The sequence below is a fragment of the Leptonychotes weddellii genome, chromosome 4 (assembly GCF_054177405.1).
Source record: "Leptonychotes weddellii isolate Sample4059 chromosome 4, ASM5417740v2, whole genome shotgun sequence".
NCBI classification, from domain to species: Eukaryota; Metazoa; Chordata; class Mammalia; order Carnivora; family Phocidae; genus Leptonychotes; species Leptonychotes weddellii.
Genome location: NC_138372.1, coordinates 64,130,794 through 64,202,882, shown reverse-complemented (window position 1 = coordinate 64,202,882; position 72,089 = coordinate 64,130,794). Strand labels below are relative to the sequence as shown.

The following is a 72,089-nucleotide window of genomic DNA, read 5'->3' as shown; positions in this document are numbered from 1 at the left end:
CCCAGAAAAATAAATGTTACAGGTAACTGCATCCATGTTATTGTGACGTGTTAGAGCTCTCCAGGGAGCCCATAGTAGATAGCTTTGCTGTTTTCCAGCAGGCATCTTTATTTTTCCCCCTGTATACTAAGTTGCTTGCTTAGGGTTTACTAGAATGCTAAATTATCTCTAGCAAATTATAAGCAACATGGATGAATGGTCATGTAGTATTTCATTTTTGCCTCATTATGCTTTAGATTTGGGATCTCCAGTTTTGTAAATGATAGCTACGATATATCACTCCATCTTTACACGCGCTCATGCTTGAACGCGTCCTGCTTCTCCTCCCATATGGAACAGTGTCAGTCATGATGTACAACTGTTGTTAAGATACAACTTGAGTCTACAGAATATAACCCAAAAGTATTTGTTACGGAATAATGTATAAGATTGCAGGAAAACACAAGAGAATTAACCTTGGCTTTAAAAAAAGCAAGCAAACAAACGAAATTCCAAAAACCTTTGGTGTATTTTTAGGTAGAAGGCTATAAAGTAAGTATTCTCTTTTCTCTGGGCTCCAAGTTCCCCTCATAGCTCCTCCTACTCCCTGAGGAACTGAGGTGTTTGCCATCATCTTCCTGTACCTCAGTTTCTTCATTTGTAAGTAAGACTTAGAGTTGACAGCATTTTGTAAGGAACAACAAATAAAAATGCCTTGAAAGAGCTTTGCGAGTCTACAATACTCTGTAAATGCTTAATGATAATAATATACAGTAGGGCATCTTCCCTTGAAAACAGCAGGAGTGTTTCCTTACATAATGACCTGACAGATGGGTTATGGTATCTAATCCCCTTAAACCCCCAAAGCTCTTTGATAGTGGATGTTGTAAAAGGCCAGATTAGAGCACATGCTGCTCTTTTATTGAGCCCTTTCTTTCGGTATCTATGCCATATTCAATTGCTTCCTTCTCTAAGTACCGTTATGTGTTAACCTACTACCTGCAGGAACAATTAGGAGCAAAAATAGAGACTAAAGGACGGTGCACTCCAGTAGGAAAAATTAGTTAATGCTTGTTGTCCCCAATATTAAAAATCCACTTTGGCCTTTACATGTGGCTTTTATCGAAGGTTCCTGCCCTCCTAATTCCTGACTATTAATCTCAAACTGTGGGTATTTGTCGATGTTGAGCGCAGGCTTTGTGTGTGTGTGTGTGTGTGTGTGTGAGAGAGAGAGAGAGAGAGAGAGAGTCCTGTATGTGGTGAGAATGGAGTGTTGATATTAATTCTAAACCAGTGAGGCTTGCAGAAATCACAGGCTGTTAAGGATATGTGCGGCATTTATGGAAGAGCCGGAGCTTGTAATCTGTTCAGAATGAGAAAAGCATGATTAGCATTTGTTCTCCTGTAACCTTAATTCAGCTCTTGAACCTGAATTGGACCAAAAAGTTTTTTATATTTCCCCTTTTTGCTGTGCTTATCTTTTGAGAATAGCTATTGAAGTTATCAGTTTCCAAAACCTTTGTCACCATCCATTAACCCAAATTCATCCTCCTTCATTAGTTAACAAAATTTGCTTTCTTTGCATGCTGGAAGAAAGATCACATTGTTGTGAAATCTCACCCATGGTGTGTGATTCTGTGTCATCACAGAAGAGAAAAAGGAACAGCAACAGGAGTTTGTTTGTTTGTTTGACAACTGAATATAACAGCAATAAACATTTTAAGTGCACCATCTCTTTTAATTTGGGATGTTTAAAGAAACCAGGATGGTTGTTCAAAGCCCTTTCTGAAAAGCCCCTCTACTCATACGCTGGATCCTCCCCCATTTCGCCTTCTCAGAAACATCACTTCTACATTTGTGTCCTCTTCCCCTGCATCTTCATATGCTCCCTCTTTTCCAAATCATGGTGCAGAAATTCTGGAATATCACCCAACTTTATAAAAACAACCTTATCTTTTTTTTTTTTTTTAACAATTTTATATATTTACTTGAGAAAGAGAAAAAAGTGTGCACAAGTGGGGGGAGGGGCAGGAGAGAGACTAGCAGACTCCCCGCTGAGTGGGGAGCCCAACACCAGGTTCAATCCCAAGACCCCAAGATCATGACCTGAGCTGAAGTCAGACACTTAACCGACTGAACCACCCAGGCATCCCCCCAAAAACCTTATCTTGAGTCCACATTTCCTTCATGTGCCATTTTTCTAAATCTCTTTAGAGCAGAACTTCCCCAAAGGGTTCTCCCTACGTGTCATGGGCACTGTCTCTTTTCCTATTCTCTCTCTCTCATTCCCTATCCCTGCTTCTCTCTCCTTTTCTAGCCTCGTCTCTCATTGAGATGAATCTGAATGTTCCCCATCCCCATAGGCAGTGTTCTGATTTTCATGCCTAGATTTGTTCTGCCTGGTTCTAAATTTTGTATAAATGGAATAATAAAGTATGTGTTTAGTTTTTTTGCCCAACATAATGTTTTTTGGGATTCATCCAGTTGTTGCTTGTATCAATAACCTATTCTTCTCGTTATTGCTTAACAGTATGGCTATGCCATGGTTGTATTGTTTTTTTTGGTTTGTACTCTATCCTTCTGTTGATGGATATTTGTGTTGTTTCCACTTTTGGCTATTATGAATAAGGCAACTATGAGTATTTCTCATAAAAATATTTTTGTTGGCATATGTTTTTATTTCCCTTGGATAAATATCTAGGAGAGGAGCTGTTAGATAATTGGGTAGTATATTTGTTTAACTGTAGAAGAAACTGCTAATTTTGACAGTGGTTGTAGTATTTTTATACTCCTGCCAGAAGTGTATGAGAGTCCCACTTGCTGCACATTCTCACGAACATATGTTGTTGTCAGTATTTTAATGTTGGCCAGTCTAGTGTGTGTGAAGTGGTAGGACATTTTGGTTTAAATTTGCACTTCCCTGATGAACACCTTTCATGTGCTTATTGGCCATTTGCACATCTCTTTTTATAAACTGTTCAAATCTTTCGCCCACTTTTAAAAATGGGGCTGTTTTTCTTTTTATTATGGATTATAGTAGCTTTTTTTATATTCTGTTTACAAATCTTTTCTTAGATGTATGTATTGTAGTAGTTTCTTGCAGTGCATTGCCTGCCTTTGTATTTGCTTACATGGTATATATTTTTAAGAACAAGTCTTTAATATTCATGCTGCCTACTTTATCAACATTTTCTTTATGGCCAGTGTTCCTTTTTGTGTCTAATTTAAGAAACCTTTACATACTGCAAGGTGATGATGTTCTTTTATATTTTCTTCTCCAAGTTTTATGGATTTAGCTTTTATAGTTAGGTCTACAATCTATCAGAAATTTGTGTACTGAGTGAAATAGAGGCTGAAGTTTATTTATTTTTCCCTAGGTGTATCCTATTGTTTCAGTACCATTTGTTGAAAAGATTTTGTTTTTCCCCATTGAATCATCTTTGTACTTCAGTCAAAAATCTCTTGATCATATATATATATCTTCACAAATCTTTTTCATAGATTTTTTTGGTCTATCTTTACACTAATACCACATACATATCACCTAATTACTGTAACTTTATAATGAAATCTTAAAATCCAGCTTTATTTTGCCTTCTTTTTTGATGTTGTTTGCTGTTTTAATTCCCTTTATATTAAAACAGAAATTTGAGGATATGTATGTCAATTGTAATAAAATTCTTCGGGGGTTTTGAGTAGGATTACATTGAATCTATACATCAATTTAAGTAAAGTTAACATCTTAACATTAGTGAGTCTTCTACTCTATAAACATGGTTTTTTCATCCATTTGTTGAGGATTTCTTTAATATTTAATATTTCTCAGAATAATTTGAATTTCTAATATACATGTTTCACTTGGTTTTTGTTAAATGTACTGCTAAGCATTATAAATTTCAGTGCTTTTTAAATGGAAAACTCGTACTTTCCAATCTTTTGCTAAAAAATCTTACTTTCCAGGGCGTCTGGGTGGCTCAGATGGTTAAACGTCTGCCTTCAGCTTGGGTCATGATCCTGGGGTCCTGGGATCGAGTCCTGCATCAAGCTCCCTGCTTCTTGGGGAGCCTGCTTCTCCCTCTGCCTTTCTCTCTCTCTCTGTCTCTCATGAATAAATAAATGAAATCTTAAAAAAAAAAACAAAACCTCTTACTTTCCCATTTTTTACTACCAGGATACAGACATACATGGCGTTTACTATCTTGTATCCTAATTTTATAGGGTATACTCTTCATCCTTCACATTTCTGCCTGGGATGAGAGCCCTTGAGAGTATTTCCTTTCTTACATAATATGGCTCCTCAATTTCTTGCATTTAATTCATTTGTGGTTCTTTCTATCCTCAGTATTTTAATTGGTTTTATAATACTGTGATGTTATAGTTCATCTGATCTACCTTGTTTTGGTTGGTAGAGTGAGAATGATGGTCTCTTGCAACTTTCTATGTCTAACCTAGGAGTAGAATGGCCCTAATATAGTTTTCAGTTCTGTAGGATCTGGAGTCATAGCTCCTCTTACTGATTTGTTCTTCTGTCTTGATTTCTTGTTCAGTCCACTAGAACTTTATCAATTATTTTAGTTTTTCAAACAACCATCTTTTAATTTTGTTAACTTTCTCTGTTGTTTGTCTTCTATTTTACTGATTTCTGCTCTGATATTTATTATTTCCTTCCCTCTACTTGCTTTGGTTTTCACTTGCACTTTCTTTTCTAGCTTCATAAGGTAGAAGTTTAGATCACTATTTTTACACATTTTTTTTCTTTCTAATATATGTATTTGAACCTATAAATCTCCCTATAGGCACTGCTTTAGTTGCATTATACAAATTTTGATATGTTGTATTTTTGTTGCCATTCAATGACATATTTAATTAAAATCTATTTTAATTGAACTAAAACTTATTTATTTTTGGCTCATGAGTTGTTTAGGAATATTTTGGCATTTTGTAGATCTCTTTCTGTTTTTGATTTCTGATTTACTTCTATTGTGCTCAGATAACACAGTCTATAAAATTTTAGTCTGCAGTTATTAACTTTTGTTTTTAAATGTCAATTAGGTCAGCTTTGTTATTCAAATCTTCATTATCCTGACAGGTATTTTTGTTTAGTTATTCCATCAATTCCCAAGAGAGGGATGTTAAAAGAACCAACTGTGATCATGGATTTGTCTATTTATCCTTTTAGTTTGGTTAATTTTTTTTTCATGTATTTTGAACTTCATTAAGATTGTTATATGTGCGTTGAAGGACAAGATCAGTAGAGTGAAAAAGCAACCAATAGAATGGGAGAAAATATTTGCAATTCATATGTCTGATAAGGGACTAACATCCAGAATATATAAGGAACACCTACAGCTCATAAGAAAAAACAAACAACCCAACTGAAAAATGGACAAAGGAATTGAATAAAAACATCTCTCCAAAGAAGACACAGATGGTCAATAAGCACATGAAAAGATGCTCAACACCCCTAACCTTTAGAGAAATGTAAATCAAAACCACAGTGAGATATTACTTCATACCCATTAAGGACAGTTGTTACAAAAGAGAGGAAGGAAGGGAGGAAGGAAGGAAGGGAAAATAAGTGTTGATGAGGAGAAATTGGAACCCCTGTGCAGAGCTGGTAGAAATGTAAAGTGCTATAGCCACTGTGGAAAAGAGTATGGCTATTTCTCAAAGAATTAAATATAGAATTACTACATGATCCAGCATTTCCAATTCTGGGTACATACCTAAAAGAATTGACATTAGGTAATTGAACAGATATCTGTACACCTACGTTCATAGCAGTGTTATTTATAATGGCCAAAAAGTGGAAGCAACCCAAGTGTCTATTGACAGATTAATAGATAAACAAAATGTGGTGTATACATACAATGGAATGGTATTCAGCTTTAAAAAGAAATGAGATTTTGATGCATGCTACAAAATGAATGAAATCCGAAGATATTTTCCTAAGTGAAATAAGCGAGACACCAAAGGAAAAATATTGAATGATTCCACTTATACGAGGTATCTAGAGCAGTCAACATCATAGGGATGGAAAGTAAAATGGTGGTTGCTGGAGGAGCGGGGTGGTGGCAGGGGGGAAATTAGAAGTTATTGTTTAATGTGTACAAATTTTTAGTTTGGGGAGATGAAAAAGTTCTGGAGATGAATGATGGTCCTGGTTGTATAACAATGTGAATGTACTTAATGCCACTGAACTGTATACCTTAAAGTTGTTATATAGTAAATTTTATGTTATATACATTTTATCATAATAAAAAATGATTGTTATGTCTTTCTGATGAATATACCCTTTTAATATTATAAAATGTCCTTCTTTATATACTGATGATGCTTCTTGTCTTAAAGTCTCTTTCTGACATTATTATACCTATACTAGGTTTCTTATGGTTAGTGATTATATATATTTTTTCATCCTGTTACTTTCAATCTTACTGAATCATTATATTTAAAGATTCTTATACACAGCTGTTTCTTACAGATAGCATATAGTTGAATCTTGCTTTTAAACCAGACTGACAATTCTGATTTTTAATTGGTTTAGACCATATGTATTTAATGTAATTATTGATATGGTTGGATTACATCTTCCATCTTGCTATTTGTTTTCTATTTGTTCCATCTGTTTACTTTTATTTTAATTTTTTCCCTGTATTCCTTTTCTATTTTTCAGTATTCCATTTTATTTTACTCACCTCCCCACTTTCTCACTCTACTTTATCCACTGCAGTGAGCAAACCAAACAGTCCCACCTCAAGGCTTTATTTTATTTTATCTGCCTATTAAGTTCTACGCCCAGAAATCCATACAACTCATTCCCTCACTTCCACGCTGCTCAAATGTGACCCTGAGAGGCCTTCCTTCATCACCCTTATTTGTTCTCTTTCTTACATGGCCTTATTTTTCATTATAGCACTTTCACCACCTGATGTTATATTTATACTTGTTTGCTGATTTTTTTCTCCTCAGACTAGAATGTAGGCTCCAAAGAATAGACCTTTGTCCTTGTTTTGTTCATAAATGTATCATCAGCTTAGAAAAGGATCTGGCAAAGAGAAGGCCCCCAGAAATATTTTTTGGAATAAGTAAATTAAAAGGACATGGATAAATTATTGAAATAAGGATATTTAATCACAATTAAAAGAAAATGGACTCAACCTATACTAATAATATCAACCAGATTAAACACAAAATTTATTTAATTGTTAAGGACTGATGGCATAATATTGAAAGAAAAGAAGAAAAATACTCCACAACCCCTTAATTGTTTTTGCTTGTTGTTTGTGAAGGAAACTAATCTTGAAACTAAATATGACAGAACTGAAATTATACAGGGAAAACAGAGCCAAGGGGACAAAGAAATTTTAAGAAAACCAAGATATTCTACATGATGTTGAGTCTCCTAGCACAGAAGGTTGTACTCTAAATGTCATTACTCCCATGACAACGGAACATGTTAGGAACCCAGAGATTTGGTGACTGGGAGTTAAGGAAACTAAGGAGAATACACAAAAACTGCGGTGCCTCGGTGGCCCAGTTGGTTAAGCATCTGCCTTCTGCTCAGGTCAGGATCTCAGCGTGCTGGGATCGAGCCCAGCATCAGGTTCCTGCCCAGAGGGGAGTCTGCTTCTTCTTCTCCCTCTGCCACTCTTCCTGCTCATTCACTCTCTCACTCTCTCTCTCAAATAAATAAAATCTTTTAAAAAACTATGTAAGAACTTACAAAAGAGCTACTCCTTTTTTTATTATTAAGTTTTTTGTGTTAATTCCAGTATAGTTAACATATAGTGTTATATTAGTTTGAGGTGTATAATATAGTGATTCAGCAATTCTATATATTACTCAATGCTCATCATCATAAATGTACACTTTAATCCCCATCACCTATCACCTATTTCATCCATCCCACCTCCCCTCTGGTAACTATCAGTTTGTTCTCATAGTTAAGAGTCTGTTTCTTGGTTTGTCTCTCTCTCTCTTTGCTTTGCTCATTTGTTTCTTAAATTCCACATAGGAGTGAAATCATATGGTATTGGTCTTTCTTTGACTGACATATTTCATTTGGCTTTATAGTCTCTAGCTCCATCCAAGTTGTTGCAAATGGCAAGATTTCATTATTTTTTGTGGCTGAATTGTACACATTGTACTCATATACCATATCTCCTTTCCATTCATCTATGGATGGACACTTGGGCTGCTTCCATAATTTGGCATTGTAAATAATTCTGCAATAAACTTAAGGGTGCATATTTCTCTTTGAATTAGTGTTTTTGTATTTTTTTTTTTTTTTGGTAAATACCCAGTAGTACAGTTACTGTATCATAGGGTAGTTCTATTTTTAACTTTTTGAAGAACCAAGTCACTTTGGAGGACAAAATGACTAGTATGAATGAAGATATTGACAAGCTGAAGGAATAAGCAGAATCTAAGAAGACAAGTTTTTAAAGGATTTAACTGTAAGGTCATGCATGTGGGTCTAAAAAAAAAGTCAACAAACTACAATGATACAGAATTAGGGAAAGAGGGAGGGAACTAGCTTGGCAACAACTTCTGTTAAAAAAATGATTTGGAGATCTTAGTCAATGGACCATGTGTGATATGACCACCTATAAACTAATGTGATCTCTGTTTGCAAAAATGGGTACACTGTCTGAATGGATCAAAGATCTAAAACTAATAAAATAACTCGAGGAGCATCAGAGAAAGACAACCTGGAAGATAAAGGGACTTAAATCTTGGCATGATGGGAAAGGTTAGAAAAGCTGGAGATCACAGGCCTCGAGATAGTTTGAAAGTGGAGAAGGACATATAGGACAAAGTAGTTGCCTTCACGTATCTGAAAGCTGCTGGGGAGAAGAGGGAAGAATCATTATTCATTTTGCTTCAAGAACTAAAATTTGTACCAATGAATATAAATCTACAGTTCAGTACATTTTGAGGCAATAGAAGGAAGAACTTTCTAATAGTCAGAATAGTCTGAAGGTGGGCTGGATTGTATCAGAGGGACCTAGAGAGGGTGCATAAATATATAGATTGCCAAGCCCACCTGAGAATTCTTTCCAGGACTGGGAGTCTAGGAGTTGTATTGTTTTTAAACTTCTTTGATAATTTTGATATAAAACCAAGATTGGAAACCACCAGGTCAAACAATCTTTTTCAGATATGATATGTAATAGGATACCAATAATTGATAGGGAGGTCAAGATGGAGTTAGACTGGATTATCTATAAAGCCTCTTCATTCCCAAACTCATAAAGTGGCATTTGTCTTTTGAATTCACTTTGGCTTGGGCCCTGGCCCTTACCCTTGCAGTCTTAAGAACTTAAATTGGTCTTTGTCTTACATGTCCTGAGTCATGTTAGAAAAACTCAGGACAAAATTAAAAGTTGGTCAAAAAAATGAGTAGAAAACCCACAGACTTGGAGAAAATATTTGCAGAAGACCCATTTGATAAAGGACTGTTATCCAAAATATATAAAGATCTCTTGAAACTCAACGATTAGAAAGCAAGCAACTGGATTAAAAAATGAGCCAAAGACTGTAACAGAAACCTCACCAAAGAAGATACTCAAATTGTTAATAAGTATATGAAAAGATGTTTCACATCTTATGTCATCAAAGAAATGCAAATTAAAATGAGATACCACTACACACCTATTAAAATGGCATAAATCTGGAGCACTGACAACACTAAATGCTAGAGAGGATGTAGAGCAACAAGGATTCTCATTCATTGCTGATGAGAATACAAAATGCAACAGCCATTTTAGAACAGTTTGGGGTTAATTACAAAAGTAAACATACTATATGATCCAGCAATTGCTTTCCTGGTATTCACCCAAAGGACCTGAAAACTTATGTCCACACAAAAACCTGTCCACACAGATGTTTAAATAAACTGTGGTATATCCAGATAATGGAATACTATTCGGGGATAAAAAGAAATGAGATATCAAGCCATGGAAAGACATGGAGGAAACTTAAATGCATATTACCAAGTGAGCCCTGGGTGTTGTATATAAGGGATGAATCACTAAATTCTACACTCGAAACAAATATTACACTGTATGTTAACTAACTGGAATGTAAATGAAAACAAACAAAAAAAAGAAGTCAATCTGAAAGACTATATACTGTATTATTCCAACTATGTGACTTTCTGGAAAAGACAAAACCATGGAGACAGAAAAATATCAGTGGTTTGAAACCAGGCTTGAGGTGGGGGAAAGGGATGAATTATGTGGAGCACAGAGGATTTTTAGGGCAGTGAAACTACTCTGTGTGATACTGTAATGGTGGATACATGTCATTATACATTTGTCCAAACTTACAGGATGTAGAACACCAAGAGTGAACCCTAATGTAAACTATGAAGTTTGGGTGATTATGATGTGTCAGTGTAGTAGGTTCATCAGTTGTAACAAATGCATCACTCTAATGAGTGATGCTGATAATGCAGGAGGCTATGTATATGTGGGGGTAGGAGGTATATGGGAAATCTCTGTACATTCCTCTCAATTTTTTTGTGAACCTAAAACCTCTCTAAAAAAACCCCAGTGCCAGGGTGTCTGGGTGGCTCAGTCAGTTAAGCATCTGACTCTTGATTTCAGCTCAGGTCATGATCTCAGGGTTGTGGGATAGAGCCCTGAGCCGGGATCCATGCTGAGCGGCAGGTCTGCTTGAGATTCTCTCCCTCTGCCCTTCCCCCTGCTCATGCTCTCTCTCTCTCCTCCTCCCTCTCTAAAAAATAAATAGGTAAATAAAATCTTTAAAAAAACCCCGTCTCTAAAAATCTGAAAAAAAATTAAAAGTTGGCTACCCTATACAAAGTTACCAAATCTATGTGTCATTATTTAGCGATATTTCTAGACACAATGTTAAAATTCACCAGTACTGTTGATATGCTGTATTGGACATGATAAAATGATTAAATATAATTGCAGTTTCTTTAGGGTCAAGCTGAGTCCGATTAATTTTTTTTCTCTTGCAGAAGTATTTGCCTGGGAAGCCAGATATGCTAGATCTAGTCTCACTAATGATTTTTCCCCTATTTGTCCTGTAATTGGCCTGTTGTTTATTAGAGGATGTACATTATGAGATAGTCTTGAGTTGAGAATATTTACATAAGAACTATCATACGTATCGAATCCGGGCTCTCCTCACATGACTAGAGAATAAATTCTCAACTGTACCAAAACAATTAGAGTTAGAATATGAAGAATCAATTTACAAATGATTACTCCCTTGCATATAGAGGATCTAGCTGTAAGTTTAGGCTAATGTCCAAATAACATCTACTTGAGATGCTATGTTTTTAGTAACAAGTATTCAGGCACATAAACCCATGGATACTGATTTAATCAGATAAGAGATTCACGATTAAGAGGACAAAGTATGAGATACTAGTGACAGTATGACAAAAAAGAAGTCAAATGGTAAAGTTCAGTTCAAGACAGAACTAAGAGTCTTGTCTTCACCCCTTATTTATTAGTTGTGTGATCTTGGGCAAGCTGCTTAATCTTTGAGTTCTACTTTCATTGTCCATAGAACAGAGATAAAAAATAATAATTGCTGTCATATTTTGTATCAACAGAATGACAGTGGCATTACCTTAAGAAAGATTTGAGACTGCTCCTTTGAGTAGCAGCATTTCTGCTGCCTCATTTGAAGTCTCTCTACTAAGGTGTCTACTTGATGTAACAGGATGTCAAACTGAACTGTTTCTGTGCCTCAAATATGCAGCTAAATCCCCTAAAAGGAGAACAGTAGGCTTCCCATTCTAAATGCAGCCTCCCCAAATCTTGCAGAATCTACTTAAAAAATGGTCAAACTAGCTCTTTTATCATCCTCTCCATTTTATAAAGGAGTCAAGAAGAATAATCAGAGAATTTGTCCGCTTAGTGGGTATTACATTCTTGGAACATCTACCTCCTCCACCCACCGAATAAAGTGAGGGGGAGATCTAAGAGAACCTCTTAAATTTGTAAGGGGGACTTTAATAAGAAAAAAAAAGGAGGCTGGCTTCTTTTCTACAGGCGGACACCTGCATATAAAATGGATTTGCTGATTTGAATAAAGGGTAAAGGAGCTGGTGAGAGATGGGAATGAAATATTATCAGGAAGAGAGGGAATGGAAATATTGCCCACAGTCATACTACTGTTTATCTTAGTAGAGGTCTATGAGTTCCTTTTGGACCTTTAGGACTCTGTAGGAGCTAGTTGGGCTTGTACCATCTGGCCAGGATGCCGACCAAGTGCCAGATGAAGGGGCACCAGCAACAAGGAAGTGCAGATAAAGAGAGGCGATTGGAAGAAATCATGTCAGGGCGTATCTCTCCTATAAGAAGTATGCAACAGGACTGAGCCTTTTAGGGTTCAGATTGCTCAGTATACCATTTATACTTGCTTTCTATGGGATTCTTATCTGCACCCCAACAGGATCACAATAATGGTGGAAAACAATAATCTCTGGCTTAGCCCCCACCGGTGAAATCCCTGGAACCCTACTTCCTGCAAATCCTTCCTATCAATGAAAGAAGTGTCCTGTGGTCTCTTATCAAGTCTTTTCATACAGCTGACACCTACATGTCTCATCTTGTTATTTCTGCCCTGATGCTCAGCAATGGCTGTGAGGCTCCCAGGTATTTATGGTATTCTCTTCTGCTATTTTCAAGTAGCTTAGTTCCAGTTGTTGTTTGGTCCTGCTCCAGTGGTCTCCACATGGAAGGGGGAAAACACTCTTCTCTCTCGCTTTATTCATTTCTCATCTCTGACAGCTTGCCTCTTCCATGTGATTCAGTATTTATTATATGCATTTTCCTTTGAAGATAATGAGTGTCACCAAACTGAGAGATATTCAAAGTCATTCCTCCCCTGTGACCACCCATACCCCGCCCCCCAACCATGTCCCTTGGTCAAGTGTTGGACTTCCACTTTCTCTTCTTAGGATGGCTTCTTTCCCCCAATGGACCATCAGCATCATCTTCTTCATCCCTTCACAGTGTCTATCCAGGTGCACTGCTTGTGCTTGTGGGAAGCCTCCCTCCTAGACAGTGCAAGGATCTTAGCCCTGGCAGTCATGTGTCAGCCCCCGTATCTCTAAGGCTTTCCCAACTCCTTGAGTCTTCTTGCATATAAGACCTGGCTGGTCTTCCTTACCAGCCTCTGGGACAACCAAAGCCCATTGGATTTTTACAGTAGTATATATTCAGTTGAAAACTTGGTTTTGGCAATCCTTTTTAGAGCAAACAGTTCTTGCAGGTGATGCTAACGGGGGAAAAGATCTGAAGAAGAGGGTGTGTGTTCACAGCATTTCAAAAATTTGCCTCCGTTTATTTTCTCTGATGAATCATATCTTCATAATCCAACATTACCATGTGGGCAATCTTAAGGCTTTGCTTTCAAAAACGCCAGTAGCTGCAGGTGATTGCTAACAACCATTCAAGTTATGTTGCAATATAATGAATAGTTACAGAGTTTAATAAAAGAGAAAGGGCCAAGCAAAAATTTGTGACAAGAATAGGGAAATGGAGCATTTAACAGGATTTGTTTTCAAGCTGTTATTTGGGAGATTTAAATAAATCCTCTTAAGTGCTCCAATTTTTTGAGCCCTAAGTGTGCCTTAGTTAGTTTTAAGATTTTTTCTCTTAACTTGGTACATGGGAGTCTTAGGAAGGACCATCCCAGTTGCTGGGTGTGATGAAGTCTTCTTTTAGGTTATGCTTCCACACTAATTATACTACTTAAAAAGCTGTCTCCAGTTCTTGGGGCTTTTAAAGACAATGACAGTATTTTCAGGATTCAACCATTTTGAGATCAAAGTCCACATCCTGGGTCAGGCTAATTTGGGCAGATATTTCAGTGCTTAACAATCATAGATGCACTCCTCAACTATAAATTTCAGTTTCCTGTCATAGAAACCCCAAGAGTATATCTGTCAAAAATGGAATATTTAGATTAATTGGGTCTTTGCAATGGCATCTGGCCCAGGAGGACCTCGTCACCCCGGGTGGGTTGTGGACTGTCCTTTGGAAGACCTCCAAGCATGGAGGTTCCAAAACCTTCTTTGGTTATTCTCATCCTTTAAATGTCCTGTGCATTCGAGGGCTTCCTTTCCTAATTTAATTTTCCCCCTTCTAATGAAGATCAAGGACAGCTGGTCCATATCTGTATACAATTCCTTTATTCATGATAAAAAAATGATTAAAAAATGAAATCCTGATTTATTTGAAATACTCCTTAATGAAAAAAATGAAATCCCAGTTTCTTATAAGTTCAGTAAAAATTGCTACTTATTGAAACCATAGGAAACACATTGTTTTGAAAAATGCCATTTGCCACTAAATCCAGTTTCAAGTCCCATTGTAATAAATATTTATCAAGTAGAGCAGTTTTCTTACAAGAAGACTGTCTTTATGGAAATTTAGGTAATTGGATGTGAGCCATGGGGTGGTTTTCAGAAGCCTTATTTTCCAGGGAGTCCTCAGAGACCTTAGATGACACTGTTCCCTACAGTCATCCCCAGGCTCCCAAATTTACTCAACAACATACAAGGTATGACCCTGGTTGTTTTATTAATGCTTTTAACTGGTCAAGGCTGATATGTGAGAATTAATTTAAATAACAGTGAAGTACTGAAACACCAATTAAGAGAACAACCAAATTGTGTCTAACATTCCTAAACTATCACACATTTTAATAATTTTGTAGTTTTGTACATGGATAAAGTATTTAAAAGTCAACTTTTGCTTTACAATAAGTAGATGTTCACAGCTGTGCCAACTGGCTTTCCTCATATTTCTCAATTTATGACCATTCAATGAGAATAATGTTATTTCATATCTAGAGACATTTTAATAAAAGCCTTCAGCATTTATGTCCTTTCTTCAAATGTTTAACAGATGACAGTGTATCACTCTTGATTCTTAAAGAGATAACTTGCTTTAAGCAGTATGAAAAACACAAACTTAATGTAAAACACTAAAGTATATTTCTTAGCCAGAGGCTGGAGACAGAAAAAGACTGAAACCATGTAAATGGGGGATTCGTGTCCTTTTACAGAAATTTCCTACATCTAACAATGCAAGTGAAAGCAGCGATATAAATTATTGAGTGGTTCTTACGTGTTGATCATGGTGCTAAGCTCTTTCCAATATTTCATGACCCGAAGAGATAGTTATTACCTTCTCTACGTATGACTCTACTAAATAACTGAACTTCCAGAGGGTTAGTGATTTGTCCAAGGTCATTCATTTAATAAGTGGCTGAGCTAAGATTTGAACCCAAGGTATCTGACTCCAAAGACATACTTTTAAGCCATCTGATGGCACTTCATTTTCCACTAGAGAAATATATCAGTTATTCACTCCTTCAGGTCTTTAAAGGTTTTCCATTTTAAAACCACAAAGTCATATGCAAGCAGTTTAAAAGGATGTTGAGCTCAGCCATCCTGAATGTCAAGACCTTGTCTTTCTTGGGAGATTTAGTCCACACCAGTGTTTCAGAGACACGTATTAGTTGCAGCAATTATATTTCTTCATTAGCAGAATTCAGAGAACAATACCTTATTCTAAAGCTGTTTTTTCTCTTTTTTTAATTGCTTGGAAGGAGACTGACTTTTCCACTTACTAAAAAAAAAAAAAAGCTAAGCCTTTCCCTAGTTTATGTGGAATTGCCTACACCCAGTCTATCTCGTGTTGACCTTTGCTCATTAATTGCATTTCTCTTATCTCAGAAGGACTGCTCCTTGATTAAACAATTCGAGTGGGCATGATGACAGAAGAGCATCTCACATAACTGCAGTCTGTTAGATGACTTATAGATGGGGATGCTTCAAATATATTGTCTATCTAAGGATTTTGACCATTTCTCTTTCATTTTCTGTTTGATTTTTTTGTGACCAAAACCACTCAAGTCCTAGGAGTCATAACTGTAACTTAGGGCTAGAACCATCTTCAGCTTACCATATCTAGTTTGCTAGCCAGAAAGTTCTCTGGCTCTTTCTAAATAATGCAATCCAAACAAAAATAGATCAATGAGAAATTACTTTATAATATCCATTAGTCCATTACTAGAGATTCTCTATATTGGAAACCACTCTCATTATTTATAAAATTTGAGAATTTCAAAATCCAGTATATTGTACAATCAGGCTTACCTATAATTTCGATTAGTATTGAATTCTTAAAATTAAGGCCCTGTAGTTTTTCCTCAATTTTGAAGTTCAACTTACAAATATGGTTGTTATTAAAAGTATAAATTTTTTAATAACTAAGAACCATGACTTTAAGGAATTGATTATGTGTCTGATCGATTTAACAAACCAATATCTCTTTAAACAATCAGTCTCATTTACAAGCGTGGGCATTTTAAACTGCAGCTGTAAATGTAATATTCAGTCTTCTTTTTAAGCACTTTAGGTACTTGACCAGACAAGACAAGTTTATATCTCTAATGAACAAAACTGTCTTCCAGTCTAATAAATTATTAAACATATAAATATAGTAAATCTAGTTCTCTTAAGCATTCTTATTCTGTTTACAAACGTAGTCAAAAATCTTACACCTTCAACTTGAATCACAAGTTAATTACGTATTTTAAATTGGAATCACAAGGCTAATCTGTCAGAATCTCTATTATGCCAATTCTAAATCATTACAAACACTTTAAATACTGAATATAAACAGATTGTCCCAATGATTAAAAACCTATTCTTGAACTTGACACAAAAGTATTAATACTTCATCATCTGTATAATTAATACTAAACCATCCTGGATTTGGAAAGACACTCATGAAGGGAATAGTGTTTTCATCTCAGATGTGAAATCTGAGGCTTTGCATGTTCAGGTTTATTCTTTTTATCTCAAATATGGACACCTGGAGCTCTTTTTAGTACTCTCTATGAAAACGAAGACTTCGAGTTACATCCTTTAGATGAGGTTCGTGTAGCAACGCTTATCTTCTGGGTTCAAGATATGTTTTTATCTAATTGCTTCAGGTAATTTGGTTAGGTGCCAGTCTCTGCCCCCAACCAGGATATAATGAGTTGCCAACAGTTTGCTCTTTATTTTCTAAATTTCCTGATTAAATTCTGGATCTTTTTCATATTCTCTTTGCTTCTCTGGGCCATAGCACTTAATGACATCTAATTGTATTCTGCATATTTCTCATACTTGTCTGATTCTCCATATAACTACAAAGACATAGTACTGACAGACACATGTTTTGGGGAAATATATTACAAATTGGAAACTAATTTTAGTAAATTCTTGATCAAAGATAAGTGGCGAGGATCACAGAAGACTGCTTTCCTCTTTCCAGGTCTTGATTAATAAATTAGTTTTTCTTTCTAATTGGTTTGTGAGTCAAACTTTAAAAAAATAAATATCTTCCAAGAGGCTTTTTCAGATATACCAAAAGCACAAGCAACAAAAAAAATAAAGATAAATTGGATTTCATCAAAATTAAAAACTTCTCTTGATCAAAGGACGCTATCAAGAAAGTGAAAATACAAACTGCAGAGTGGAAGAAAATATTTATAAATCACATATAATAAGGGGCTTAGTATCCAGAATACATAAAGACCTCTTACAACCCCACAACAAAAAGACAAAAACCCAATTAAAAATGGGCATAGGATTTGAATAGATATTTCTCCAAAGATGATATACAAATGTCCAACAAGCACATGAGAAGACGCTAAACATCATTAACATTAAAGAAATGTAAATCAAAACCACAATGAGTTACCACTTCCTACCCACTAAGGATGGCTACAATTAAAAAAAAAATACAGAAAATGACATGTTGATGAGGGCGTAGAGAAATTGAACAGTGGCATGTTGCTAGTGGAAATACAAAATGGTGCAGTCACTGTGGAGAAGAGTTTGGCAGTTCTCAAAAAGTTAAATATAGAATTACCATATGACCTAGAAATTCCACTCCTAGATATATACCTAAAAGAACTGAAAACAGATATTTTAAAAAACCTAACTTACACATGAATGTTCATGGCAGCACTTATTTACAATATCCAAAAGATGGGAACAACTCAAAAGTCCATTTACTAATGAATAGATAAACAAAACATGGTAAATCCATACAATGGAGTATTATTTACTCATTAAAAGGATCCATGCTACAACATGGATAAACCTTGAAAACATTATGCAAGCAAAAGAAGCCAGGCACAGAGGTGACATACAGCATGATTCTATTTATATGAAATATCCCCAGTTGATAAATCCATAGGGACAGAAAACAGGAGATTGGTTTTCAAGGGCTCAGAGGCCATAAGGGATGGGAAGTGACTGCTACTTAATACTTACAAGATGTCCATTAGGGCTATGAAGATGTTTTGGAAGTAGGTTGCACAACATTTTGAATATATGAAATGCCATTGAATTGTACATATTAAAATGATTAATTCTATGTTATGTGCATTTAACCTCAATTTAAAAAGTTTAAAAATATAAAAAAGGTTTTTTCAACAAAGTCCCATTTTTTATCTCTACTAAGGATGATATTGAGAATCAGATTATTGGGGCACCTGGGTGGCTCAGTTGGTTAAGCGTCTGCCTATGGCTCAGGTCATGATCTCAGGGTCCTGGGATTGAGCCCCACGTCAGGTTCTCTGCTCAGCTGGGAGTCTGCTTCTCCCTCTCACTCTCCCTCTATGCTTTCCCCCTCTCTTTCTCTCTCTCAAATAAATAAAATCTTAAAAAAAAAAGAATCAGATTATTACTTGCACTCTTTCTCGTAACTTTTCTGGTGAAATTTTGCCACTAATATGGAGGCTCTCTCATCTGTGTAAGGGGTGAACAATGTTCTACAGAAACAACTGCTCCCAGCTTTATAGGAGAAACATGACCTAACTTAACTTTTATAAGTGAAATGATTGACAGTGATGACATCAATTATGACTGTTCTTTCTCATTCGCGCTGCCAAACTTTACTAAGCACCAAGACACATAATTACTCAGGACTGAGATCAATAAAATTTTCAAAATATTTCATATATGACCCTCCCCCACACTTTTGTTTGTTTTAAGATCTGTAAATTATCTTCTGCAAATGAAATGGCTCAATTCTTGTGGTATCATGCCCTAGAAACACTTATATTCAAAACTCATAACACTGAATTCTCAGAAAAAGCTTATTAGATATGAAGTATTATTATCCCCCTTTTATAAGGAGGAGAACGAGGGACAAAGAGATGAAGTGACTTGGTCAATATACTTAGCTAGTACGTGGAGAGCTAGCATTCAAACCCAGTCTTGCTTCAAAGTCCGGGTTTTAAACTAATGCTTTTCTATTCTACCTCCTAGAATTGCTTATCAAACCTATCATGTTCTAGGTGAAGGAAGATTTAGCAAGGGTAGTTTGTGCTCACCAAACACCCATATGCTGTTCTATATTTTCCAGCCTGTTTTGCAGTTGAGTTGAGATCACATGACGAATTCTGGTCTATTCACTTGCAGTAGAAATGATATGTGTCACTTCTAATCTAAAGCAGTTGAGAACAAGGGTGAGTTCTCCATGCTCTTCTTGTCTATTTGCAAGGCTGGAAAGGAAGAAGTTTGAGATGTTGGAGACGCAAGGTGAAAGCAGCCTGGAGGATCCCTGACTCACTGTTAAAGGAAAGTTGTCTCTCTCCTCTATCCCTAAAAAGGCTACCAGACCCACATCAGACTTTGACATGAATGAGAAACAAACCTTTAGTATGTTAAGCCATGAGTTATTTTTACCAAAGCATATCCTAGTCTAGATTGTCATTGATAAATGACATAAAGTCTTGACCCATGGGGTGGGATTTTTCCAAGGGCCTTCCAGCGTCTCCTTAGTGATTGTTATGGGTTGAATCGTGTCTCCATCCCCAAATCGTTGTGTTGAAGTCCAAACCCCAAGTACCTCAGAAGGTGGCCTTTTTTTTTTTTCCAAATAGGTTCATTACAGATGTAACTAGTTAAGATGAGATCATTAGTGTGGGCTTTAAGCCAATATAACTGGTATCATTATAAAAAGGAGAAATTTGGACACAGAGGCACTCACACAGGAAGAATGCCATGTGAAGATGAAGGCAGAGAGGAGAGGCCTGGAACCGAATCCACCCGTCCTTACCACTGTCAGAAGACACCCTGCCGATGGATTGGTCTCAGTGTTCCAGCCTCCAGAATGGTGAGACAATAAGTTTCTGTTGTTTCAAGCCACCCAGGCTGTGGCTCTTTCCTGTGGCAGCTCTAGCAAGCGAAGGTAGTGATGAACATACGCCATCCCCACGTGGGCTGGCCAGCGCAGCGCCCTCTGAGCTCGGCCGACTGACCAGCGCCTGGGCACTGCGCATGCGCAGCTTTCTTTCCCCGCTAAATCCATTAAGAACTACCATGAGCCTGTTAAGAATCCTTTGGGACACTGGATAAAACCGCTCAAATGAAGTAATAATTCCTCTGTTTTAAAGCGAAATCCCTTTATAAACAAACATGGAAGGGATTACAGGGTGAAAAAAGATGTTCAAACAATGATAGGAAGTGTATTATAAATACATGGTATGGACAGAACTTGAGGCCAAGCAAGACAATTTTAAAGTCTGAAATTGAAATTTTTCACTAATAAATTCTTTACCCTGTGACAAAGGGGAGCCTCGAATGGGAGAGCTCACTAACCCCTGGGAGCTTGTTCAGACACCGATAGCAAACTCAATCTTCCTGGACCAGGCAGAGGTCGAGCCCAAAATGGAATCCTTTTTTTTTTTTTTTTTTCGTGTCTGCCTGTGGATTCTAGCTACTCCCCTGATTGTCTGAGCTACTCTCTCTGCATTGTAAGTGAGATACATACCTGGGGCTAGTAGGAAAGAAAGATGCCTTCCTCATCTTGGCAGCCTGAGCTCGCGAAAGGAGCGAGCTTCAAATTCCAGCCTTACAAAGGAAATATTCTGGGGCAAACAGCATCATTGTAACAAGTCCATACAATACAGCAAAGGCCCTGCCAGGTAGATCTGGACCTAAAAATTGCATGAAGAACAATTTTTTTCTTTGAACAAAAACTAACAGATGGTTAACAAATCGCCCCCAGCTAACCCCAAGTGATATGCCTTGAATCTGAACTGAGCAATCCAGGCCCGTGTGCAATTTACAATCTTCATTGTTTTCTCCTCACATACCCTGAGTAGAAGCAGATTAACCACTATGAAAAGTGGTTGGCCTTGCTATTTATTTACATAGATGGCTTTTATTCCCTCAACAGAGGGTTTGGAAAAGTGGTTTTGCTTTGCTGGTCTACCTGTCAGGTTCCCTGGCTATGCCTTTCTTCAAATACCCTCCAGCGAGGTTTGTTTAGTGAAAGTTGTAAGAAGGTAAGATATTGATTGCCAGGGGATATTACAAACCAGTAACCCGTGCTAGGCAGGGACTCGCAGGAGCATAATGAGTTATAATTGGGGGCTGGGATTGTGAGGCGAAGGGAAATCGTTTAAATAGGACTTCAGTTTCCACTCCGGATAGTACAAGACTGCTATACCTCTTTTCCCACCGTGCGCTTCCTTGTGCTGAAGGAGGAAAACCTGAAAAATGGAAAGAAATGGTTGCCTCCATGGCAGCACACCAGGTCTCTGAGCTCAGGATGTATGTGCCAAAATAGAAATCCTCTAGTCAATCGGCAACCATTTAATGAGCACATCTCTTCAATTCAGTTCAGTTATTTGTTGAGCTCTCATTTTGTGCGCAGCCATGATAGGAGCTATAGAGATGTAAACTTGAAGCAAATAGAGTCTTGCCCTCCAGAAGTTCATAAAGACGAAAAAATGGACACGCAGGTAACTAATGCAAGGCCCATTGCAATGAGTATCCTAACCTAATCCAATTTCATTAAGCAAAGATTCATTCATTTTCTACAAGGAGCATGGAGAGACAGTAGAAGTAAAATTCGGGATGACCTCATGGAGGAGGTGGGGTTTTCTCAGGGCCTGAAGGATCGGTCTTTGGCTGACCCAGTGGGCATTCCCAGGTGGAAAGGGTATGCATAGACTAAGCTGGAAAGTGCAGGACCTCAGAGGAGTGAAGAAGTGGGGAGGATGGAACCCGGATGCACGTGGGCAGGAGGGTCGTGAAGAAGGTGGCTGGGGATGAGACATATCTCAGAGGAGATTTCGAAGAGTGATACACATAGAGCTGTGCTTTGGAATAGTAGCCTGCCATTTATATAATTTGAGGGGCCCTCTTTAAGAAAAAGAATAGAAAATTGTGGACGTAAACTTACATATATAAATTAGAAATTATTTAGAATAAAAAAACCTCACCAAATTATTGGAGCCTTGAAGATTCAGGTCTCCATCCTCTGAGATTTTTTTTAGGTGAGTTACCAGCAGTGCCTACATCAAAATGCTCATGATTGCAACCTTCACTCCTTCCGCACTAGGACACTCTATAACTCCCAGCATGTCCAAGACCCCCAGGAGCCTGTTTTAGTAATGCGCCCGACGGATTGAACCTCTTTAGCTTCACAGTAAATCCATCTGTGCAGAAGTCTCAAATTTTGCTGATTCCATACCAGTAAAAATTTTGAGCATGTACCCCGACTGTGGCAAAGGCAATGGAGTGCCATGATTAGTCCCCTCCAGGTGAAGCGCTTACCCCTGTGTCTAGGAGGGAGTATTTATGATTAGGAGCATCTTCCCCTCAGCCTGAAACATAGGGTTTAAGAGGGACCCAACAGCTCCCTAAAAGAGTGGAAGTGGGTGGATATTTGCGCTACCCAAATAGTATTTAAGGTCTACACAACCAATGTCAGGTTGGAACGAAGGGATTGGGAAAGGGAAAGTCTTCAGGTAGGAGCCCAGTTAAACAGGTCTGAAAGGATAATGCCTTGGATGAAGCTCTTTTTTTTTTTTTTAAGATTTATTTATTTATTTGAGAGCGAGAGAGAGCACATGAGGGGGGGGGACGGTCAGAGGGAGAAGCAGACTCCCTGCTGAGCAGGGAGCCCGATGCAGGACTCGATCCTGGGACTCCAGGATTATGACCTGAGCTGAAGGCAGTTGCTTAACCAACTGAGCCACCCAGGCGCCCCATTGGATGAAGCTCTTGACCATGGGAAAAGCCATGAAGCAACAGAGGGGATTAAGAACACTTGGACATCACAGCATTCACCACCATTTGTGTATCTGTAACAGCTCGGCAAAGAGCTGAATGTCAGCCAGTCTTTAGTACACATTGGGCTGTTTGGAGTTTTATTTCATATCTATTCAGTAACCTCAAGGTGAGCCCTGGATGCTAGCCGTGACTTGTTTCCAACTCTATAAATGTATGCCAACTCACCAATTCTCAGGGTAGAGCTTCTTTCCTTTTTTTCTCTCTTTCAGTGGGGTCAACACACATATTGTCCCTGCACATCGAGCTGGCAGAAAACTAGTGCCTTGATTCCTCAAAACGATCTCTTAGGACAATCTTGTTCTCTCTTTGCAATAGTCACATTATTATTTTTTGAATACCAGTCTCTGGCCCCCCTGGTAACTAACAGTCAGGTCAGTTTCCGTATGTAATGGCTCCCGCTCGGGCCATAAAATTTTGATATACTTAAACTAGTCTTTCACCAAAAGTTAGCAGTAAACAACTGGCCTATAAAGCTTTCCAAGAGGCAAGAAAAGCCCCGCTCTGTTGCTATAATTATGACTTCTCTCTTCGTGATGACCCTTGAGGAATGTAGTTAAAAAGCAGAGATGGTGGTAACCTTTCTATGTTTCTCCATCTGTTTATTTTGCACAGCAAATTGCCAGCCCTGTGTTTGGCAGAGGGGTAAAACACTGCTGTGCCTCTTCTCTGGAACTCTTGAGAATGCAGCAAAGCACATACCCTTTAATTGCAACATAATCAAGAATTTACTTCCCACAAACTGCATTTCATCTCCTCCCCCCCTCACGTGGTCGTTGGTATTTGGAGTAGTTGCAAGTTGTTTGAGAATGTGCTTGCATCAACAAAATCGGCAATTTATTTCTGCACACAGGGCAGAGACAGAGAAATGGGAATTCCGGTGAAGTTAACGGGAAGTCTACCTGTGGCAGAATTGTTCTTCTGGGCTGTGACGCTGTTACTCGAAGTATGCTTAATTAGGCATCACGTCATAACAACAGAGGCCCCAATCACCAAAGTGGCAGGCCAGGTGACGAGGATTCTAGCATCATGTTGTGTGGCTCAGAACCTTCCCGGCTGAGGGAAATGGAACTTTTCTCAGTACTTGAGGCCCTGTTTGGCCGTATCAGTTAAGCAATTGTGCCTCTGAATGGCATTGAGTGGGGCACGTTCCTTCCTCAGGGGAATTTAGGAAATGGAATAATTGATTGTGCTCTAGTCGTCATGTGCTCAGAGACTGTTGAGATGCTAATTAATGCACACATCTGCAACCATCAGTTCAGTTGTATTCAACAGATACTTGCTGAGTTTTTTTTATCCTCTGTATCAGAGACCAATGTTATGGGCTGAATACCCAAAGCTGAAGGAAGTCCGGGCTTACTCCTGTCTCAGTGCAGATTCTGTGGGAGGAGGAAGGACTGCTCACAGATCATGTGAAGGCAGTGTGGCAAACTCAGTGATAGCCCGGGGTATGACACAGGGTAACGCGGGATCAGGGGTGCCTGCCCTGTCCACAGGGGGTCGGGGAAGTCAGGAAGGCCTCAGGGCAGGAGGAGCTGCTGGAACTGGATCTTTGAAAGGGAGTAGGGTTTAGGGAAACAATGAAGGCAAAGACTGGGAGGCATGAAACAGCATGGAGTCCCAAGCAGCCTGAATTGCTGGTGATTAGAGAGTGAGATAAAGAGTGGAGCAGGGATGTCTGCCTTTAGCTCGGATCATGATCCCAGGGTCCTGGAATCGAGTCCCACATCGGGCTCCTTGCTCAGCGGGGAGCCTGCTTCTCCCTCTGCCTGCCACTCCCCCACTGCTTGTGCTCTGTCTCTCTCTCTCTGACAAATAAATAAAATCTTAAAAAAAAAAAAAAGAATGTAGCAGAGGGTAGAAAAGGCAGCAGAGACACATGGTTGCCGCACTAGGGAGGTGAAGTGGTCTGCCAGAGGTAGTGGTTGGGGGTGGGGGATTCAAACTGAGGCGAGTGACTAGTATGGTTTAGTTTGCGTTTAGCAGCTTGGGTGGAATGGATTTGAGAAGAAGGACTGAGGGAGAGGATGAGCGACACTGCAGTGGTCCAGGAGAGAGCTGATGAGGATGTGGGGAAGGACAGCAGGAGAGGACAGGGAATGCGAGGACACAGGAAGCTCAGGGGAGAGTCCAGGCTGGACATGGAGACGTGGGGATCGTTCCCATGTAGGCTGGGGCTAAGGCCAGATTCAGCACACACACGGAGTGTGTGCAGTAGGAAGAACAAGAAGCTAAGCTCAGTCCCCTGGGGGACACAGCATCTTTGAGTGGACAGAGGAAGAGAATGCCAATGAAGGAGACCAGGTGAGAAGAAGAATGAGAATCAGCTACGCGTGGTGTGACAGAAGCCAGGGGAGCAGAGTTGGCCATGTTGTCACAATGACGCCGAATCTTCCCATCTGGCATGGTCCTGTGAAAGCTGGGAGAAATTTAGTAATTCGACAAATCCTCACCGAGTACCAATTATGTGTTGTGCACGTGATCTTTTACGGTATTTTTAACTTCTAACTTTCCTAAGATGGACTTGCAAATGACCAGCAAAATATAAGCTACCAAATCGGTTTGTTGGATTCCACTCCGTCAAGTATTTCTCTGCTATTTTGCTTTTGCCCCATCGTTGTTTTGCCTTTATTTCCACTTCTAACTTACTATTTTTTTACACAGTGCAAAAAAAGACAGGGACTTCCATCTGAGCATGGCATTCAGAAGGGCGACGGCAGAGATGGTGACTGCTTGCAGAATAAATCCGATAGAATGAGAAAAGCATTTGTTTTTTCCATTCCTCAAAGTGAGGAGGCTGGACTGTGTGGGAAGAGATGTGAGTGTTCCTCACTGTTTAACGCGAAGATGGCTCTTCATTAGAGAGCTCTCCTCTGTGTGTGTGTGCATCTAGTTCCCATAATGGTCAGTGTGAATATGTCCTATTCTTTCCACATTGTCCTGTGCACACCTACGCTTAATACCTGCTGAGTACCTGACATGAGGCACTGAGACCCAACGTACTTAGGCCAACCTTCGTGTCAGACTAGTGAATTTTGCTTCTGGTTATCATCTCCTAATATGGCAGGAGAGAACTGAGCTATATATAGGCAGTTAGGGATGTTTGATTATTTCAGTAGTTGGTTTTTATCCCTTGGTGTGTCCAAGCTGCACATTAAAGTCAAAGAATCATCACAGGTGTGTTGATCAATGAGACCAGTCCTTCTTTAGTCAACAGACTTTTGCTGAGCAACTTGTTAGGCCCACACCCGGAGCTGGGGTAACAAAGATGGATTAGCTTTACTTACGGCCTTTGAATTATTCATCATCCAGTAAGATAGTTCATATATGTCAGCCTTCTTTGTCAACTCTTAAGTTCCTTCCCTTTACCACCTGGCCCTTTAGATCTTGTACATCTCAATGTGCAGATAAAAGCAAGAGGCAAGATGGCTCACATGAAAAGCACAGCATCTGTTGTAGGCAGTTGCTGGTCTCTGCCATGGCATCCTTGTTTTGGGGACTGATTTCAGCTCCCTTCAGACTTTTTTTTCTTGCACAGCTCCTGTCTCTGTTCTCTGAGTTGGCGGGCCCCAAACTGTCACGGATGAGACATTCTCGGCTTCTGTCATGGCCTCACAGGACTCTGCGCTGGGAGAAGTGAGTGGAAAGATTCATATTCCTGTACAAACATTAACATCAGTAATTGTACATCAAATGCCAAGATCACTGCATTTGAGCACTTGTAATTTCACGTGACCAATATCTTATTAATTAGTAAAAGACTTGTTTAATGTAATATTCTCAGCAATATGCCCCGTCCTCCTTCTAGCTAAGTGTTTATGTATATGGATTTGTTTTTATGGTAAAAAATCTTATAATTACATTCTTTTCATACTCTCAAAATACCATTTGGCTTAAAGAACTGATGTTTTCTCTGGTAACTTCCACATGGCATCTGCTCAAACTACCCTTCAAATTACTGCATTAATTTGCTAAATGTTTATCTCTTTGCACTTGCCTTGTGGAAACCGATCTTTTACTAGTTCTCTTTCCCCTACTTCAGCAAAACCTCAGCCTGTTCCATTTGGCATTATCATTGTTTTCCACTTGGCAATATGGTGTAGTGGTTATGAGCATGGGCATTAAAGTCCATGAGGTCTGTGTTTGAGTCCTAGTTCTAGAACCTTCTAGACATGCACTCATGAACAATTTATTTCAACTCTCTTTGCTAGGCTTTCCATATGTAAAACAGTAAACTAAAGTTAACCATCTTATAGGGCTATTGTAATGTGAGGAGCACAGTGTCTGGTCCAGAATAAATGTTCAATAAAATTTTTTTTTCCTGGTTATTGTTACAATTTTCTTGGCATAGCGATAAGCACACAGGCATTGAAACTGGATGCACTTGTTCGAACTATGTCACTGGACAAGCTGGCTGCCTTTTTGGGTCTCAGTTTCCTCCTCCGTTAAATAGAAATAGCAATACCTTACAGTGATGACATGCTTTTACAAAAATTAATTGAGATAAAATATATAAAAAATAAATCTGGCATGCTAAAGTGATAAATATGGCTTCTCAAATCTTGTCATGGATTTCTGCCTTGACTCAATCCCCACACCTAAAGCATCCCTCCTTGTCATCAATCACTACCATCTACAAGAATATTAGTACCAAAGAAGGTTTTAGTAGATGTAAAAATACGGTCTTCTTGACTGGTGTTATATTCCTTTATTAATCATGGATCCTTTTTCTAGTTACTTCTCCCTAGTTACATGTATAAATGTTTTAATAAAGAATATTTTATCTCTTAGTACCCTAGAGAGTTATGCTATCTCAGTTGCTTACGTTAAAGCACTGCTGGGCATGAGTCAATGCACACTCGCATTCATTCACTCATTCAGCAATATTCGTTGTACATCTACTATGTCTTAGGCTGTGCTCTAGGTGTTTGGAATAATCAATAAACTAAACAAACATATTTTTCTTTTTTTAAAGAAAGGTTTTATTTATTCATTTGAGAGAGAGAGTGGGAGAGCACGCACAGGAGCAGCGAGGGGCAGAGAGAACACGGAGATGGACATAGGGCTGGATCCCACAAACTCAAGATTATGACCTGAGCCAAAACCAAGATTTGATGCTTGACTGTCTGAGCCACCTAGGTGCTCCCAGACATGTCCTTCTCTATAAAACTTCTATTCCAGTGAGGGAAGACAAACAGAAAAAAAACAATAAATAATTATAAATGTAAATTATATAGAATGTTAGCAGTTATATTGATAAGTTTTATGAAAAAAAGAGTAAGGCACATGAAGGGGATTGGGACTCTGAGGTGAAGTTGCAATTTTAAATAGAGTGGTTAGAAGTGACCTCACTGAGATGATATTTAGACAAACATTTGAGATAAAAGTTACTCAGAAGCAATTTGAAGAGCGCACTATACTTTTTCTGAGTAAAACCTCAGTACTTTAAAAAAAAATTTTATTTATTTATTTATTTTTGAGAGAGAAAGAGTGAGCAAACAGGGAAAGAGGGAGAGGGAGAGAAGCGGACTCTGCAGTGAGTGCAGAACCCAACTTGAGGCTCCATCCTATGACTCTGCGATCATGACCTGAACCAAAATCAAGAGTCAGATGCTTAATGGATTGAGCAACCCAGGTGCCCCAAACCTCAGTACTTCTGACTTGATTGCTTTTTCCTTCCATAAACCCTGCTCTGCCTTTGCCTTAGTTGGATGTCATTGAGGCACCCTTGCCTCCTTCTGGTCTCCTTGTCCCCAGCGTTGGTTCTCTCCGATTGGCAGTCCCACACTGTCACAGTGATATTCCAAAGGACATTTGCTATTTGCCACAAATAATATTCCAAAACTATATATTGAACTGTGTAACCTTCCTCCTCAAGGGATGCAGTGGCTCTCTATTTCTCTTTGGGGCCATACTTCATCTACTCTGGGCCTCCTGCTCTTTACACCTCTTTGCCTTTGCCATTATTCCCATCAGAAATACTTTGTCCTACATTTCATGCTTATTAGAAATTGTACTCATCTTTCAGGTCCCAGCTCTAATGCTATCTTGTTTATGGAGCCTTCTTATGCCTTCCGAGTGAAGTCTGTTGTTTCATGCATTTCTCCATTTCCTATGCCCTGAATGCTATATGGTTAGTGGGTTGGATGGCTGCCTTCTCTTAAAATTGTCAGGTCTACAGAAGATGGTCCTTACTTATTGTAGGATCTTCTCAGTGTAACACACTCCTTGGTCCACTGGAGACAACCTTGCTTTCTTGAATTAATCAAATTGAACAAGCCACCTACCAACTTTGATCCCCAGTTTCCTCATCTTAAAATGGGTTAATAACACATTTACGTGAGGAATAAATAAGGATTAAATGAGATTACATGAGATAATGTCTCATTATTTGAATACTTCTTGTGGTGGTTGGCATGTAGCCTGCCTCCCATAAATATCCTATGACTACGGTTTTGTTTTCTAGATTGTCTTTTAGTAATAACAGGGTTCTGTCATTCTTCTTTTCATTGCATAATGGTGTCATAATTGTCCCCATTCTTTCTTTCTTGATCTTTAGAGGAAATCGCTCATTTAGTATTTTTTTCTAGATGACTTTCATTATGTTCCCTCTTTTTCAAATATTAATAGCTTTTATTTTTCAGAACAGTTTTGGGTTCACGGAAAAATTGTGTGGAAAGTACAGAGAGTTCCCATATACTCCTGACACACACAACCTCCCCCACTCTCAGTATCCTGCACCAGAGTAGTATATTTGTTACAGTTGACAAATCTATACTGACACACCATTATCACCCAAAGTCCACAGGTGACATTAGGGTTCACCCTTGGTGGTGTACATTCTGTGGAATTTGGACAAATGTATTATAACATCATACAAAAGAGTTTCCCTGCCCTAAAACTCCTCTGCGTTCTGCCTGATCATGCCACCCTCCTCCTTAACCCTTGGCAACCACTGATTGATCCTTTTACTGTCTCCATTGTTTTACCTTTTCCACAATGTCATATAATCAGAATTGTATAGTATGTAGACTTTTTAGATTGGCTTCTTTCATTTAGCAGTGTGTATTTACGATTCCCCCATATCTTTTCATGGCTTGATAGCTCATTTCTTTTTGGCACAATAAGTTTTAATATAATACATTTCTAAAAAATACTGTCTTGACCCAGTTTTGAGCCCATGGCTAGAGAGACCATTCTGTTCCCATTATTGAGCAGTTGATTAAATCCCTAGTCATCTCACTTATTAGGCTCTCACACTCTGGACCAGGTACCAGACAACCACGGAGAGCTCCTATGTCCCAGAGCCAGCTGAAATTATTCAAAGTAGTAGGTATGTATTAAAACAATAGGTTAAAGGATATTGACTACTAACACCACTCTTGCCGCTTACCAGATGTTAATCAATCAACCAATCAATCAGTGAAATATTTATTAGGCACCTAATATTTTTTTTAGACACTGCAGGAAATAACAAAAAAGTAGAAGGATGGTCACTACTTCCAAGGTATTTATAGCCTATTTCGAGAGATAATTTAAATAAAAATATAGTGCTGGCTTTGTTGTACTGACTATAAGTGCAATAGAAATTCAGGCAACAGGAGTTCATATGGATTACAGTCATTGAGGAAAGAGTCACAGCTGGATGGCATAAGGGGTGACCTGAGCGCCGGACGATCCCTGGGGCCGGACGGGCACCCCGAGAGCGCCTGGGCGCTTGCCCCGGGCCCAGGCATGTCTTACCTCCTGCCGGACCAGGCCGCCTGCCGGGACCCCGACCCCGACCGGCAGCTGCCAGAACTCGGCCCGCTTCTTTCCTGGACTGAAAGCCAGAGGATTACGGACCGCCGGTTTGCCCGGAGAGCGCCTCTCTCCGCGTGCAGGGTTTCAGGCACAGCCAGCACGTGAGGGGCGAGGTCGACTTCTTCCCTGGCTTCCCCTCGCCCGCGGTGGGCGAGCTGACGCTGGACGTGGGTCCCAGGGACCCGGACCGGCCCTCGGACTTCAGCCAGACCTGCCCCCTAACGAGCGAGCCCGCGGCGTGTGCGGAGGACGCCCCCCGCCTTCGAGCCGTGTTCGACGCCCTGGGCGGCGATGGGGACGGCTTCGTTCGCATCGAGGATTTCGTCCAGTTCGCCACGGCCTACGGGGCAGAGCAGGTGAAGGACTTAACGAAATACTTGGACCCCGGCGGGCTTGGTGTGGTCAGTTTTGAGGACTTCTATCGAGGTTTTATTTATTTATTTATTTATTTATTTATTTATTATTTTGAAAGACTAAAAATGTCACTTGGAAATAAAGGGCGGGGGGGGGGGCGCGGAACACACAGAAATGGGTTGAGAACAAAATGGTTAGAGAGGGATGAGCTGTGAATACAGCAACCTACACGTCACATATCTCAGAGGAGCAGGCTCCCGCACATACGGGCTTCATAATACCAGACGGTCTATTTATTCACAATATTAAAGGGCATCTAGAAGTAGCTACAGTAAGGGATCGAAAGTTGCCTGAAGAATGGGCACAGAAAGGCTGCGTGCGAAGATGGCCTGTCACTTGGGAGGGTGAAAATGTAAAATGTAAAATGAGAGGTTGACAGAGCTCCCTTTCATAGACGGCAGGGTTTCTTCTTTTTTTTTTTTCATTTTCCCCCTGAACAATTCTCCACAAAGCCCTTAGGGAGGGCTGAATCTACGGAGTTGTCTTTTTTTTTTTTGAGAGAGAGAGAGAGCGGAGTGGTGGGTCAGAGCGAGAGGGAGAGAGAGAATCTTAAGCAGCCTCCACACCCAGCATGGAGCCACAGGGAGCCTGACACAGGGCTTGATCTCATGACCCTGAGATCATCACCTGAGCGAAATCAAGAGTCAGATGCTTAACCGACCGAGCCGCCCAGGCACTCCCTACCAGTTGTCTCCAGGAGGTGAGAGGAAGCTTCTGTGGGCCTTCCAAACTGGCGGAGAAAAGTGTCCACACAGCTGGTCACAGCCCAGTTTGGGGTGTTAGGGTTAAAGCGAGGGAAGCAGGGCTGCCCACAGAAGTGTCTCCATGTGATGTCAGAGTTCAAGCACAGGAGGCAGGTGTCTGCAGGAGAAGACTGCAGTGGCCGCAGTAGAGCTTGATCAGGTAAGTAAATATATTCAGTATAATGTGAAGCAGATTTTCCACTGCTAGAAAAGGGAATTCCACACATGGGATTGGGAAAATGAAATTGAACACTATAGTGTTGTATTAGAATTGGGGTTTCAGTGTGAACTCATGATTTTCAATATGTGGAGAGAGATTCAGGAACAAATATAAGAGTATGCCTTGTTTTTGTTTGTTTGTTTTGTTTTATTTTTGTTTTTGGTGTGTGTATGTATATACTTCCCAGTCCTGTACACCGAGGGTCACAGACCTATAGCAACAAACATACCAAACACCCAGATCTTTGGCTGATTCAGTAGCTGGGCAGGAAAAGAACAAGATGAGTCTGCAAATTCTGGTTGTTTTGGAAGCACTGAGTTCAAAGAATGATGAGAACATGCCAAAAGGACACAGGATCCAGCTTGATTGGGGCTCTCACTGGCCAATCCTGGGACAACGTGAGTATCAAAACAAATAACACTGGTAACAGATTATATACAACCTTTTGAATAAACTAGGAATCTGTATACTCATGCTGATATATGTAACTGAATGAATACATTGAAAGTTTGATGAGGAATGGGACAACTGTGTAGGTTGAATCATTCCTCACAAAATACTTACTAATTAGAAAAGGAAGAAAAATCACTTTTCAGTGGAGAAGCCTGGCAGAAACCACTTTAATTAAGTCATCAATGGTAACATTATCAGGGGTAAGAAAAGCCCAAATCATGTGCGGCCTGATTATATATCATTTCTCTGATATTCTGGCCCAAAGTGTAAAAACCTGACTCTTACCAGACAAAGATAAAGGGAGTTCATTCCTCAAAACTGTCCTGGAATCTTTGAAAGTGTTGAGGTCATGGAAGTCAAGAAAACACCCAGGAACCATTCCATGTTGAAGAAGGCTGTAACAACTACATGTATATTTCATGATTCTGACTGGACTCTTCTGCTCTAAAGGATGTTTTTTGGAAACAGGAAACTTGAATGGGATCTGTGGATTAGATGGTAGTAATGTATCAGTGTTGATTTCCTAATTTTGATGATTGATAATATAAGAGAAATATATTGAGAATTTGAAAAACGATATAGGAGATTTATCTGTGTTTATAGGACGTATAAACTCTAGTACTTAGGGATTCAGGATATCCTGTTAGCAACTTGTTTTCAAATGGTTTAGGGAAAACAACTCTTTGTACTCTATGTACAAATTTTCTATGAGTTTGAGATTATTTAAAAAAAGAGTTGGGGAGAGAAGCACCTATGGAGAGGCCTACACCTGTTTTCAGCTACCATGTTATTGGGGGCTTTTTGGACAGTGCATCGAGAACACAGCTCTGGAAAACACAGCACCAGGGAGATTTGCTCATGATGGCTCCAAATGCACAGCTGGGGTGGGAGTTCTAGGGTTGTGGAGTCCAGGCCTGGCTTTGCAATTCAAGGTGGAATGTCTTTAGAGAAAGCACCTACTTCCTCTGGATGGCTCTCTAAAGACATTCCACCTTGAGCTCCCTTTCAGCTCTCAACTTCAACACGGTGATTCCAGTTTTTAATGTATTATAGCTCACCACTGGCTCTGTGGTGGTCTTTGTTCCAAAGTTCTCTGTTCTCTGTATCTAGCTATCCCAGGGAGGTCTCTGACTAATGTGGGGCTGCCTGGTTTGGCAGTTTGGTCACCTTGGCCTGATTTCATTCTCCTCAGGCAGGAGGATTAGTGTCTCTGACATGCAGATCTCCAGGAAGGGAGCACACCCTGGTCTAATAGTACAGTGATGGCCTTCGAGATAAATCCATACTCTCTTCTGGAGTGAATAATTCCAGCAGCGTGACTTGAGGTTCAATTGGGTACTGGCCACGGAGAACATTTCCTTGGAGGGCCTCCAGATATTAATTCTGGAGATGCTGGTGGAACCAGAAGGTGGCGAGCCAGATGGGCAACACTGGTCCATGAAGGGATTCTCATCTCCCCACACTCAGGCCTGAGTTTCATAGCTCATGAGGAAGCTTTAGCAACCTCTGCCTCTGTCCACGCACATGCCAACCACACATAAAAATCAGTTATTCCAGTTGACAGTTTGCCAAAGGAAATTAATATGCTGTAGTGTGCTGAGAATGCTCTCTACTTAAGAATAACCAGACTTAAGAGAATGAGAACAAGATGCAAGACTACTGAAAAATAAAGGGCAATAAATGGTATGTCATATTTTTTCATATTGTGTAAATTTCCAAATTCCAAAGGCAGTAGATTTTATATAAATTTGGCTGGGGATCTTTCTGGTCAGTATTTGTTTTTAAGAATTAGTGATGTGTCAGGGAGACTTGGTTGCTTCAGAATGAACACCAGCAGGATTTAGAAATTTCTTTGTCAAATTATCCCAGTGCCTGGCACAAAATTGATGTTCAATAAGCATTCGTTGAATGAAGGCATAAAAGAAAGTATTAACCAGTGATGATGATATTCATGGAGGTGGACTCAGGCTGCTGACTATGATTTAAAAACATTTTGCAATTTAGGTTCTCCGTAGAATTCCAAAGTAGGTAGAGATTTAATAAGAATTGGTTAAAACTAACAATGAATGTTTCCTGCATGAAAGGGAGAGCTTGATGTGAGAGGTCTTTTTTTCATCAGCTGGAATTCTGTTTCCCTTTTTATTTATTGGGTTCCAGGTAAAAGAGTTTTGGGGATATTTCCTCCTCCACACCCCACCCCTCTCATCCAGCAGGTGAGGGCACTGTAAACTAAATGATGCTTCTTTATGTGTGCACTGAGATTTCTCTGCAGCTCGGTCCTGCCACAGGGAGATGGCTTGTTTATAAACCCTGGGTGATGAATAGCCCAAGATTTATTTTTACATTTATTTAGGACAGTCTTCTCACTGTTGCTGTGCCTACTCCATCAGTATAACTAGATGTTGCATAAAAAAGCACACGCTTTGGGGAAAAAGTAAAAAGCCCGATCTTAAATGTCTGCTCTGTCACTCACCAATTGCGTGACCTTGGACGAGCTATTGAACATATCTGAGCCTCATTTTCCTCACAGGGTTGTTGTGCCAGTTAAGCAAAATCACATTTGTGCGGAGCCTGGTGCTTCATAGGCCTGCAGTGTTAATTGCCTCCTAGTAAATTTCCTGCAGACCCACTTTGCTTCCCATCACCCTGGCTTTCTCCTTTCATGCCTGTCCTTCCCTCTTCCCCTTCTCGCCTGGCCCTAATCTGAGGCGAATAAATAATCACCAGCTCACTCTGCAGTTGGACCATTCCTGTGTTACTCCATCAGTGTCTCCTTGTCCATCTCAGAGGGGAGGGAAGAGTTTGGGATTTCTGGCGGTGCCCCCGCTCACTTTATGCCAGAACAGAAGTCTGTTACTTTGTAGCATAATGGCTTCAGTAGAAACATGTAAACTTTCTGGGGTGCCTGGATGACTCAGTTGGTTAAGCATCTGCCTTCAGCTCAGGTCATAATCTCAGGTCCTGGAATCGAGCCCCAGGGCTCCCTGCTCAGCTGGAAGGCTGCTTCTTCCTCTCCCTCTTCCCCTCTCCCTGGCTTGTATGCATGCGCTCTCTCACTCAAATAAATAAATAAATAAATAAATAAATAAATAAATAAATACCTTAAAAAAAAAGTATACTTTTTAAGTTCGTATTTATGATTTAAGTTCACATTCCTGCTCAATTCATGTACCCCCACCTTAACATTTTCCCTCGGGGGCAGGTCTGAATTGCCTTGGCTCAGTTTCTGTGTGTGTTGAGGGTGGAGACACCAGCAATCAGTGCAGTTGACATTCAGTACCACGGTCACCTCCAAACCGCTAAGTGGCTGTCACCTATCATTAGTATCATTAGATATTACGGTCTGTTTCGTTATTTATTATTATTTTTTGCTGAAGTATAGTTAGCACACAGGGTTGCTTTAGTTTCAGGTGTACGACGCAGTGACTGGACACGTCTATACATTATGCCATGCTCACCACTAGTTATTATGGTCTATTTTTGAAGCAGCAGCCAGAGTGGAGTGATTCTTTAAAATTTGTCAGATAGTAAGTACTCTCCTGCTCAGTGTCATCCAGGGGCTTCCCATCTTACCTAGAATAAAAGTCAGAGCCTTCCTTGCATGGCCTAGACGCCCCTAAGAGACCTGGCTCGGTCCACTCTGCAACTCAACTCCTCATTTTCTCCCTTATTCACTGTGTTCCAACCCCACGGGCCTCTTCCCCATTTCCCCACCACACAGAAGTGAAGGTCCCACCTTAAGACTTTCCCTCTCATTGCTTCCCATGCCTGGATGCCCATCCCCCCACATAGCCACGTCATTCCAGTTTCTGCTTAAATATCACCTCTTCAGGGAGCACTTCCCCAACTACCCTGTCTATATTAGGGCCAGCTAATAAGCACTACTCCTTTCTGTCCCTTAATCAGCTTACTTTTTCTATACATACAACGTACATTTGTTATTTGTTCAAAGCTTGTCTTTCCCTCTGGAATGTAGGATCCCTAGAATGTAGGGATTTTATTTCCTTCACTGCAGTATCTCCAGAGCCTAGAATAGTGCCAGGCCTAGAGAAGGCCCTCAATAAATGTTTGGTGATTGAATGAAGAGAAGATTCATTTAAGATGAGCCCTGATAGGTTCCATGGTTTGGTTAGAGATGGACTGTGGAAATGCTTTTGCTCTAAAGACATCAAGATACTATGTCTCCATAATAAGAACAAGAACAACAATGTAATAGTTTCAATTTATTGAGCATTATGATGCCTTGCTCAGTAGGAATCTACAAGTTGTTTGTGATCATTCATGAGCTTACAATTTTATCACTTTGGTCTATGGAAAAATGTACAATAGTTTATTGTAAGGTTATTACAAAGAAAATATGCAGTCTTTAAACTATTGTACTAAGATAGTGCATCATGAAAATTATGCTCTCATTTACTGATGTACACAGAACGTTGTGTCACAGAAGGTCCTCCTACAATTTTAGTCTTTTTCCCTAACACATGCTCCAATAGTCTGCCCTAATACCTCCTTCCCCCCATCTCCTGCTGAACAAATCTAGACAAAGCATCTGGGAGCATAAGTTTGGTTCCAAAACTTGAGTGCTAGGACAGGACAGGTCTGTTTCAAATGTATATGGCCTTGAATAGGCTACTTAGTCTCTATGCCTCAGGTTCCTTATCCCTTAAAAGGGGAGAAAAATAATACCAATGTCAGGTATGAACATGTGATGAGTAAATGAGATAACATATAATGTGATTAGCATAAAGTCATCCCTCAATGATTGTTAATATTTTTTTAAAAAGGGACCTAAGTATTTGAGATTAAGAAAGTCAGTTCTTTCCCACGCCCCCAAAGTTCTTTTCTAACATGAGACAAAGAAATACTTTTCTTTAGGATATATATTTATTTTTTAAAGATTTTATTTATTTATTTATTTGACAGAAGAGAGAGAGCACAAGCAGGGGGAGTGGCAGGCAGAAGGAGAGGGAGAAGCAGTCTCCCCGCAGAGCAGGGAGCCCGATGCGGGGCTCGATCCCAGGACCCTGGGATCATGACCTGAGCTGAAGGCAGACGCTTAACCAACTGAGTCACCCAGGCACCACTAGGATGTATATTTAAAATCCTACCAGTCTGTAGAAATTCATACAGATTTGCCAGTATGCAAATGTAAGATGGTGGCAGACCTCTGCTCTCCAAAATGCCTTTTAACTCTAACGTACACTTGTCCTCACAGCTTTGACTATGGCTAGCTCCCTGACCCTAGCACCTCAGGTCTCAACCGTGGGGTGGAGTGAGTGACTCTTCAGAATTTGTTTTTGTAAGCCATTCTTCCTAGTTTTTTCCCCCTTGTTTGTTTTGTCTTTGCTTTTGCTTTTATTTTTAGCACCATTTGTACCAATTGCCCATAGGAAACCTGTTTCTCCCCTCTGAGTGGTGTGGGTGAAGTAGTCCCAGGAGCATGCCTCAGGAATGACTGGATTGCCTGTGCACGGGGTCAGTGGGAGAACTCCCTGGGAATGGATTCAGCTCAGGGCCTTTTGTGTCCCTCAGAGGGAGATACTAACAATTCCCTTTGTTCTCAACCACGTGCAAAAGCATGCATTACTGACCTCACCTATGTACTAGGCCAATTACATTAGTATTCTCTTTATTTAGCATTGGCTTTTATTTGGAGGAAGAAATATATATTATTTCAAATGGTTAAACACACACACACACGAATGCCCACTCACATTCATACACACACACACACACACACACACTTCTGAGGCTAAAGAAGATGCCGAGAGAATAAAAAAGTAAGATAATCCAAGGACATATCCCTGAGATGATCCTGAGTCAACTTTTTGAGGCAAAAATTGCTGCGTATTAACACTTCGTGTCTCCAGGGGAGAGTTTACAGTCAGAGGAAATGTGCGTGCAGAAGTCCGCAGAAGCCCAGGTGTATATGTGTGTGGTTGCAGGGGCACCAGGATAAAGGGAGGACAAGGAGCAGATATTGCTCCAACAGAAATCTTTTCTTATTTCTTGCATATCCTCCCACTCACAATAAAATACACATCTCCAAATTACACATCAGCTGTTTTCAGTGTCTGAGACCGAATGCCTAGGCTGTGATTTTTTTTTTTTCCCCAGCAGGAAACTAGGAAATGAGTCATAAAACATTAATACTGCCTTAAAATAACTTAGGGTAGGGTGATCCCAAGATGAACTCAGAGCTGAGCACCGGAGGGAAGGAAGCTGCAGCTCTAGAGGAGACATTTCATTCAAGAGGACTCGCCCTTTTCCACAGAGGGTTCCCGGCCTGGCTTCTCCATGCTGGGTGGGCTGTGTCATGCTGAGTGGGAATCCTGGCTGCCTCACACATCTGTGGGGTGTTCGTCTTCTCAGAGACAGAAATAACTTCAGAAGGGAGGCAGCCTCTTTTTTCTAAACAACAGGATTCTCACACATCCGCGGGGCCCGTCATAAAGTGTTTTTAAGTTTCCACCAAGCTTAAGCTCAACCAAATTTAGTACTTCGCTGATTCGGACACGCGACAACGTAGGTGCGGCCAGGCTGACATATAGAGTGGTGGCTACGTGCAGAGGTCTGGGAGGCAGACAGATCGAGGTTAGAGTCCTGCCTTTGCCTTTTATTAAGCTGTGTTCTTGGATAACTTCTTTACTCTCAGTTTGTTTTCTCTTCTGTAAAACTGGGAGAATGGCAACTTTAAAGTAGTTTTGAGGATTAAATGAGGTAATGAATGCACAATAGCCCATGATTAAAAAGTAAAGTCACATTCCCTTCCAAAAATGAACCCTCGGCCCTCATCTTAGTGATTGTAGGAAGGCCGGTTTTCCACTGGATCCCCTTTCCCCAAGTTATTTCTGGGAATGCCAGAAAAAATACAAGTCCTGCAAATTAATCCTGGTAGTTATTATTTCTCTGAAAGATGTCTGCTCCAGATACCCCCCTATAACCCCATGCCATTGCATACCTCACTTCTCTGAACTTGAATCAGTTAAAATGAAACCTCAGCTAGCCCATATAGTGCAAAAGATGTCCCCACTAGATAGGGTCATGGCCTCCAGGAGAAGATTAGTCCTTTGGATGAGTGGGAAAAATGGTATCCTCTTTATCCAAATGCACTCAGCTTCATCTCAAGATTATGGTTTGTTGAGGGGTTCAGGCTGGATTTCAGGCCCCATCCCTCTTATTCTGTCAGATACTTTTGGGCAATAAAAAACTCAATACAACCATGACCAACAGGGCAATCCCTCGCTACATGTAATGGAAAATCCCAAAGTAATACTAGCTTAAACAAAATAATAGCTTATTTCCTGCTCATGCAAATGAAGTAGAACTTCTAGGACTGATTTGACCACTTGGTAGTGTCATGAGAGCACTAGGTTCCTGTTTTTCTGTTCCACTATCCTCAGTATATGGCTTCCATCGTCAGGGTCATCTGATGGCCCATGATCGCTGTGGAGCTCACACTATTTTATCCAAGTCCTAAGTGGTAGGAAGGAGGAGGGGATGAAGTGGGCATGCCCATGTGCTTATAAGGATCATTTTGCATAAATCTTATTGACGAAAAAATAATCATATGACACACGTGTCTGAAAAGGAAACAGAAATGTTAACTTATTAGCTGGGTACATGGTTATATGGTGATTCTATTATTGAGGAGGAGGAGAAAATGGATGTTGGAGGTAGGCAACTGGTAATTTCTCACTAGGTTTTTCTCCCAGTTCTACTTTGCTCTAAACATGGACCCAGTCACTCCCTTATCATTACCCCATCTACCAGCTCAAAACCATTGAGTCTTATTTGATGAAGTCTAACTGAATACAGAGAAGAATAAGAAAATAATACTACAGAGAGCTGAAGGCAGTTAAAGTGACCCATTAAGTGGGTTCTAGAGTCAGATTGCTTGTGTCCAAACACTGGCTGTATAATAATTCTTAGCTGGAAACATTCAGTAGCTTTTCCCAAAACTTTCTGGGATTCTGGTTTCCTAATCTGCAAAAAAATAGGGTTGATATGAATTAACATTCTAAGGGATATAAGAGCAGACAGGCTATGACCTGCCTCTGGCTGTTAGTTTCTCACAGATACCATTTATAAGAATGTTGGCATACCCTTCCATTCTGCAGTGATATTTATGAAGTCCTTCTTAATGTCAAAAGACCCACCAAGCCCTACTGCTTGCTGATCTTTACCCTTGGTTTGCTCTACTGTATCCTTGACTGGCCGGAAAACTTGCATTTGAGTGATTGAGTATAATTCTCATTCTTTGTGGCAAATTGAACACTTCATTTGCTTACCTTTGTTAGCTATTATGCATCAAAACTATTTGCCAAAAATAAATGGCAGGAAGAGAAACAACAGAGGAGTGAAGATTACAGAATGTGCTCTACTCTTTGAGAGTGTCTGCAGCACCCAACCCCCTTGTTCCTTGGCACCCCCAGCTCTCATGTATTATCCATATGAAAGTATGTGGACTATAGTGGATGGCCAATTAAATGCTTATGTTCTAAATTTTTTTATTTTGAGGAAAATATTTAATTTAATTTTTTTAAGATTATTTATTTATTTATTTGACAGAGAGATTGAGAGAGCACAAGTAGGCAGAGCGGCAGGCAGAGGGAGAGGGAGAAGCACGCTCTCCGCTGAGCAGGGAGCCCGACGTGGGGCTCGATCCCAGGACCCTGGGATCATGACCTGAGCTGAAGGCAGACACTTAACCGACTGAGCCACCCAGGTGCCCCTGAGGAAAACATTTTAGAGTAAAACAAATATAAGCCAGTATTGTGGCCAATAACATTAAGTCGGTTAGAAGTGTATATAAAAATCACACTACTTGATTAAGAGAAAGTCCTCAATAAATGTTCAGTGAAGGTGTAAAAATTATGATATACATTACTGCCAATGGTAATTACTTTTGGGGTTTATAGGCTCTGACCCCCATTTGAAGGTCTTTGCTTTGCTCCCCACTGGCTTCCATGCAGGAGAGGTCCCACTCATCATGAGACTGTCTAGAGATCACAGTGCTTTTCACTTCAGACCCCCCACCTGTCTCAGTCCTCAGCATGAGATTGGGGTGTGAACACCTCCGCTCCCTCTGTCCAAGGCCATGTTGTTTCCCACCTGACAGTGGAAATTTGTATTTCCTTCAGGGAAGCTCCTAACCCCACCCAGATGTATGTTCTGAACACCATTGTCCTGACAAGACAATCAAGCTAAAAAGCTGAGAGTATATTGTTCAAAAAGTAGGCTTTTTCCAACTTAAGCAATGTTATGTGTGGGCTCTAAATTCAGTCTAAATCTATGTTTTGGAAACACATTTCTCAACATCTGCCAAGATATAGCATAGTTAAAGCTCAATCTAGTTTATATTGTAGAAATAAACAAGACATTCACTATCTTAGTTTCATGATCATTAAAATTTATGGCGACGTCCAGTTTTTTTTCTCCCAAAAAAACTATGGATAGGAACTTGCTTTGCATTATTAACAGTACATTTTCCTGGTAATAATCTCAACCTCCTACTCCCAATAGGATATTCCAAAGGTCTCTATCTGGAGAACGGAAAACTGTAAACCACTCCCACATTGAACTTCTATTGCTTGAAAAGAAAATAAAAGTTCCTCCTTTACTGCAGACCTCACTACACATATACAGATCTAGCTAGTGGTTAACATATAATAAGCACTAAAATATTAGTGGTTGTTCCTACCTGCTTTTTTTCTAAAAAAAAAAAAAATACTTTTCATGGCTTTGAATAAAGGGCTGATGTAAAATAAGGTTACAGTATTGTAAAATCAACATAATGTAAAAGAAGAGACCTGTGTTAATTGCAAAAGACAGTACATTACTGTGAGTTTCCTTGTAGCCAGAACAAAGAAAGAAAACGTCAAGCTTTATAACTCAAGAGATGTCTAAGCGTACTTATTCTTCACGGGAGCAATTTTTTTCCTGGCAGACCCTTCTAAAAGATATCTCTCCAATGGGATCTTTTATAAATGGTACTGAGAGGCATAGTATTTAGTGTCCTTGAAAACAGATTTACCAAATTTTTACTAACAGGTTTCAGATGGCTATTTCTTGTAAGAACTGAGAAAAGCTAAAGGCACAGGGCTTTCGTACAACTTAAGACAATTCTAAGGGCAGCTAGGCTAGATGTGGAGGTCAGCCTGGACTGAGGGATAGACACAAAAATGCCTCAGGGAGTAGAGAGGTGTGAGGCCTGTGCTTTAGGTTTGCTTCCCCAAATCTTCCTTCCTCTCAGAGTATGGTGGCCGTTTGAGGATGAACTGTCTGTGTATTAATTTCAGGGGGTGTGATAAAGACCAAAGGAGTAATTGACAGAGTTGAATTTGACCTTTGGAGGTATCTTTTTTTGAACAAAATTTTGCTGAGTGCATTGAAATACAGAGATAATGTTTATAATGAAAGACAAGTTTATCTTTTCAAGTTTTTTTACTGTAAAAATACAATACAGAAAATTGGTTAATAAAGAAAAACTTACTGACACTCTTATAACCTTAATATGATTACTGTGGTGATTTTAAAATATATCCATAAATTCTTTGATAATCCTCCTTTCAAAAGATATAAGCTAATTCTTCCCTTTAGGTGAGGGCTGGACTTAGTGACTTGATTCTAACAAACAGAATGTGGTGATAATGTGGGGCTTCCAAGCCTTGGTCATAGGAAGCATGTGGCTTCCTCCTTGCTCTTGAACCATTTACTCTGGGGGAAGACAGCTGCCATTTTGAAAGGACATTCAGGGAGCCCTATGGAGAGGTCCACTTGGTGAAGAATTGACAGTTCCTGCCAAGAGACAACAAGGAACTGAGGCCGCCCACCACCAGCCATGTGATTGAATCTTTTTGGCAGATCCTTGAATCTCAGTCAAGCTTTCAGATAGCTGCAGTACTAGCTGACAGCTTGACTGTGACCTGGGTGATTTGTATTTTTACTCTGTTTATTAGTGTTTTTTTTATGCACAGTTTTTAATTTTCATAAAGTCCAATTTGTTTATTTTTTCTTTTGTTACTTTTGTCTTTGGTAATATCCAAAAAATCATTGCCAAATCCAATTTCATGAAGCCTTTGCCCTGTATTTTCTCCTAAGAATTTTATGTTTCAGGTCATTTGGGGACCAACTCAAATGGCCCATTTGAGTCACTTTTTTGTGTATGGTGTAATGTAAGAGTCTAACTTCATTCTTTTACATGTGGATAGCCAGTTTTCCCAGCACCATTTGTTGAAAAGACTGTCTTTTCACCATTGAATGGTTGGGGTATCCTTGTTGAACATCATTTTTTTTAAAGATTTTATTTACTTATTTTAGAGAGAGAGAGCATGCGTGAGTGGGGAGAGGGACAGAGGGAAAGAATCTCAAGCGGACTCCCGGCTGAGCGTGGAGCCTGTCATGGGGCTCTATCTCATGGCCCTGAGATCATGACCCCAAGCCAAAATCAAGGGTCAGATACTTAACCAACTGAGCCACCCAGGTGCCCCTGAACATCATTTGACCGTATATATGAGGGTGCATTTCTGGACTGTTCTATTCCTTTGGTCTGCATGTGTGTCTTTGTGCAAGTACCATCCTATTTTGATTGCTGTAGCTTTATAGTAAGTTTTGAAATTAGGAAGTGTGAGTTCTCTAGCTTCTTCCTTTCTAGGATGATGAGATACTATATGAATTTTAGGATGAATTTCTCTATTTCTACAAAAAACATCACTGGGACTTGGTAAGGATTACATTATGTCTGGAGATTGCTTTGGGTAGCATCAAAATCTTAACAATGTTAAGTCTCCCAATCCATGAACGTGGGATATCTTTCCATTTAATTGTCTTCTTTAATTTCTCTTAGAAATGCTTTATAGTTGTCATTGTGCAAGTCTTTCACCTCCTTGGTTAAGTTAATTCCTAAGTATTATTCTTTTTGATGCTTTTATAAGTAAAACTATTTTCTTAACTTCGTTTTCTAGATTGTTCATTGCTAGCGTATAAAAATGCAATTGATTTTTGTGTCAACTATGTATCCTGCTTCTTTGCTGAATTTGTTACTTAGTTCCAACAGGTTTTTTTGTGTGTGTGTGTGTGTGGAATCTTTAATTTTCTATATGTAAGATCAGTCATCTGTGAGGAGAATCATTTTACTTCTTTTCCAATTTAGATGCCTTTTACTTCTTTTTCTGCCTAATTGCTCTGGCTAGGACCTCCAGTACTATGTTGAATGGAAGTGATGAAAGCAGGCATCTTGCTTTGTTCCCGATCTAAGAAGAGAAGCTTCTAGTCTTACATCATTGGATATATTTGCTGTTTTTTTTTCCACATATTGCTTTTATTATGTTGAGGTAGTTTCCTTCTCTTACTGGTTTTCTGAATGCTTTTATCGTGAAAGGGTGTTGAATTTTTTTATCAATTGAAACGATCATATGGGTTTTCATTCTGTTAATGTGGTGTTTTATATTGGTCAATTTTCCTATGTTGAACAATCCTTGCAACCCAGGAATAAATTCCACTTGCTCTTGGTGTAGTAATACCTTTAATATGCTGCTGAATTTGGTTTGCTGATATTTTGTTGAGCATTTTTGCACCAGTGTTCATAAGGGATATTGATCTATAGTTTTCTTTTCTTGTAGTACCTTTGTCTGCCATTGGTATTAGGGTAATGCTGGTCTCATAAAATGAATTATGGAGTGGCCCCTCATCTTCAATTTTTTGAAAAAAATTTGAGAAGGTCTGGTGTTAGTTCTTCTTAAAATTGTTGGTAGAATTCACCAGCGAAGTCATCAGCTCAGGGCTTTTTGTTGTTATTGTTGGGAGATTTTTGACTACTGGTTAAATCTCTCTACTAGCTAGAAGTCTATTCAGATTTTCTATTTGTTTTGTGGTTGAGTCTTGGTAGGTTTTGTGTTTCCAGGAACTTTTCCATTTCATCTAGGTCATTCAGTTTATTGGTATGTAGTTGCTCATTGCACTCTCTTATCATCCTTCTTGTTTCTGTAAAATCAGCAGAAATGTTCACACTTTCATTTTTGATCTTAATAATTTGAGTATTCTTTTTTCCTAGCTCACCTAGCTAAAGTTTTGTCAATTTTGTTGATCTTTTTGAAGAACCTACTTTTGGTTTTGTTAATTTTCTCTGTTGGTTTTCTATTTAATTTATCTCTGTTCTAATCGTCATAATTTCTTTCCTTCCACTAGCTTTGGGTTTAGTTTCTTCTTCTTTTTCTAATTCCTTAAGTTGTAAATTTAAGTTATTGATTTGAAATCTTTTTTGTCTTTTTTGTGTCTCTTCTTGCATCTTTGTAATAACAGTCTGGCATGTGGTCTGAGTGTGGACAGCTTCCAGTGGGGCTTGGAGATCTCAGGTATGAATTTCAATTGAGTTTTGCTACATCAAAACTCACAAGTGTGCCAAGGTCCAGACAGCAGGGATGGTAGTCCCAGACACAGGAATCAAGACACCTGAGTTCAAGTTCTGGTGTTGCTGCTTCCTAGCTGTGTGACGTTGAGCAAGGTCAAGGCTCATTTTCCTCAATTATAAATTTATGAGATAATACTCTTTACCTTATAAGGGGTATAGTGAGGATACAATAAAATAGCTTTTGTCACAGTACAAAGTAAAGATATAAGGATAGTTATTATTTCTAGAACTATGAGCTTCCTAGAGGTAGGGAACTGTGCTTTTTTCTCCTTTTAGTAAATGAGTTCCATAGCAGCTATGATTGTGCTTAAATTACACATAGGGACCATGTATTTCTACCATCTAGCACATAATGGGCACTCAGGAAATGTCCACTGAATGAATGAACTAATTACTCTTACCTTGAATGGCAACTTGTGTGACCTTGCCAAATCATTCACCATCTGAATTTCTCAGCTCTGCCTCAGTAAGTGCTCCATGGCCAGGAATCCCTTCAGGGGTCTGTTCTTTTCACAGCCAGAGCCAGCCACAGCACTAATGTTGGCCATCACCATGGGAGAGGTCCCGGGATTTCACTGGATGCTATCCCACTGAGAGGACTGAGAAGAAGTAGGAGAAAAACAAGCAAAAGGAGGAGTGTCCACTTGTCTCTGCATTTCTTCATCTGCTTCTTTTCATCCTTCTTGCTTCCCTAACACACACGCACACACACACACACACACACCTGTCTGCTCTCCTCCATGCAGAAAGACACACATGCACCTCCCAAGTATCACTCTAGGGCTGGAATCCAAAGTCTTCTCTTATCTGAAATTCACTGTGCACTTGCCACTTGGCAGAGCCTGCGAACAGCTCAGTGGGTGTTTCTGTAGTCAGCACACACACACAATTGTCTTTTAATGCTCACTAACACTGGCCTAGTAATCTCAGTGGCTGCTACCACTGCTAGGCTTCTTGTTTTTAACTCATATCCACTAATAAAGTTTTCCTTATTGTTGTAACTGTTGGCAAAGGCAAAAGTCTGGGGAGATTGACTGCCTGAAAAGCTTCATTATGCTGCAAGAATATTTTTGATAGAATTTCAACAGCTCTTGACTGAGGGTCAACTTCACTGTGCGGTTTTTATAGTCATCCCCCACCCCTCCCTCATTGGTCCTCAAACTCACGAAAACATTCAGGTCAGTTGTTATCTGAATCTTTCCAAGTAATTAGCAGGTAGAATTACCAGGTAGCGGGCATGTTTGCTTGTAATCTGTCAGTTGGGACTGCGGTGGGGGTGGTTGTCATCTTGAGTGGCCTCGCAACCACGTCTAAAGTGTCAACAGAGAGTTTCTTTCTGTCTTTTGTTCTCACTCCCAGGTTGTGAGTTCTCCATTTTGAATTCAGGCTCAAAGTAAGACAGATATTTGGAACATGTGAATTTCAAGGAAAAATTTTCCCCAGAAACCCAAAATATGTAAAAGCATGTAGGCATCATCCCTCTATCTGCATGACTTGGCTAGGTTATATCAACTTACATATTCAAGCCAGATACACAGTATCTGATAAATGCAAGAGGAACATTCAGCTTTTTACCAAGCAGAAAAGTTACACTTTGACAACTGGGTTGGGGGCAGGGAGTGGTGCCGATGTGGGTCTTTTAATGCTCACTAACACTGGCCTAGTAATCTCAGTGGCTGCTACCACTGCTAGGCTTCTTGTTTTTAACTCATACCCATTCTCGCTTAATTCCTTACTCAACTGCTTTCCAGTTCAAGACAGATTTGCCAAAGCAACAAAGCCTATACTCCATACAGAACGTGCCTAGATTTATAGAGCCCCGGTTCAGGAACACATTTTTCCATTAGCAGAGTCTGGTCTCGGCTCACTTAAGAGTTTTGTGACTGCTCTTGGGACCAGTCTTGGCGCAAGCTGCTGTGAGGTCCAGCTGACTGCTTCATTGTCATAAATGTCTTCCCTCTTTGAAGTCCCCTTGATTGGAGAAAATCATTCCACGTTTCATATTTAAAGACAGGATGCCATTTTCTTCCTTTCCTTCTTCCTTCTTTTTTTTTCTTCTGACTCACATACAGAACCAAGATGTTGGGTTCCAGAAGCCCATATGCTAATTCACAGATGGCTTTTAGGAATGACTTTTTTTTTTTTTTTTTTTTTTTGCCATTTGAATCATTTAGGTAATGTGCTTCATTTTCCAATACAGGATTAAAAAAAAAAAAATTCTAAACAGACATCACTGTCATATGGTGCCTAACGATTTCTTCAGGTACTGCAATCAATGTAGTGCAGTAATGTTAGTGAGTGAGACACAAATTTTACTATAAGATTTTTCTTGGACTTGCTTTCTTAAAGATTTCATTTAAAGTTGAATTTTAAAGTGCTGCTGATAAAACAGCTGGTATTCAGCATTCGATTTGAATTTATATCTAATCAAGATAAATAGATTCTCTTCCTAGGTAAAAGAAAAACTACTATGGGGTGGGGGAGAAAAAAGAGTGATGTACTTGTAACCAATATATTCCATTAACAATTTTAAACTTTAAGTATAATCATTTTTTTATCAGGGAGGAAATACAAGAGTGTGCAGAGAAAAGTGTTTTCATGTGGCTTGTCATAGGCATTCAATAATCTATTTGGCTCTCGTAGGTCATCATACAAAGGACCAAACTTAAGAAAAAAAAAATACTGGCAACTTACCTCTATAACATTCAGATGATTAAAAACCCTATCTCCCCACCCACCCCTTTTATTAAGCAGCCGTCAGCAAATACAAGGTGATCCCTGTAATGTTTGGTATCAAGAACAGAAAAAGTATTCGAAGCCTCACTGTGATATAAGTAAGCTTCATTGCTGAAGTCCCACTCTGATGGGGATTTCTGATAGATTCTGAGGCAACCTGACACATGTGTCATGATGTCCAATCCCTGTAAACACCCAGAGCTCTTGGAAAGTGGATGTTTTAAAAGAGCAAATTGGAAAACACATGTCTTTGTCCTGAGCTTTTTCCTTCAGGGTCCATGCTGCCCCTAAATCCCTCCTTCTGCAAACTGGTAGGAGATAGGCAAGATGTGAATCCAAGCATTTAAATAGGGCTAGGAGAACAGGAGCTAGGTGGAATTTCCCTGTAGCTGAAACAATAAAAATATGAACCCTGTAGCCGAAACCCTGTAGCCGAAATATTCAATAAAAAATATTATTGAATGCCTATGACAAGCCACATGAAAACACTTTTCTCTGCACGCTCTTGTATTTCCTCCCTGATAAAAAAGTGATGATACTTAAAGTTTAAAATTGTTAATGGAATGTACTGGTTACAAGTACATCACTCTTTTTTCTCCCCCACCCCATAGTAGTTTTTCTTTTACCTAGGAAGAGAATCTATTTATCTTGATTAGTTATAAATTCAATATGAATATACCCAAGCTTGCCCTTTCCCCAACTGAAACCCTGCAGCTCTACCATTTTAATAAGAAGGCCTCCTTCCACGGAACTGCACCGTGGCCACATGCCTGCCTACCTGAGGCAAGGAAATGCATTCTGGATTGGAGTCAGGGAGGGCCAGAGAATAAAAGTGGGGATATTCTCATAACGAAAGAAATAAGAGCTGCCCCCTAAAGATCCTCCCAAACCTGCTCGATGTTTCTGAGCTCTGGCCCACATTTCTGGATTGTATCAATCTGTTCTCAGAGCGCAGCGCAGCGCCAGATTCCGCGGAGGCCAGGAGGTGCTCTCACAGAGCCCCGCGACACCCTTGGAATTGCACACATTTGTGAGGTCTGCTTCTCAGACATTTGGACAACTGCCACGGGGAAGGGAGGGAGGAAATTGGGCCAGTTTGCATTCTGTTACAGACCAGTCTTTGGATGACAGAATTCTTTCCAATCAAAATGCCATGGATTACTCCCTGCTGTGAGCTAATAGGGTGCTAATTAGCATATTTCATTTATTTACTTAACTGGGATAGAAACCATTGGGCACATGGCCCACTTAGAATGGCTTCCTGGGGAAGCCATGAACTGCTGTAAGTGCTACCTCCATGCATTAAGGAAACCAGTCCACAGAAGCACAACACCACCCTTCCCGCCCCCCTTGTCATTCTGTCCCTCGGGCCCCCCTCCCTCCTAGCACGCACACAGAGCACAGATTGGGGCTTGAGTCTAATCTGCTCTGAATTCACTAAGAATCTGAAACAAGAACTAGAATCTCACGACCATGTCCAAAAGTTCATCTCCGTGAATGCTTTTTGGCAACCACGTGGACCACTCTTAACTCTCTGCTGCGCCCATAATGACTCTTGAGCATCAGCAGAAGCGGAGGTCTCTCCTGATCTCTTTATCATTCTCTCGGACACAGAGCTAAAGTCACAAGCAAGTGAAGATGGCTGCTGGCGTCCAGGGCCCTCTCTGGACTATTACTTGGAAAATCTTAAAGCACCTGTTCGCCATGTTTTCCTCCTTACTTAGGAAGGACTCCCTTTATAGCTCTCATGCTGCCATAGAGTACTTCTACATTCCATGTCTGCCAGTCTCCCTAATGGTGTATTTTCAGTTTATTCAGGGGCAAGCCATGAACAATGCGCAATGAAAACAAAGTAGCCCAAACCCACTAAGCAAAGAGAGATGGATCCCAATCTCAAACGACTCCAAAAACAATCTCACACAGTACGAGTGTGTCTCAGTAACTTGGTAGAAATAAGTATGCGTAAAACACACATGTGGAAAGGTCTTGCGGTGTTTCTGCACAAACCTTTATTTACCAAGGACTCCGTTAATAGCACTATGAACCACCCTATTGTCCAGGCCTAAAAATCTTGGAGTCATCATGAATGTTTCCTCTTTCCCTAATCAGTCGCCGAGTCTTGTCATTTCTACTTCCTGACTGCTTCTCAGCCATGTCTTCTCTTCTGCGTTTCCATTGTCACTGCCTCGTTCAGGTTTAGGTCACCTGTCACCTAGACCCTTGCTACTCAAAACATGCTCCATGGACTGGAGCCTCAGCCTCACCTGGTGTTTGCTGGAAACTGAGAGTTCAGTGACACCCTCAAGACCAGTAAAAATCCGAATTTGCATTTTAACAAGCCCCCCAGGTGATTTGTGTGCACATTACAATTTAAGGATCACAGAGCTAGACTACTAGGGGCTGCCCTATAGTGTGCTCCTGCCATCCACTTGCTTCTGTCAACATCTTCCCACTCCTTTCTTTATGGTACATAGATCTTCTGCTTCAAATTTTTCCATACCTCACTTCTATGTCAGGTTTTCTATACTCTCTCATGGTGGAAAATGTTTCTAGTTCATTCTAGATGACCCCAGTCACTTCATGTTTTTCCTAGTCATTTCACATTGAAACTCAATTGGTCGTGATTTTGCCAGTCTTTACTTTTCACCTTACTTTTCCTGGCATCAACATTCCGAGGGAATGACATAGCTGGATGGCATCATCTAGAAATTAATCGGCCATTCAGTGGTGTCTGTCTGTGCTGGAGCAGGTCTCCAGGAATGATCATTGTTCCACGCTGGTGCTCTCCGAGCAGCCAGATCCCTGTGTTTCTATACTGTCCCCAATTTTATGGTCTTTACTGCTTTCTCTTGTGGTACTTCTCTGTGACAACCAGGGAGTCACGTTTGGGCCAGCTGGCTTTCTCTCTTTTTCAGTTAATTTATGAACCTATCTTGTGGGATTGAAAAGACTTCAGTGCTTTTTTTCAGAGTTGAGAGAGATGCAGTGGGGCTGCCCAGATCCTCTGTAATCTAGACGCTTCCACAGCTGCCTCTATTATCCTCTAGTTTTGAGCCTGGGCACCTGAGGCTTTTTAATCTATTTTTCAGCTCTTCTTCTCACTTCTTCTGCCACCCAAAGTTTAACACTGTGCCTACTGGCATGCTTACCAACTGGAATAGCAGATTTCTCCAGATGGTCAGTCTTTACAGAACATATCCTTCCCCTTTCACCTACATTGTGTAAGGCTCACAATCAATCAATCAATAATGATATTTTACCATATACTTACAAAATGTTTTGCGGATTATGAAGCTCTTTAAAATTCCCTACCCCCTCGCTCAACTCACTCAATTCACACAGGACCCCTGTGAGGTAGGCAAAGTAGATACCCCAGGATATCATCCCCAGATGGAGAAACCTTATTTCAGAGATATGAAATAACTTTTTTGGAATCACCTGATGTCTCAAAAGTGGAGTGAAAAATAACCTTGAGGAATTCTGACCCTGGACCTACCAGTATTCCTGGCAATATACCATATAGAAAACTAATTTCTAGTTCTCCCACTCAGCTCACAAGGTTTTTATGCAGATCGCTTAGATTCTCTGCATCCCTGCCAATCACATTGCAAAATGCTTATGAGAATGATACTCTCTGCCAGGTAATTATGATGTGCTGTGAGCCCCCTGGGAGAGAGAAAAACTGTAGGTAGCATTTGCATTTCTCAATTTCTCATATTTTGTCTAGAAATTTCCTCCCTCTTTATTTTAACACATTTTATTTCACCTCTTAGATATTAGGCAACCTGTTGGGAGAGGACTCTTTCCATGCTTTCTTTTACATCTTCCTAGTAATTAGTGCAATATGGGGTAGACAATTGGTACCTAATGAATGCATATCAAATTAATAAATAAAGAGAATCCTGCTCCTGTATTTGCTGAACCATATGAAAGGCTCTATAGCTCTGTGAATTTTGTGATATGTCTTGTTGCTTTATTCAAAAGTGTCTTAATTTTAATATCACAAGCTGTTTCTTAATTTAAACCACTGGCACTCAACTTCACAGTTCCAGCTGTATCTTGCCAGAGGGTAACATCAAGTGTTCTTGTTGAGGGCCACATCCTTCCAAATGAAACAGCTGAAAAGTTTCATGTATTTATTACTCGTGTATATACTATTTACTTATTTATTATATGCAACAATTTATTATGCTCTCATTTGGGAGCTTCTTAGTTCCGTTGTTAACACATAACTTAATTAATCAATGAGTTTACTTATTTCCTCACCGACTTACTTCAATCTTTCCCAGAGTGCTCCTTCTGGAATCTTACCTAATTTCTCAAGACCTGATTTGAAGTTTCCATCTCCATAAAGCTTTTTTGTTGGTCTCAAAAAATGTGGCTCTCTATTTTAAAGAAAAATTACTATATCCTAGCATTTATAAATCTTTACTATCTTTCTGACCAAGTTTGTGTGCTTTTAAGATCAGAAATGGTATGTTGCTTCTTTTCATAGCCTACAAAATGCCATACATAATTGTCTAGTAACTATTTGAATTTGGTTACCTGAAGATATTCTAGGTTTTTTTTTTGAACATGAGAAAGAGGTTATTTCTTACAGGAAATATGATAACTGTCAATTGATATTTTAATCTTATAGCCTATTTCTCCTAAGATTTCAGTAACTGAGCTCTCCAAAAACATCAGTGAATATGCTCTTTGCAAGAAAATTACAGGAAGAAGGGAAAGAAGAGTCTCTGATTTTTTTTTCCCTAGTGCCAGTCTGTTCTGGGCTTAAATGATAGAAAAAATTTATGACTCACTCAAAGTTGTTGTTCACATATTAATACAATTATTTATATACCTTTCATTAATGTGTCAGTGTCTGATATTCATTCTGCTCTTCTGAGAGTCTACCTACTTTCCAGAAAAAGAGTCATGGATCTTACAAACTGGTAAGGGATAGCCTGACTGAAGCCCCAAATCAAGAAAATGTTCCCTATAGAGAGAAAGTTACCTTTTAAACTAGACGCTATCAGTTATGAAATACATAAATCTAGTGAGTATACTTAAAAATTAGATTGGGACTACATTTTCAGTGTTAGGGAACACATTGAAAAGAGGTGAAATATCTTCTATATATTATAGAAATAAGATAAGACATGTTTAGGGCAAACAGGAGGCAAAATATTATAGCTGTTGAGAGTACTGGACTAGTTTGAAGGTAAAAATGGGCTGGGGTTTTCCTGATTTACTCAGAGTTAACATCTGATGAAAAAAGGTATGAAGTAGGAGTCATGTTCCTGCAACTGGCAATCTGGGCTACACACTTTCCAGAGGATCAAGTATTTAAGCTGGCCAAGATATCTCAGTGTATCTTGGTGTTATAGACTGAATGTTTGTGTCCCCCAAATCTATATGTTGAACCCCCTTCCTCCCCATCCCCCACACACACACAGTATGTGATGGTATTTGAAGGTGGGACCTTTGAGAGGTAATTAGGATTAGCTAAAATCATGAGGGTGGAGCCCCCCTGATTGGAATTAATGCCCTTATAACAATCACGAAATCTTGCATTCCTCTGCTCTCTGCTGTGTGAGGATACCATGAGAAGTCAGCAGTCTGTGACCCACAGAGGGCTCTCACTAGAACTTGACCATGCTGGCATCCTGATCTCAGACTTCCAGCCTCCAGAACTATAAGACATAAATTTCTACTGTCTATCAACCAGCCAGTCTCTAGTGCTTTGTTATAGCTGCCTGAATGGACTAAGACACTAGCACTTCCTTCCTGAGTACTCCTGTTATTAAGTAGAATATGGTAAGCAGAATATGAGGGGGATGTCCAGCAAAAAAGAAATTGTGCTTGGAAGACCAAAAGCATTAATGAAAAACCACATATATCCCTCCTCAGCTTCTTTCTGTGGCTTAGTGGTGCGTATGGGTTTAGGGAAAAGCCAGATTATCTCCCATGAAACATCCTATCCAAGAACTTCTGATAAATGATGATCCCATTCCTCAGCTTACCCAAGGATTTCCTAAGGGTCATTCTAAGGACATGTTATTTCCTACTGTATGTAATTTGAGGAAAGGGCGGGGTCATACGACTGTATGCTATAGTTACTATTAAAGGGAGTGTTGTGGTTTGAGGAGTATGGTGAGTTCTATAAGCCAAGGATGTGGCTGGGTTTGCTGTCTTCAGGAAGTGGGCAGCAGAGTTATTCTTCAAGGATCCAACTTATAATAATTGATTGTTAGTCTTAGGATGGGTCCATTAAAACTTGGACAATTTTAAACAGTCCTCTTACGAGCTTTGAGAACTTCTAAGAGCTGCAGTTGAATTTTCTGTAGCACGACAGGCCACAGAAGCTGGCAGTCTCTCCATTAAGCAAGGATGGAAGTAGCAGGTTGGTGGAGATGAAATTTCTCTTGTAATCTTGTTTCCGATGTAGGGCTTTTATCCACTATTTTGAGGTACCTGATACTTGTGAAATGAAAAAGGAAAAGTGCTCAAAAAATGACAGACACTCCCCCATCAGCCGCTTCACCTGGAGGCACCTCTTATCCTTAGGCATCAATAGTTGGGGGTATGACTGAGTAGCAAAGTTTTTCTGTCTCTAGGTCATGATAGCTGATCTACTAGCTCCTAGAGCGTTTAGCTTTTGGTAGCCTGATGTACTAGCTCCTAAAGGCCTTGATATCAAAGCTTGTGTTGTCTACATCTTTTAGGTTCCTGGACCACTGGGCAAGTGAAGAAGACTCCCCAGGGAAGTGGGCAGCATTTCCATCCCCCTGGGGTCCTGCCAGTGTATCATCGGCTATCTCCTGCTGGCCAGGCCACAAGATACATTGCTTAGTAATGCCACATGTCACTTGTCTGTGTGGCCAGAGAAAGGCCTCTTCCCTCTCTCTGTTTCCTCTGCCTCATGGAAGGACCAGCATCTGCGGCCTGCTGCACACACACACACACACACACACACACACACACACTGCTACACTGCATTTGAACCGGGAACTTGGTATCAGAATGACTAAAGAGTTAAGGGCATTTAGTGGCTCAAATCACTTAAAGTGAATAAATAGGATATGTTTTAAACAAGGCTGTATATTGTGCATCAACCATTTCACCAAACTCCTGGTTTTGTTGTTGCTGTTTTCCAAACTTCCAGTGTTGGCTTTCGCCCAAGGCTGCTGAATCAAAGTGCTTTGAACAGCTCCTGAGGTACTGGGCCTTTTCTTCCACATCCAGCAGGAAGTGAAAATATCGCTCCTTTCCCAGAAGCCTTAGGAAACATCTTCTGTTGACTCACTGGTCCAGACTGGGTTATGTGCCCATCACTGAACCAATCACAATAGCCCGAGAGATGCGTTTCACTGGTAAGATTCGGTTAATCGGGGCCTTTATAAGTATTTAAACCACCAATTATTTTTGCTATTTTAAAATAAAATATATATTGATGCTCAAACGTACTCTTCACTTTTAGAATAGTTGAATTATTCTGAATTAGAATACAAAAGAAATCTTAGTTTTCTACGAATTCCATAAAATATTAGGTAAAGCATAAAAGACCAATTTGGTCAAATTATTTTGTAAAAATATATTGTGGATGAAGTTGTTTGAGACTACATTCCCTGAGGATTTTGAAAAACACGTTATCTTCAAATAGATGCCTGGTCTGCCAGATATGACCTGTATGAAATCCTGCTTTGATACAGGAGGATAAAACAAAGTCTCAGAGATCCTTCTGTCTCTGCAATATAAGGAAAATACATAAGAAATATTCTGCATTCTTCCTACCACAAAACAAATAGTGAAGCCACACACTTGAAACATAATCTCTTAATCTTACAGGCTGCTATAACAAAATACTACAGACTGGGTAGCTTATAAGCAATAGACATTTATTTCTTACTGTTCTGGGAACTCTAAGGTCGAGGCACCAACATGATCATGTTCTGCAAGGCCCTCTTCCTAGCGCATAGCCAATGCCTTCCTGCTATGTCCTCACCTGGTGGAGGAGCTGGGGTTCTCTCCGGAGCCTCTTTTATAAAGCACCAGTCCCATTCCTGAAGGCTTCACCTGTATCACCTGAGTACTTCCCAAAGCTTCTACTTCCTAACACCATCATCTTTGGGAGTTAGGATTTTGACACATGAGTTTTGAGGGTACACAGTCAGACCATAATAATATATAGCTTTTCTTTTATTAGATGACTTGATACTATAGTCTAAGACAGTAGATAAAAGCAGGAGACAGGAATCCAGGTGCACTGACTTCTGATCTCTGCTCTGCTATGCACTTGCTGGGTTACTTTGGTTAAATCATGTCACCACTCTTAGCCTGTTTCTGTAGCTGTAAAATGTAGATAATAATACTTCTTTTTTTTTTTTCTACCTCATCAAGTTGCCATGAGGATCAAATACAATAGTCTAAAAGTGCTCTGAAAACTGTAAAGGGCTTTCTGAATAAGATATTCTTATTACCATCACTAGTAATTAACTTCTAAGTTTACCCCAAATAATTTATAGTGTTGGTCAAGTTACTTAATATCTTTTACTATCATTTTCTCCTTACGCAGATTGGTCTCTAATAGCTCTTCCCGCTCAGCTTTGGGGTCTTTTAATTCTTTCTTTCTTTCTTTCTTTTTTTTTCTGGTAGCTGTTGAATAATGCTTGCCCACTGGACAGAGTTAAGGAGGCATGGCTGGTTTACAATAGCCAGCTTTGGCCAGTAATACTGAAGGTCAACTACAACCACATCCCTGGTGCAGTTTCTTGGAATTTTAATGATGGTAATTACAACCAATGTAGAGTATTTGGTGTCCTGAGTTGGTTTATTTTTCGCAGGCAGCCTTGGGTGTACCTAAGTTTATAGGTTAGTTTGTGGACATATTTACTGAGGAAGAATGTACACAACTCAGAGAACTGATGAGTAAGCCAAGGACATTTAATTTAGTGGCAATTTTGGGCACAGAATTCACAAGTCTTGATTTTTATGGGGCAGGATTTGCAGTTATTATATTTTTAGTTTTAAAGAAATAACGGAATTCATGTGAAAATGGCCTCCAAAGCTAATGTGGAAGGGTTGCCTTTGTTGGTGGGAGGTTTTGAACTATTTAGATGGGTAGGAAAATGAAAAAAACAGCTCAGAGATTTAGGACCTTTAAACCATGAACTGTTAGGTTCGGGTATAAAAGAAATGCTACATGAGAATCTTGCCTATGCATTCTTTCTAGACAGAGCTCTTATCTGTTGATGTTTTCAACTGTAAGGGTGGATTCCTTTGGCAGGGATGATGATCGCTACTCCCTCACAATACCAGCAAATACTCGTTACTTGCTTGTTTTCCTCGGGGCCCTCATCTAAGTGCTTTACGTGTATTCTCTCAGTTGATCCTAACTGGAATTTCGTGTGATGGGTACTGTTATTATGTTCTCTTTGCGCACGAGGAAAATGAGGCACAGGATGGTTAATTAACTTGCTCAAGAACACATAGCAAAGTAATGGGAAGAGCTGGGATTCAAACCTAGGTGACACTGAAAGCACACTTACCCAGGTGGACATATCACTAATGCCACCAACAGGAACAACTAACTCTACTGATGTTTTTACAGTTCTAGGCATGTCACTTGTTAACTTACTTGATCCTCCTTACAACGCTATGCAGTAGGTACCATCACCATTACTGGTGATCTTATAGATGGGGAAACTAACGGCCAGAGAGGGTGAGCTCCAGAGTTTGTGCCATTGCTATCAGACTATAACAAAATAATACAAAACAGTGATGGAGAACAACTTAAAAATAATAGCAACAAGTACTTGTTGAGAGATTTTTACAAGCCAGCTATAAAATGCTTTGTAAGCATTATATGATATTAAGTGTGAATAGTTTTTTGTTTTTTTTTTTAAAGTAGGCTCCACACCCATCATGGGGTTCGAACTCATGACCGTTGAGTCTTTGAGTTGAGACCAAGAGCATCCAAGTCGGATGCTCAGCCGACTAATCCACCCAGGCACCCCAGGTGAGAATAGTTTTTAATCCCCATTTACACAGGATAAAATTGAGACTAAAAAAAATTAAGACACTTACCCATAATCTCATAATCTCATAATTTTGCAACCTGGGAATCAAGATTTTGGAGACTGACCCCAAAGCCCATAATCCGAACAGTATTTTGAACCATGTTCGGTTCTGGATTTGGGTAGGGCATTATGAAATGTTGGTTATGACCATGACATTTGTTCATTTATTCAGGCAACAAATATTTATCAGGCACCTATGTATTATGTACCATGTGGTATGTCCCCATGGCTTCTATGTGGCTTATAAAATAGTGCACAATATTTCTTCAACCACAGAAAGCCTCCAGAAGGATGAAGAAGTGGTGGCAAAGATGTTTAATCAAATACAAACGTAGATCATTCTAAGGCTTGATCCCAGAAAATATTTAAATTAATTTATTTCATTTTAAAACAAAATATTTAAGTTAAGCAGCAGCAAAAAACTCACAAAAATACAAATAAAAACTGATCAGGGTACCTTAAGTTCAAATCCTTCCATGAAGAGTCCCCCTTACCCCGTTATTGCAATAACTAAGTCACTAAAAATCAAATGAAATTACCTAGTGCAGCGTTTTGAAAGCAAGTGGAAAGACTATACTTTCAGGGGTCATTTCTATAGTTTGTTACTAGAGGAGTTTCTCTGAACATGTGGAGTACCTGAAAGCAAGTGGAATGGGTTTTCCCACCATCTTGCTTGCAAAGTGAGTGCTAATTGGATAAGGCCTTGGTCTTTGTGATGAGAAACTTGGTGGGAGCCATGAGTGATAACAATGATAGAGCCAGTCACTTTATGACTAGGAGAGGTCATGGTATCTTAGCCAAAGGGCCTTTGGGTGATCAACCTTATCCTCCCTCTCCTGCTGACCTTTTATTTACTTCTGATGTTTTCTACCTGTCTGAATGCTCTGGATTTTTCATTTCAAGGAAACTCATTTCTTGGCAGGTGTTTTTCCATTTAGTCTGGAGGAGTAAGTTTAATTGTTTTTTCTTCTGAGTTTTAAGAACAAAAGTATTTCCTAAATGTGCATTAGGTGTGAATATACAGGTTTGATAAAACTTTTGTTAACTAACCAGCTGGCTGAGATAGGGCTACCTGGCTAAGGGTGTGGATCTATCTACCTTCCTCTCAATTTCAGAAAATGTGCCATTTTCACAGTACAATAGTGTTTTCTAAAGAGTAGGTGCTCAATATATGCTTGCTGATTTGGAATTTAAAAATTTTAATTGGCATATAATCAACATACAATGAAGTCCACACCGTCTTTGGGGTGATCCGTGTTGGACGTTTTGAGGGCAGCTGACCCGCAACCTACATGCCCCGGACTGCCTCCTGTGGAAGCCTGAGCTGGCTGTGGATCTTTCTCCCTTTGTCTCATAACCGTGTCCACCAACGAGAATGCTAATTCACCAGCTGCCCACCTTAACAGATTCAAGAACAAGGGGAAAGACAGTACAGAAATGAGGCAGCGCCGAATAGAAGTTAATGTGGAGCTGAGGAAGGCTAAGAAGGATGACCAGATGCTGAAAAGGAGAAATGTGAGCTCGTTTCCTGATGATGCTACCTCTCCACTACAGGAAACCGTAACAACCAGGACACTGTAAATTGGTCTGTTGATGACATTGTCAAAGGCATAAATAGCAACAATTTGGAAAACCAGCTCCAGGCTACTCAAGCTGCTAGGAAACTGCTTTCTAGGGAAAAACAGCCCCCCATAGACAACAAAATCCGGGCTGGTTTGATTCCAAAATTTGTGTCCTTCTTGGGCAGAACTGATTGTAGTCCCATTCAGTTTGAATCTGCTTGGGCTCTCACTAACATTGCTTCTGGGACATCAGAACAGACCAAGGCTGTGGTAGATGGAGGTGCTATCCCGGCATTCATTTCTCTTTTGGCATCTTCCCATGCTCACATCAGTGAACAAGCTGTATGGGCTCTAGGAAACATTGCAGGTGATGGTTCAGTTTTTCGAGACTTGGTTATCAAGTATGGTGCAGTTGACTCGCTATTGGCTCTCCTTGCAGTTCCTCATATGTCATCTTTAGCATGTGGTTACTTACGTAACCTTACTTGGACACTTTCAAACCTTTGTCGCAACAAGAATCCTGCACCCCCATTAGATGCTGTTGAGCAGATTCTTCTTACCTTAGTCCGTCTCCTGCATCATGATGATCCAGAAGTATTGGCAGATACCTGCTGGGCCATTTCCTACCTCACTGATGGTCCAAATGAACGGATTGAAATGGTTGTGAAAACAGGAGTTGCGCCCCAGCTTGTGAAGCTTCTAGGAGCTACTGAATTGCCAGTTGTGACTCCTGCGCTAAGAGCCATAGGAAATATTGTCACTGGGACAGATGAACAGACTCAGGTTGTAATAGATGCAGAAGCACTTGCTGCTTTTCCCAGCCTCCTAACGAACCCCAAAACTAATATTCAGAAGGAAGCTACGTGGACAATGTCAAACATCACAGCTGGTCGCCAGGACCAGATACAGCAAGTTGTGAATCATGGATTAGTCCCATTCCTCGTTGGTGTTCTCTCTAAGGCAGACTTTAAGACACAAAAGGAAGCTGTCTGGGCTGTGACCAACCATACACGTGGTGGGACAGTTGAACAGATTGTATACCTCATTCATTGTGGCATAATAGAACCATTGATGAACCTCTTAACTGCAAAAGATACCAAAATTATTCTGTTTATTCTGGATGCCATTTCAAACATCTTTCAGGCTGCTGAGAAACTAGGTGAAACTGAGAAACTTAGTATGATGATTGAAGAATGTGGAGGTTTGGACAAAATTGAAGCTCTACAAAACCATGAAAATGAGTCTGTGTACAAAGCTTCATTAAACTTGATTGAGAAGTATTTCTCTGTAGAGGAAGAGGAAGATCAGAATGTTGTGCCAGAAGCTACCTCTGAAGGCTATATGTTCCAAGTTCAGGATGGCACTCCCGGGACCTTTAACTTTTAGATTGTACAGCTGAGGCAGAAAGTTGTTGGTTGTGTACTCTGTTTGGTAGAAGTTTGTCTTACTGTTTCTCTACTAAGAACTCTTTTTAAATGTGTTTTGTTATTGTAGCACTTTTTACAATGAAACTCTACTTGACGAGTTCCAAGCTGTACAACCTGTATGAAGCGCCTCCTCTCAGTGCGTTTCTTATTTCTATGTGGAATCTCTTCCCTTGCAGTGTCCTGTAAATAAAGATTCAATTCCACTCTTTTCTTTAAAAAAAAAAAAAATACAATGAAGTGCACACATCTCAGTTATGCATTTGATGAGTTCTGACAATTCTTCTGAACCTATAAGCGCTGCTCCCCGCCAAACAGAACATTTTCACCACCCTGAAAGTTTGCTCAGGTCTCTTCATCAAGTCCCAGCCCATGTTTGAATTCTACCACTTCCTACTTCCATTGCCAATTATTAGAATTCAGACCAACGAAAACATGCAGTATATTTCTGCATTGGGATTGTTTTCCTCATCTTAATGTTTTTGAGATTCATTCGTGTTGCTTGAATTTGTACTTCACTATTTTATTACTGAGTAGCATTCCGTTCTAGGAATATAATGCAATTTGTTTACCCATTGTTTTACTGATGGGTAGTAAACAGATGTTTCCAGGTTTTGACATTTTGACAGTCTAGTACAATGGTTTGTGTGGATAATTTTTATTTCCTCTTGGCAAGAACCTAGGATGGAATTCCAGGTTTGTAGGATGAATGTATATTTAACCTTACAGGAAATTGCCACACTATTCTTCAAAGCGGTTATGCCATTATACATGTCCACCATTGTGAGAGTTCCAGTCGCTCCACATCCTCACCCATATTTGGCATTTTTAATATTTTAAATGTTCTTCATTATGGTGGGTGTGAAGTGGTAGCGTATTGTGGATTTAATTTGCATTTTCCTGATATTGAACACTGAATGGTGCTTTTGACCATTTGTTTATATTCTTTTGTAAAGTGTCCCAGTCTTTTGCTCTTTTAAAATTTAGTAGTCTTTTTTCTTAAAAATTTTATTTATTTATTGGAGAGAGAGAGACAGATAGTGAAAGAGAGAGCACGAGCAGGGAGGAGAGGGAGAAGCAGGCTCCCCACTGAGCAGGGAGCCCGACAGGGGACTCGATCTCAGGACCCTGGGATCATGACCTGAACTGAAGGCAGATGCTTAACCGACTGAGCCACCCAGGTGCTCAAATTTAATTGTCTTTTTATTCTTGATTTGTAAGACTTGTTTATGTATGCTTTATATATGTATATATTTACATGGCCTTTAAATATACATACAATATAATACATGTTTTAAAGATTTTTTTCCCAGTTTGTGGTTTGCCTATTCTTTTGCTTGATGGTGTCTTTTGATAGGCAGAAAAACGTCATTTTGATGAAGTCGAATTTGTCAAATTTTTCTTTTTTGGTTATTGCTTTTTGTGTCCTGTCCAAGATTTCTTTGCCTAGCTCAAGGTTGCAAAAACATGTTCTTGTGTCTATGTTTTCTTTTAGAAGCTTCATGGTTCTGGGTTTTTTTGTTTGGTTATTTAGGTCTATGATCCATTTAGAAATAACTTGTGTGTGTGGAGTGAAATGGGGACTCAGGTTTGTTACTAGTTTTTCACATAGCTATCTGGTTGTTCCAGCACCATTTTCTAAAAAAATTTCTTTTCCCCATTAACTTGGTACTGTGGTGAAAAATCGATTGACCTTCTTTTTTTGTTTTTGTTTTTAATTTATTTTTAGAGAGGGCGCCTGGGTGGCTCAGTTGGTTAAGCGACTGCCTTCGGCTCAGGTCATGATCCTGGAGTCCCTGGATCGAGTCCCGCATTGGGCTCCCTGCTCCGCGGGGAGTCTGCTTCTCCCTCTGACCCTCCCGACCCTCCCCCCCCTCATGCTCTCTCTCTGTCTCTCTCTCTCAAATAAATAAATAAAATCTTTAAAAAAAAATTATTTTGAGAGAGAGAGAGAGAGCGCAAGAGGGGGTAGGGTTAGAGGGAGAAGCAGACTCCCCGCCGAGCAGGGAGCCCGACGCGGGACTCGATCCCGGGACTCCAGGATCATGACCTGAGCCGAAGGCAGTCGCTTAACCAACTGAGCCACCCAGGCGCCCCTTGAATGACCTATATGAGGGTCTATTTCTTGACTGATTTTTCCATTGATTTAATATCCTATGCGAGTAGCACAGTGTCTTGATTATTGTGGTTCATAATAATTCTTGGACTCGGGTAATACAGGTCCTCTAGCTTATTCTTTTCAAGATACATTTTGCTATTCTAGATCTATCGTATTCCATCTAAGGTTTAGAATTAACTTGTCAATTGCTTCAAAAAAGCTTGCTGGAATTTTGATAGGGATTGCATTGGGTAGACGATATAGGTAAACATGGGAAGAATGGACATAGAAACACTATTGAGTCCTCCAATCCATGAATATGATGTATCTCTCCATCTATGTACATCTTTATTAACTTTTCTCAGCTCTGTTTTATAGTATTTGGTATAGCATTTTTGCACATTTTCATTAAATTTTTTCCTAGGTATTTGATATTTTTTGGTAGTATTGTATATGGCATTTTTTTAAATTTCATGCTCCAATTGTTCATTGCTAGTATATAGAAATGACATTGATTTTTAATATTGACCTTGTATCCTGTAACCTTACTAAATTCACTTATCAGTTGTCATTTTTTGTGGATTCCATGGGGTTCTATATGTACACGATCATATTGTCTATGACTAATTCCAGTTTTACTATTTTTTTCAATAGTTACATCTTTTATGTACTTGTCTTCCTTTATTGCACTAGTTAGAGCTTCTAATGTACTGTTAAAAAGAAATAGTGAGAACAGTCATATTTCCCTTGTCTTCAATCTTAACATTCAACCATTAAATAATGACGTTAGCTACAGGTTTTTCTTACATATCTTTATCAGGGTGAGGAAATTCCCTTTTATTCTTAGCTTGCTGAGAGTTTTTATCATAGATGGGCATTGCCAATTTTTTTTTCCTGCTTCTATTTAGATGATCTTCTCCCTCCCCCCCATTTCTTCTGCTGTGAATTACATTGATTGATTTTCAAATGTTGACCCTGCCCATGCCGTCCCCATTCCTGGAATAAACTCATTTGGTCATGGTGTGTTTTCTCTTTTATATATTTCTGGATTTAATTTGCTTATATTTTGTTAAAGATTTTTATATCCATCTTCAGGAAATGTATTTGTCTGTAATTTTCTTCTCTTGTAAAAACTTTGTTAGATCTTGATTTCAAGGTTATACTGGCCTCGTAAAATCCTCTTCTGTATGCTGAAATACGTTTCTGTAGGATTAGTATTATTTCTTCCTTAGTTGTTTGATAGGATTCACCACTGAAGTCTTCTGGGCCTGAAATTTTGAAGTGAGAACATTATTGCACATTCAATAAAAAATGAGTTTTGTATTTATCTATTGCAGGGATGGCTTTCTAAGGGATGGAACAGGACATACTGGGCATGTCTCTGCTTCCCCTGCCCTGTGCTGCCTCCAGGGAGAATTTTAACACCCCCTACATCCCCCAGGTACCCTGACTCCGACTGACCCCCGTCCCCCTCATGAACTGTTTTCATCCCCCTCCATACTGGAGAAGTCACCCTGTGGCCTGAGGAAATGGATTGATCACACTAAGAAAGGACAGTTTTCACTGTTGGAACAGGGACAGGTGAGGGGCGCCTGGGCGGCTCAGTCGGTTAAGCATTGGGGACTCTTGGTTTCGGCTCAGGTGGTCATCTCAGGATTGTGAGATCGAGCCCCATGTTGGGCTTTGCACTCAGCATGGCGTCTGCTTGAGATCCTCTCTCCCTTTCCCTCTGCCCCTCCTGCTCTTTCTCTCTCTCTGAAATAAATAAATCTTTAAAAATAAATAAATAAATAAATAAATAAATAAATAAATAAATAAAATGAACAGGGACAGGTGGGTAAAGGTGGCAGGTGTGACAGGTATGAAGAAGCTCGGGAACAATGTCCCCTATTCTCATCAAGGCCTGTCCTCTGGGTATAACTAATTACCACAAACTTAGCAGCTTAAAAACATCAGATATTTATTACCTCACACTTTGTGAGAGCCAGAGAGGTAGGCATGGCTTAGCTGAGTTCTCTCCCTCAGAGTTTCTCACAAGGGTGCAATTGAGGGGTTGGATAGGACTGAGGTCTCATCTGTGGCTCAAGTGGAGAAAGATCTGCTTCCCAGCTTATCTGGGTGTTGATGGGATTTAGTTCGTTTCATGAAATTGGGGCCTCAATTCCCTACAGGCTGTTGGTTGGAGGCTCCTCTCAGTTTCTTGTCATGTGAACCTCTCTACCTGGCAATTTCACTAAGCCGGGAAAGGAGAATGTCCGTAGAGAGTCCGCTAGCACAATAGGAGTCAAGGTCTTATGTAACATAATCATGGAAGTGACATCCCCCCTACTTTGCCTTACATTATTATTAGAAGCAAGTCAGGTCCCACCCACTCTGAAGGGAAGGGAATTACACAAGGGCATGAATACTAGGAGGTGGGGACAATTGTTAGGGAATTATTAGAATCTGCCCACTACATATGGGGCCGTTTCAGATTTTCCATTTATTCCTCTATCAGTTTTGTTAAGTTGTGTTTTTCAAGCAGTTTTTTCATTCCATCTAAACTGTCAAATTTATTGGCGTAGGGTTACTCATAGTATCCTCCTATCTTTTTAAATATTTGTCAAGTGATATCCTGTTTTTATTCTGCTATTAACTATCTGCATTTTCTCTCATTTCTTTTCTTGATCACTCTTACAAAGGGTTTATCAATATTATAAATCCTTCCAAGGAACCAACTTTTGACTTTGTTGATTTTTCTCTAGGTTTTACCTGTTTTCTTGTTCACTGATTTCCTAACTTACTGTATTGTTTTCTCTTTACTTTCATTTTTTTTTTATTTACTTTTGGTTTAATATGATCTTCTTTTTCTAGCTTCTTTAACTAGATGCTTAGATCACTGATTTTTAACTATTTTTTAATTTTTTAATAGATAAACAAAATTTTCAAAACAATGTGACCGTGTGAATACGTTCCTAGGGCTCTCTGTGGGGCTTTGGAAAGGGCCTATGATTGAGAAGCTGAAGCTTCCTGAGGCTCGTAATAATCCACCTCTTCTTTTACTGCCTTTCATTTATTTTGAGATGCACATCCCCACCCCCACCCCCCACGTTTTAACATCTGTGGCAATGGAATATGTGTTATAAGCTGAGGCACCTTGTGACTGCTGTCATCCAGGCAGAGGTCACAGCACAGTCATTGTTGCCTATGTGCGTGATGACCTTGGGGACGGCTGGCGTTTCGCACCATCATCATTTCGGCTGAGCTGTATGCAGTTTTGGTACCTACGTTGAGTTTCAGCGGTGAACACTGTAAAAATGATTACGTTATGATTCAGCGCTGAAACCAAAAGATAGCGTGTGTTCAGAAAAGCAGGAAAAGCCAGTAAAATGTAGTGTTAGTGAAGCAAATATTGTAGGAGGACTGCTCATAATTTGGACATTTTCCTGTAAAGCAACAACCAATTCATTTCATTGTATTTTCCCTTTTATGTATGCATAATAGTAATATTGGAGAAAAGCTATGTCTAACTTGTAACTAAAACAAAATTTTAAGTGATAAAAAGGCAGTGAGCCATGGTTTAATTGGTAGTATTTTCTTTTGTCTGATGTGTCTTACAGTGGATGGTGACTCCAATTGATGAAATTTTAGGTAGCTCATTTAATTCCTACACAAATGCCCATGAAGTGACCAACTATTATTATCCATTTTTAGAGGTGAGTAAATTGAAGCTCAGGGCGTTAACTTGTTCAAGGTCACAGCTAGTAGGTGGCAGATTGGGATTAGAGCGTCGGAGTGTGGGGCTTAGGTCTATGCTCTTCACCACACATTATATTGCCTTGGTACATGAGGGAAAGGGAGGAGCAGTTTCTCTTTTGCGATTCTCATCAATTAAAAATATTAGTTTCCAGGCAACTATGGCCTTGTCCCTCTCCTACTGAGAACTCTTCATTAGTTCACCACCACCCATGGATAAAACCTAAACTTCTGAAAATTCAAAGCCTTCCCTGATCTAGCCTCAGCCAACTCTTGCCTGACTCATTCTCTCTAGCCACACAGAACTATTGCTTCATGTGTCCATACCCAGCGCATTTCTCATCCTAGCCTAACATTTAATTGATCTTCCTTTTACTCAAAAGCCTTTAGCTAGTTTTTGCTTATCTGAAGTTATTCATGTTAACCCCTTTGTAAAAAAGAGTTGACCCAGGAGGCCTAATGGCTCTCATTTGAAAGGCCTGGTGACAAGGATGTCCCTGGCTTGCATCTGGAAATGTGGATTTCAGGAGGGTTCCAACCATTCCGGGAGCTAATAACTATGCAAATAACATGGTTTGTGCTGAACACCTGTTTTCCTTCTGAGAGTCTGGAATGTTGGTACGTTCTAGATAAAGGATGCCTCCATGACTATCCTCCAGTAAAAATCCTGGGTTCTATGTCTCCAACAAGCTTCCCCGGTTGGCAATATTTCTCACATGTTGTCACAACTCTGCTGGGAGAATTAAGTGGATCCCGTGTGACTCGGTTGGGAGAAGACTCTTGGAAGCTTATTTGTGGTTTCCCCTGGACCGCCATGCACATTTTCCCCTTGCCAATTTCTCTTTGTATCCTTTCATTGTAAGAAATCATAGCTGTGAGTATATGCTGAGTCCATATGTCCTCCTAGAGAACCATAAAACCTGAGGGTAGCCTTGGGGACCCCAATGCAACCCTTCTGCTTGAAATCCCTGCCCATGCCCGTCCCCTTCCCTCTTTAGCTGGATAAGCTGCTTCCGAATCTCTCCCACACCTTTCCTTTGTATTTTGTATTCTTCCTTGGAACTACGGTAGTATCCTGTGGCTGTCTCTATTATTATACTTATCATATCATTTTATAACTATAGGGACATTGTCTCGCAGTCCTTTGGGGTTCTTGAGAGCACAAACCATGTTATATTCATCTTCGTATCTGTGCACCTGTCACACAGTGGTGGTTGATTAATATTTCTTGAATAAATGAATGCAGTGACCAATCTGGGATGTCTTCTGGCTGTAGGTAGCGTCCGTAATAAAAGTAATTGAGACAGAAATTTGGAATTGCGCTTTGAGAATATTTTTTTCTTTTTGTACATCCTTGCCTACAGAGTTAGTTATTCAATTGCTTCCTCATTCAGTAGACACTTAGAAAACACTTATGTGTCTTTTATGTTAGATGGGGTTTAGGGTATTTAAAAAGAAAGGAAAAAGATAAGAGGTCTGAGTTGATGTTACGAAAATTAGGAGAATTCAATGTAGGCCACAGCTTTGTCACTCTGCAAAATGGTGCTAAGGATACCTGTTCTAAATCCACAGTCATGACAAGAAAGAAAATAGCCTAGGGTCATACTTTGAGAGAAGGTACAAGGTGATTCCAAGTATTTATCAGTAACTTGTGCTGCATTAGTTCCAAAGAAAATACATCTGTCTTCTTGCATGGATTACTCATTGGCTGGAAACTTATACTCTTGTTCTGGGACAATTCATTTCTTGATTCCTTCATAAAGATGGTATTTAGATTTATTTTTTCCTTCATTCATTGTTTGCTAATGCCTTACTTTTCCCTCCCACAGTTATATAATCACCTTGCTATTTTTAATACTGCTTTTCCGACAAAGCCAAGTCTAAGCTTTAACAGATACATTTTCATATCTTGGAAGTTGCCCCAATGATTCACTCTGCTATGAACTGAATATATTATACATTTTTTGATTGTTCTTACTCTTAAAAAGGATATTGGGTTTCCTGCGATGTGATTTTTCAAGTTAAAATTAGAACTAGGAAAAGATACCCTCCTTTTGGGGGCTGGGGGGGCCTGTGTAGCCAGGAGTGGAAGTGGTTGGTAACTCAGGATAGAAATAGTGAGAGCTAAGCTCAGCCAACATTGTAATTACATCTTGTGCTTTCCAATCACAATATGGATGAATATGTGGAAAAGCCCAGTGTGGAATTCATCAATTTCTGCATTGTTCAGTTCATTAGGACTTAAACTGATCGCAGTCTGTTCAAAACACCCCTTGTATGTACTCTCCCCGGATGTTAATGACCGTTATCTGGTCAAGGAGAAAATAGTGCTTGGGACCCTGCTTTTGTCCACGTGAGGCTCATAGAATTAAAGCCGTCTAGATAAGTGTTTTGTCCTTCTCTTCATTTTGGCTTCTACACCACTGTTGCTTAAATCATATACAATTAAAAAAATTATGACACATGATGCATGGGAATATCATGGATTATTGTTTTAATACAAGGAAAAGCAGATATTTCATAACAGAAAGTCCAAATTGCGGCCGAATAATTCAGACGTAAACTTGTAGAAACCCCTGAGAAAATATTTTTAAAAAACATTAGTTGAATTTTGGTATTGCTCAAGCCTTATTTAATTTTTACCAAGATAAAAAATTTATGTCTAAGTCAAGTCTATCATCTGTACGACACAGGAAAAAATCCACAGAGGCTAAATAATAAAATTGTAGTTGGCAAAGAATCGACAGCCTCACTGCCAAATGTTGCTCTCGCGCTCTGTCCTTCTCCCTCTCTCGCTGAAATATACCATAGAAGCTTTAAATGATCTGGTTTCTAATCAGATGCTTTTCCACCTCTTTAAAAATACAAAGTCAGCGACTTCTGGTGATGTTTGATTTTAAATTTTGACATCGTTTAGGGTTTTCATTTTTTCACTGGATCCATGCACTGGCCCACATTTTAGTTTTGTGATTCTATTTACAGCTATTGAAAGATACCTGAGTGGTATAGCTTAGTATAATCCTTCTCAGAGATATTTCTTCTGATAGAGTTTTCACTGCTTACCTTTGTACTCTTTCATAAATCCTGTCTTCAAGATGTTTCCTTTATAAAAGAAACAACTTCCTAAAATTCTGATATAGCAACATAAAATTACAGTTTTACATCAGAACGAGAACTGAGCCAGACTTACAAATTGAATGGTGAAGCGAATACAGCATAATAGCCGAGGGATGCCATCAGGCTGCTTCCTTACTTCTACGGCTTCTTTTCACGTTATTGCTCAACTCGGTCAAGAAGCAGGAACAAAGCCCTATTGTATTAGCATAGTTTCTCTCCTGCAGGAAAACAGCTAAACGTTCAACATCTCAGTGCGAAAATAACTATTGGAAGAACAAAAGAATCAAAATGAGAATCTCGAACTCATACTTGAAGAAATATTTTAGCAACGAAGTTTAAACTGCGCTATTAGTAGGAAGCCAATTTCCTTCTGGCCCTACACACTGGTCTGTGAATTAGAAGAGATAAAGACTATTCTAATTCTTATTGCCCCCCTGCCCCAAGATTTCTCATCCCCGCCTTTACATTTCTGATTTCTTATCAGAATTCCAGCCCTCTGAGGCAGGCAGACTGTGGGCGCTGACAGCTCTGGGAAACTGAGCAGCATCTGAACACACAATGATTGATCCTTGCTCTAATTGAGGTAGCTTGGAAGGAAAAGTTGCCGTATGTGAAAGAGGACTTATTTTCAAACAACAACCCAAATAGTCATATTTTCGAGAACACTCGGGCTTGGTAATCATCATTTTTCTACGATTGCAATCTATTCGTAAGTGCTGAAAAAAAAAAAAGACAGCTTTGGCAAAAGACTGATTGAAATGTAAAGATACGCGTCTGTTATTAGGTTAGTCAAGTTATTATTTTTCACCGCTTGTTTTATTAACATACATCTTAGGTTACATGTTGCTTTAATCTTTATTAAGACTAGCTGAAAGGTCCTGTCATAATTTGTCATTTCAATGCCTCAGGTTCCATGTTTTGTTCCGAATTTTCTATGCCAACTTCTTTTGACATGAAAGTGAAATATTGTTGTTTGGGTAGATGTGCGAATGGGTCTAGGGTGGGTGTTTTATATAAAAACAATCACAGAAAATCAGTTGTGTGAGCAAATTCTATCTTCAGGCAAAATAACACTTTTGCTGCAAATGCTATCCCACTGCAAATGTTCTCTGATCATCGCTTTCTCTGGGCTAATGTGATCCTTTCTCATAGCTTCCCCTCCCTGCCATGCCCCCCAACTCCAATAA

General features: G+C 39.7%; 2 pseudogenes; both read left to right on the top strand.

Annotated features, from left to right (window-relative positions):
• The first annotated feature begins 12,225 nt into the window (after positions 1 to 12,225).
• On the top strand, positions 12,226 to 62,080 carry LOC102737777 (importin subunit alpha-1-like; annotated as a pseudogene).
• On the top strand, positions 59,534 to 59,640 carry LOC115938845 (small nucleolar RNA U3; annotated as a pseudogene).
• Positions 62,081 to 72,089: the final 10,009 nt, after the last annotated feature.